Below are 72,089 nucleotides of genomic sequence, written 5' to 3'. Positions count from 1 at the left end.
TCTTGAAGACGATAATATTGATTGCACTCCCCCCGAGATTAGAGAAAAGAGCGTCATCGCTAGTTTGGATATGCTACCGAAAAAGTCCAGAGAAAAGTATGAACGACAACATCAATTATTTCTAGAATGGTGCACCAAAAATCGAATCACAAAATACAGTGAAAATGTTCTCATGGGATATTTTGCCGAGATGGCTGAAAAGTATTCGCCTCCAACTATGTGGTCTTATTATTCTATGCTGAAGGCTACGCTAAATCTTAAAGATAACGTTGACATCAGTAGTTACAAAAAACTTATACCATTTCTTAAACAAAAATCAAAAGGTCACACTCCCAAAAAATCAAAAACTCTATCACAAAAAGAAGTCATTAAATTTTTGTTGAATGCACCAGATACTATATGATGATGAAGGTAGGTAGTTATCATAAATTATTGACATTTCTTTAATTTTCAATGATTTTAGGTCTGTACAATTTTTGGAATTGCTGGGGCGTGTCGTTCCGATGAATTGATTAAATTAAGCATTGATGATATAGAGGATAAAGAATCAATTCTTATTGTACATATTACAAAATCAAAAACAAATAAGCCTAGGACCTTTATTGTAACTGCTGATTTTGAAGGAGGAATCAAACCTATTGAGTTATATAAGAGATACCTAGCCCTGCGTCCTTCGCATGTAAACAATACAAGGTTTTTTCTTTCATATAGACAAGGAAAATGTACGATACAGCCAGTAGGCATTCACACCATTGGTGGTATTCCAAGCAAAATTGCTAGTTATCTAAACTTACCTGACGCTTCATTATATACTGGTCACTGTTTTCGCAGAACATCCGCCACCTTATTTGCTAATGCTGGTGGCAGTAAAGAGAATCTCAAGCGTCATGGTGGATGGAAAAGTGATTCTGTTGCTGAATAAAACAAAAATTGCAAAAACAATTCTTGGCGGTATTCACCAACAGCCAGCACAGTCAGAAACTTTCGCCGATATAGAAATTTTACAAAAATCTGAAATGGAGAAAAATCCAAATACTTGTTTAATTGGCGAAGATGTGGAAAAGAAAAGTAATCAATTTTAATAATCCATCTGGTTGTACATTCACATTTAATATATACAGTGAGCGGCAAAAGTATGGAATAAATTCATTAAAAATTAAACAAAATTTTTTTCAAAAAAATCTTTGGACAGGTCGATTTTAGTTTATAAAAATACATATTTTAATAGAAAATAAAATTCCAAGCAGTCATTTGTTTTCGAGTTATGACGTCATCGATAGTTTTTTTAAATAGAAATCCCCTATTTTTTTCTTGATTCTGATAGCCCTTTTAATTGTCTAAATGACAGTATAAAAATTTTATTATCTTACATAAGGAAATTTTTGAGAAAAAAAAATATTAAAGTTGGAAAAAATAAATTTTATAATGAACAAAAACAAGTCAAAAAATCAAGTAGTCAACTGTTACTGTCAATTTCATTCGTATGTGTTATTTGTTTTACAAAATGTTTTCGAAAATGACTCATTTAACAGAAACAAGAAATTTTCATTTTAATTGGATGCGATAGATAAAACTGAAACGGGGAATTTCTTCATAAACTTGCTTATTGTCAACAAGCTGGGGGATGGCAATTCGAACATTTAATTCCATAATTTTAAGTACTTACTAACACAGTTTTTGACTTGTTTTTTTCGTTATAAAATTTATTTTTTTCAACTTTATTATTTTTTTTCTCAACAATTTCCTTATGTAAGGTAACAAAATTTTTACACTGGCGTTTAGACAATTAAAAGGGCTATCAGAATCAAGAAAAAAAATAGGGGGTTTCCATTTAAAAAAACCGTCGATGACGTCATAACTCGAAAACAAATGACTGCTTGGAATTTTATTTTGTATTAAAATATGTATTTTTATAAACTAAAATTGACCTATCCAAAGATTTTTTTGAAAAAAATTTTGTTTAATTTTTAATGAATTTATTCCATACTTTTGACGCTCACTGTATAATAAATAATAATGTTCTAATATTGAAATAGTTATTTACTTTCTAAAATATAAATCTACAGTTGAAGTAAGCAAATAGATTGACTTCCGTAAGTAGCAGTGAGGTGGTAGTCGATAAAATCTTGTATGCAACACGGCAGTAAAGTGTCTTTATCGAACTTGTTTGCTTGCTCGACTCGGCTTCGCCTCGTCTCACAATCTGCAAACTCGTTCGATAAAGTGTCACTTTACTGCCTTGTTACATAAATAGCTATTATGCTGCAGCAATAATCCTACTGATAAATGCTAATGACGGTTGTCAGTTTGGGGTTCGCAATGTTAGCTTCAGGCAGGGATGTTAGAGGTAATGGTAGTTGTATTTATGACAACGGTTATTACTTGATAATAAAATCTTATTCTTCGGTTGTTGTTGTTAAATTTACAACCAAAGCCGATTTCCACTAGAGTTTCTGTAGGACTATACAATACGAGTTCGCACATTCACCGACTATCCAGTCGGTGATCCACACATATTAGGCGTTCAGTGGCTCTCTGCAGTGCAAAAATTTCGATTTTTAATTTATGATTATGAAAGTAATAAAATATATTGAACCAAAGGATATTTTAAACCTATGTCAAATCTCATATGTATTTAATTAATATCGCGTAAGATTTATTAAGATACCAACAAAAGTAGGAAATATTCCAGCAAAAAATGAGACGTGCTTTATTATTTAAATATCTATAATTCAGAATTAAACTATACTCAATTTCATATAAATGTGCATCTAAGCAAGCCATGAAAATCTGATTTTCTGTTGGTATTAAAGCTAAAGCTAGTGACTTTGACTTTCAAAGTTGCTTGCTCTGCGCGAACCCGATTTGACTAATTTTTCAGTTTTTGTCCATTTTAACATTTCAAAAGCAAGGTTACGTCTTTTTACTGATTAAATTAAAGTAATTCTTATTTGTTTTTGTCTGTATTTTTACCAAGTAAAGATTTATTGGACATGACCTTCATAAAAGTGACTTTTGTAATGTCACTAAATTAAAGGTGCTTTTACAAATGCACAGCTCACTTGATGAACATTTATATGAAATCAATTATAGATTCCTTTACACATATTTTTATGCGTTAATACTAAGGTAAAGGCGCAGTCGGAACGCGCTACTATGAACTATGACAATAACAGTTAATAATTATTCGTTATTTTTGTTCATTACCAAAAGTGAAAAAGACCATGAATTTGAATGAACTTTCAAATTTTATTAGGACCTCTCATAAAGTTTAAATTTTTGTGTTTTTTTTTTTTACTTTCCTTTATTGCTCCGACACGTTTTTTTAAACCACCTTTGTAATCCATTTTTCATTGCTGTCTTCTCCGCCTTCGCATTACCCTTATTCCTTAATTAATGACTCGTTATTAGCAATGGCGGCTTTTCCTTAGGGTCAATTGGTCAATGACCCTCCTAAAATATTCTAATCAAAATCACATAATTTTAATACAAATATTTTTTGTCTAACAGTCTCAAATTTAAAATCCTCAGCAATCTACATTCAGAACTAGTAATGCAATGCGCGCCCGCCCGCAAGCCGGGCCGTTACTCAGATTGACCCTACACAGCTCTAGTGGCTTATGGAGAAATGCATGTAAAGAAGAACAGTGACAGCAGATACCGAATTTCTTGAGTGCAAGTGAGAGTCACCTTTTACTCCTATACGGCTAATGTGGTCGACGGCCCGATAAATGTTTTGTTTCAACTGCGCATACGTAACTGCCACTGATCTCTGCCGTGAGTTTTTTAATTTACTGAAAATTGCATTCATGAATCTACTATCCAATAAGAAAGCTACGTTTATTGTTATAACCATGGATACATAAAATATTTCCGGAAAGAATTTTGACAACTCTAGGTGAAAAGAAAAATATTTCCAATATAACAAAAATAGCAAAATTTTTATTCGAATTACTACATTTTTATAAATAAAAGTTGAATTTGTTGAGGAGTTAAAATTCTACAGTTTCGATATGTATTTTTAAAAAACTTTAGATACTTTTTGTCCTTCACTGATGGTTAATGTATTCATGCGATTTTCTTGACGAATATAAATAACTCTGCATAGATTCATATCCTGAAAATTCCATTTTGGTGCATTGCTGACAAAGCAATCGATTGATAACTTTGACAGCAATGCACTCAAACAAATTTTCGGATAGAATCTATGCATCGGGATACACACGCATAATGCATCTGTAAGTTTGGTTGCCTATCTCAAATGATTTGAATTGTTGACTTTAAAAAACATTGCCATTTTACATTGTATGTTCAGCGAGTAAAAAAAAGCAGTGCATAATATTGTGCAATGTGCATTATAGAGATCAGTGATAATAATTGCCTTCAGGACTTGCGGAGTTAAGTCACTGGAGTGTTTATTGTTTATGTGTAGTTGCAGTCCAAGTTGTGAATGTTGTGAAATTTTACTTTTATCAAAACAAAATGAGTGTTGTTGAGGAGATATTTGCGCTGAAGTCAGCTGGAACACTGAATTATGAACGGCGACTTGAAAAAAAGGAAATTGGGCGACCAAAACCAAAAATGGATTTGAAACAAACAACAAAGGATAGGGGTAAAGATATCCACAGATACTTTAAAGAATCGATGTACGATTTGTGCAACTGGATTTGCGGATGTAGTGTGAAAAATGCGTTTTTTTGCTATCCGTGTTTATTGTTTTCAACTGATCCCGTATGGGCTAAAGATGGAGTAACCGATATTAAACATTTAAAAGACAAAATAAAAAAGCATGCGTCTTCCGCTGTGCATATAAATTGTTCAATGAGTTACTCCTGTTTAGGACGTGTTGACATAAGACAGCAACTTGACAGTGCGTATCGTAAATCAGTGCAGGACTTTAATGAATCGGTTTCTAAAAATAGGTATATTTTAAACAAAATAATTGATTGTGTTAAATTTTGCGGAGTCTTCGAACTTGCATTACGCGGTCATGACGAAAGTGACATGTCCAATAATCCTGGGATTTTTAGAGGCCTTATTGATTTTGTCTCTGAACTAGACTCAATATTTAAAGAGCATATGGAAAAAAGTACAGTATTTAAAGGAAAATCGAAAACAATTCAGAACCAAATTTTAGATTCAATGTTAGCCGTTATACAAACACATATAATACAGGAAATTGACCAGACAAATTTTGTGGCAATTCAAGTGGATGAGACCACAGATAGCTCCAATAAAACACAAATGATTTTTATCTTTCGATATGCATTGCATGGTATTGTGTATGAAAGGTTTTGGAAGTTTGTCAACCCTCCAGGTACCACAGCACAACATTTAACCGATGCAATAAAGGAAGAACTCAAATTATTAAAAATTAATGAAGCACCCCATAAATTGATTGGTCAAAGTTACGATGGAGCATCAGTTATGAGCGGTAAGTTGGGAGGAGTACAAATAAAAATTAAAGAAACATATCCAAATGCACACTTCATTCACTGTTATGCCCACCAACTTAATCTTATCCTCCAAAAAGCGGCGAGTCAACACAAACCGATAAAAATATTTTTTGCAAATTTACATGCATTTTCGTCTTTTTTCGGACGATCCCCAAAACGTACGGCGGTACTGGATAGGGTGGTTAAGGTGAGATTACCTAAAGCTGCACCCACTCGATGGGCTTTCAATACAAAGTGTGTTGAAACTGTACACAGTTATAAAGAAGATTTAGTACGTTGTTTGGAGCAAATCATTGATGAGGAGGAAGACGGTAACAATATAAATCAAGCAACTGGTTTAAAAAGACATTTGGAAGATGAACTTTTTTTATTTTGGTTAAATTTTTTCCATAAAATAATGCCTCATGTAGATATATTGTTCAAACAATTACAAATGCGAAATATTGATGTTATATTAGTCAAAAACTACATAATGTCTTTCAACAGCAATATTCAAAAAGTAAGAAGTGCTATTTTAAAATCAGAAGAACCAAGCACATCATCAGCGAATACGAGAAAAGCTAATGGAGAAGATTCTAAGCGACTAATTTCACTTGAAATTTGCGACATTATTATGTCTGAAATTGGTCATAGATTCGGATTCAATGATCATCTGATGATTTCACAGTTATTCCAGGCGGAGAAATTTGAAGAATACACAACCAATTTTCCCCAAAATATCTTAAATATGGTGAAGGCTAATTATGCTACAGTAAATATTTCTAAACTAAAATCAGAACTTGAAGTAATATATTGTCGTGAGGATTTTCGCAACAGTGCCGGTGCAGTCGCCATACTTCAACTTTTTATTAATATGAATTTGTCTGAAACATTTTCTGAAGCAGTGAAATTATTAAATATCTTATGTACACTACCCATGACGACCGTGGAAAGTGAGAGATGTTTTTCAACTTTGAAACGGGTAAAAACATTTTTACGCAATACAATGGGACAATCTAGACTTAGTGCCTTGTCTATGCTGAGCATCGAAAAAACACTTGTGAAGAACATTCCAAACTTCAACGAAAAGGTCATAGATCATTTTGCAGAACTGAACGAGAGGAGAATTGACTTGAAATATAAGCACGTTTAAGGTATGTTTTATTTTGATGATATATCAATTTATTATAATTTTTTTTATTTTTATCAGTGTATCATCACATACAGCACGGCGCGTATTTTTGAAGATTTGTACACATGTATTTATATCTTTTTCGTATTAATTAAAATTCCAAAACCAAAATGACCCCCCTGGTTATTAACCCACGAGCCGCCACTGGTTATTAGAATTGAAGAAATTGAAAAAAGACCAGCTTTATGTAGTAAATCAGCAGTCCTGGCACAGTGCAAAAATTTTGATTTTTAATTTATGATTATGAAAGGTATTCAATATGTTGAACTAAAGGATATCTTTATCCTATGTCAGATGTCATATTTAATTAAAATCGCATTGATTTTATCAACTGTGCATAAGCAGTCGGCCGATTAATAGTCGGCTGTCTGCGCACCAACGCCACCAACAGCCAACCAAACAGTTTAGTTTGCCTGGTGTGCGCGGAAGCTACCCAATTATCGGCCAATTATTTAGTCTGTAGTGTGGCCCTAGCCTTAATTGTAGTTAAATAGCCAAAATAATGTGTTGAATAAATTTATTTAAGTACACTTTACATATTCGTACTTTCAACTCTAACTGAGAATATCTACTAACTAATGAAAGGTAAACTAGACTTGAAAATGTATTTTATAATAAATGTTCTGTGTGCCTTCCGTTGGCATTTAAGCACATTTGAGTACGCCGGTACCAAATTTCATAAACAGAATTCAGTATTTCTGGGTTTTTACGAATCTGGTTCGCGGCGTCTGTTACGCGTTTCTGGAGTTGGCCTTTTGTATTTATTTAAACTTCGAGTACCAAATCATTCGTGTGGCCCCAAAAATTAAAATCCAGAGGGGTTAAATGGAGGATCGGGGACGCCATCGTATTGGAATCAGTCAGAACCAACTTCACATAAAGGCAGATGTAGCTCCACAAAAGTACAACGGGACGGAAGGACTCCTTCAGGAAAACGCTCGCCGTATGGTCGCCTTGCCGGTCTTGAATTACCACGTGTTTCGCCATAGAGTAAATGCAAATTGACGTATTCTTGTTTTGCGAATTTCATAACTTTTTGAAGGATTTGCAAATTTAAAATTAAACTTGACAAATGTCACAGGTGTTACAGGTACCGTTGCTAAAGAAATTGCAGCCAAGTAACCAGAATTACCTTTTTAAAACCGATTAACTCATTAGCGTACAGCAAATTTTGACCAGATTTTCAATTATTTTTATCTCGAAAATGAAAAGACTTTTATTAGAAACATTTTTTGTGTATGAGTCCTACTCATCGTCACCTATTATTGGATTTCTTTTGGCAGGTTTGATCGGACCACCCTGTATAATTAATACGAACAAACGTTATACTTTTACATTGATAATGGTGTTTTAAATAAAAATAATTTTATTTCATTTTAAGGTGTCTTAAACATAGTGTTAGGCCTAATGAAAAACACATCTTTAACAAAAATGGAAAGATCGTGTGTCCTACTCTTTAATGAAATGAAAACACAAAGTATTTATGATTATGATAAAAAAATATGACACGACTATAACTCCTTCGAAGTATGTACAAGTTATTATGGTCCGCGGAATAATTGGGAATTGGAAGCAGCCAATTTTCTTTGATTATGGCCGCAAAATTACAAAAAAATCTCTTATTTAAAATCATAACCAAATTGGAGAATATTGGCTACCCTGTATATGCCCTCAATTGTGACTTGGGTGGAAGTAATAGAGGACTCTGGAGTTCGCTGAATACTTCTGAAGAAAAGACTAGTTTTCAGAATCCAGTAACGCACAAAGCAGTTCATATATTTGCAGATACACCACACATAATTAAGTTTTTACGGAATCATTTTCTTGACCATGGTTATCTTTTAAATGGAAAATTAATTAATTCTAAACCTATATAGACAGATCAATTCCAGTTAAGCGCGTGGATGCAGACAAAAATAGTAAGCACCCATGGATTACTAACGAAATAAGAACGTTGAGTACACAACTAAAAGACCTACATTGTCTGATGATGCATCACAAAACCGACCAACTAAGTCATCTATATAACAAAAGAAAACTAGTTTACAAAAGAACTATCTCTAAGGCCGCGAAGTCGAGATACTATGAAAATACGATTGCAGGCTCCTCCAACGCTCCACGTCAAATATGGAAAATTGTTAAACAGAATCTGGAGAACAGAAATGACTTGAGAAAAATTACAATACGTGATGAGCAACAACAAAAAATAGGGGATGATGAAGAAGTTGCTAACTACTTTGGGGAACACTTCTCCTCGGTCGCTCAAACAACCATAGGAAAACACTTCACCGGTGACCCTCCACATAGATGTAACTTCCAAAGTCTTTGAAACGAACATCGGTGTCGCTCAAGGCTGTTTTGGGTCCACTAATTTTTCTAATTTTTATAAACGAGTTACCACTTTATATCAAAAATGGCCTTGTCACTATTTTTGCCGACGAAACATCGGTGATGGTCTCAGTTCCAAATAAGAATGATCTTGACACATTGATTGAAGAGACAATGGAAGACATGCGCTGGTGGTGCGCTAGAAACAAGTTAGTTTTAAATATCAATAAAACTGTAGTTCTAAAATTTTCAAAAACGCATCCACTCCAAAGTGCTAAATTTCTAGGTAGCCACATAGACTCTCAATTGAACTGAATAGAACAGGCAAACGCTACTTGTAGTAGGCTTAATAGTACTTACGACGCTATTTTGAAACTTATCGTTTCTCACACAAGGCCGTAGCATTTACTATGGCCTAGCCTATCACCACATGAGTTTCAATATAATAGTATGGGGCAACTCCACCCACATGAACCGCATTCTCATTGCCCAGAAGCGCCTCGTTCGCCTAATTTATAACTTATAGTGTAGAGAATCCAGCATGTATTCATTGCCGAAAACATTTTAACCTTTTGCCTTTGTTGTATATTTATCTTAAAAGTGCGGCATATTTGTTTACAGAAACCAATCACTATTCTATTCGATTTCAACACTTGTTATACAATATACTATTTTCGGCCTCCGTCTAGAAAAACTGATTTTCCATTCGTCTAAATAGTCTGGAAAATAGCATTTCCTTGCTTAAGCAAAAAAATCGAAACAGGAATTGTATATCAAAGATTTTAGGTTGGCAGCACAAAATGTCAATGTCATGTGGAATTTTTGTACAGTTTTTAAAGTGTGAAATTTAATGTCGGGTAATCCTTTATCCCAAGCTGTACATTGTGTATAGCAATAGAAGCCGAGGGGGTATCAAACGATGGGTTAGGAATAACAGAAAGGACGACGACGGTTTTGAACATGTGTATTTCAGGGTTATAAAATGTTTTGCAAGTGCCCGCACTTGTGACGCCTCGGCTGACCCTCTGCTTCACAAACCGCGCTTGCACTTGCAAAATGGCATTTTCTAGCCTTGTCATAGGAACATATAACTACTACAGTCGAATACCGTAACCAAATTGTTAATATAATAAAAATACAATATTTCACTAATATGTAAATCAGTTTAAAATAAATACATAAATGTATCTAGGTGTATTTTGGTGTAGAGATAGTTAATAGGCCGGATAATTATTTTTTATCACAATTAATACATATGTATACGTTATTACTGATATTGTTATTAAATATAAATTAATATGTCAGATACCAAGACATTACCAAAGAAAGACAAAGACTAAATATAAATTAGTGGACTTGAAGAAAGCCATTGAGGCTGTCAAAAACAAAACACTTTCACTAGGAAAGGCAGCTATTACTTATTCTGTACCAAAAAGCATTATACATGACTATCTTAAGCCAGAAACTATTAAGACTCCAAAAACTGGAAGAAAGGCTATATTTTCTCAAGAACAAGAAGTAGAACTAGAGGACCATATTTTGAAATGCAGTAAACAATTTTATGGTTTAACTATTGAGATGGTCCGCAAAATAGCCTTCAAATATGCTGAAGGCAATAATTTAAAGCACAATTTTGACAAAAAAAACCCAAATGGCAGGAGAGGACTGGTTCTATGGATTCAAGAAAAGGCATCCTAATATTTCGCTTCGTAGACCTGAGTCTACTTCTATTAATAGAATTACAGCCTTTAACAAAACGGAAGTGAAAATGTTTTTCAATAACTAGGAATCACTGCAAACAAAATATCAGTTTGATGCTAATCGCATATACAGGGTGGAACGAAAGTATCAAATATTGGCTGTAACTTTTTAATTTGACAATTTATGAAAAAATGTTTAATATAAAAATTGATTGGTGTATTATCCTGCATCATCTGCTCTTTCTAGTTTGTTCCTATCTTCTTTTGTTTCGCTGCTATGGCAACCAACTTTGGTTCTTTAACTCTTTGAGTGGTGGTGGTTCACGCGATGTACCACCTTTTTTGACACTATTCCGCGGTGGTGGTCCACAAAGTATACCACCTTTCTATGTTATTCCTGCTAGTGTGTTCGCGGTGTGATTTACGAACCACCGCATCAGAGACATCTAGGGGCAATATTAAACAACAAAAATGTCGGCATCAAATGAAACTGCACTCCGGAATCATAATTCTGCTGAAGAAATGTCATTGTAGTTGTGACATATTTCATAGCTATTGTAATACAGGGTGTCCCCAAAAAAAAAGACGAGTCCATAGCTCCCTTATTTATCGGAGGATTTTAATTATCTATACACCAAATCAAATGATTGTTAGTAGGCTACAAAACGGCTTAATAAATTTACGTATAGCTACAAGGACTTCAAGACTAAACTGTCAAAACATTTTTTTTCAAATGGGATTACATACTTTTTTTTAGTAATTCTGATTGAGATTTTAATTCTGAAAACAACAATGTATCACAAGTATAACTTCACATAAAAAAAATAACACTAACTTTTGAAACAAATGACGAGCACCAAGCGAAAAGCTATCAAAATGCATTGCGTTACAATGTAATAACCAAATTAAGGTAGCTGGAAAAACAAATGACAAATAATAACATGTGGGATTGCGCAATGTGCCGCCAATGTTTAGCGCAAAACATAGAACATAGATGATAGTAGCGTTTTTTAAATTTTTTTTGTGAATTTTTGGTATTTAAGTGTATATTTGTGATACATTGTTGTTTTCAGAATAAAAATCTCTATCAGAATTACTAAAAAAAATATGTAATCCCATTTGAAAAAAAATATTTTGACAGTTTACCTTTGAAGTCCATGGAGCTATACTTGAATTTATTAGGCCATTTTGTAGCCTATTAACAACCATTTAATTTGGTGTACAGATAATTAAAATCTTCCTATAAATAACGGAGTTATGGACTCGTCTTCTTTTTTGGGGACACCCTGTATATAAATTTATTGAATTTAAGTCGGGAAAATTATATTCAGTGTTGCAATTAAGTTTACTGGTGAGTACTATTTTACTAAAAACACGCAGTGTTCATTATTATTCAAGAAAAACTAAGTCTTGTGGTGGTACTTGTTTTGTACCACCGCTTCGTTTGCGGAACTTCTAATACTATGTATTTATGTAGGAAAATGTCAAGATTAGGTAAGGACGAGTTACCATTTCGGCTGGTAGATATGAGCGTGGAAGAATTATATAGAGAGATTGAAGATTTCGAAATTGTGGAGCCAATACCCTCAGAACCAGAATCTGAAGTGGAGGAATCGGATACTGAGGAAGCAACATATTTTGAAAATCAACCCGAAATTTGCATGTCTGAATCCGACGACGATTCTGACTCCGAATCTGATCTGCCGTTGGCGTCTTTAATTCGTAAAGTCACTCCTATTGTCACCCCAAATATTACTCAAGCTTATAGTCCACCAACATGGTCAAATACTACAAAACCGACAGCCCCTCCAATATTTACCCATCCCTATGGAGTGCCGGATTTTATAAGGAATATTGAAAAATCCCACGCCATATAAAATCTTTCAAGAATTTATCACAAACAATTTTGTTGAGCATTTAGTTTTCCAGACAAATCTATATGCCGAACAAGAAAAAACTTCATCAGGCAAAAATTATATCCCAACGACCGCAAAAGAAATGAACACATTCTTGGGAATTAATTTGCTTATGGGCATAAAGCGTTCATCCAGCTATAAAGACTACTGGTCTAGTGCCCCTGATCTCAACGACCCTTATACAGGGTTATTATAAATGTTTGTAGTCAACGAGCCCATGAAAACAAATGAAATTTTTTCTTTTGCCGTTCCATAGTTCAATACGAAAATGATACGAAGTAGATTATTATTCTTGACATTAGGAGGTTATGTTTACCTTCAAAAAATTCTTTGAATTATTAACCACAACAGTGAAGATTCATTTAAAGAGATTGTTCCAACGTTTTAATACCGTGAGTAACAGTGACTAAAATCCATCAAGACGGGATTTGTTATCAAAGTGAACTTTAAAGTTCATAATGGTTCAATCCATCTCATACGGACAATAAAATTTAATTTTCTCTATTTCAGTTTTGTAAACTTTCCACTGGTGTTCAACCACAGGTGTGTAGAACTGAATTGTTGCTGCTAAATTATTCAATGGGTACTGAATCATTTTTGTTTTAAAAGTTTCGAGGAAACAATGTTAGGTACCACAAGATTCCAAAACTGTTGATGGAAAATAAGAGAATGAAATCATTGTAAATATTGTAGACATTTTATTTATGTGTTATATGGCAACAAATTAAAGCTATTTAACTGTCCAGCAAGGTTTTATTGTTGTTGATGTGCATTAAATGATTTCCAATGTTATAATGTGGTGGGACAGGATACACAAGATGGGCGACGTCAGACAGGTTCCGTGCATGCGTTGATCCAATCTGGAATAGTCGTTAACGAAATCAGCAACAAATATGGAAGAGGAGGTATACTTATTAGTTCTAACGTCTCCCTGACTACAATCAGGTTATGAACTTACAGCAGGACCATGCCTTGTCTGAAAATAATGACAAATCCAAAGTTCTGTTATCATTCATGTTGTTTAAAAACCAGCTGCAATATGCAACACGACATGGATAATCTGCTAGTTTCATTCTTGAAACAATGACATTTTATAAGGGTGCAAATTTAATCTTTTCTTCACAATTTTCTGACATGTGCTCAGTGCTATACCTGACTGTGCTGACAGTCTCAACAATGATGTTCTGGGATTTTGTTCCATTCTCTCTCTCAAAACTTCACCAACTTGAAGCCTTCTCGATGACTTTTCCTTTGAAACATCTCTAGTTTTGTCCATTCACAATCCATCAAATGTGGGTCATTAAAGATTGTTCCTCTATCTCTAAATTAGGAAACTTTGCGAGATATTGATCCTTACATGATTGCATTCTGTTTTCATCTCGTACACCATTTTAATAAAATGAAATAATAATGAAAGTAGTCTGTTCCACGGTGTACCCCATTGCAATCCTAAAAATCCTTTTTATCCTAAAAAAATGTGTTTAGGAGAAACTGATAATTAGGAGAGAATTTGGAAGAGAACAGTTAACCTGAAAATAAATTTACTTGAAACTTACAGAATTTTACTAACCTAACCTTGATCACTGTTGTATACTCATCGTCGTCTGCTATGGTCGTCTGTGGTCTTAACACTCTTAACTTTTACTAAAGACTTATTTTGAATCGAAGGAAAAAAATGCGGTAATCAGTGATTTGACATTGACAGTGACTTTTACAGTTTCAGTTGGTCAGGAGCTCACTCATGCCAATATTCCACTAGATACAGTGCACAATCGAAACAAGACGGCACAAATTCATGGCCTACTTGGACTACAAACATTTATAATAACCCTGTATTTGCCGTCTAATGAGTCTAAAACGATTTAGCTGGCTACTGTCACACATACATGTAAACAACAACGCTGTTATGCCTGAAAGATCTTCCCCTAATTACGACACTCTTCAAATTGCGTCCCATGATAATTACATTATCTCAAAAATTTGAAAAGTGCTTGCTTCCGAGCCAACAATTAGCAGTCGATGAGTCCATGATAAAGTTCAAGGGGCGCAGTTCCCTAAAACAATACATGCCGAAAAAGCCTATAAAGCGCGGCTATAAAGTGTGGATTCTCGCTGATAAATCTGGGTACTGTTTAAAATTTGATTTATATACAGGCAAGGCAGACACCCAGGAAAAATGTCTAGGTTCTCGCGTAATCAATCACCTTACATGTCACCTGCGTGGCAAGGATCATCTGTTGTATTTTGATAATTTCTTCTGTAACGTTCCGCTGATGGAAGATTTGAAAAGGAAGGGCATCCATGCCGTGGCTACGGTGAACATATCCCGTCGGTATCTACCTAAATTCAAACCAGACAAAACTATGAATCGTGGTGAATATCAGTGGTTTACTAGTAACACAGATTTAGCAGCTATAAAATGGAAGGACAAAAGGTCGGTACATATGATTTCGAACTATCATGATCCAGAAATTGTTACTGAAGTAAAACGGAAAGAAAAAAATGGTATAGTTTGTCCAGTGAGAGATTGGTTGATATAAAAATCACTAAATTCTACGCAGAGAAAGTTTACCTAGCGTGCGTAAAATTTGAAATATATCCTTCAAGCAATAACATTTTTTGTCCTGAAATTATGCTCTAATAAATGTAATATAGTTCATTTTGTAGTGTTGGGTTACAAGCCTACAATTTAAAATCTCCCAATCTCTCGCTGGATGAAGTATAGTACAGCTCAAGTTCCATGTCCCTCTGCAGTCGTTGACTACAATCGAAATATGAACTATGTTGACAAATATGATCAATTATTGTCAAGCTACAAAATTGATCGGCGAAGTAAGAAATGGTGGCACAGGATATTTTTTTACTTAATTGATGCTGCGGTTGTGAATTCATACTGTATTTACCAATTGTTAGAACTACCCTATCTTTCGTCTAAAGACTTTCGACGTGCTGTAATAGATGGTTTGGTGGCTGAGCGCTTAGTCTCAAATAAGAGGCAATCGACAAATAGTCAGCCCATACAAATAAAAAAATCAAAACCCTTACTGAAATACGGCTAACTTCTTCAACCCACCAACCGCAGCGTAGCTCTAGAAGAAGATGTGCCCTGTGCAGTACCAAGTCAAAGCAAGTCCGTACTGACTGGATATGTACCGTCTGTCAGGTTCCTTTATGCTTGACCAAAAATAAATCATGTTTTCAGAGTTACCATACCAATTAATTTTTTTTTTTGTATATAATAAGGAATCTGTAAAATAAAAGTTTTTGTTCCTAGCGATTTGGTGGTATGCTTTCGATACCACCTCATCATTTTGAAAATATCACTGCGATATTTAATTCAAGTGTATCATTTAACATGTATTCTTCCTCTGAGTACGTAGATATGATTCTTACTTTTGCACGATGTGGGAACAATGGACGTGAAGCAGTAAGGTTGTACCGTGAACAATTTCCACAAAGACAAAGTCATCCGGATCATAAAACAATTCTGAAATTAATCGCTCGGGGTCGAGAAACGGGTCAGATGCAGCCAGTTCGAAGAAGAAGTTGGGGGTGCTTCAAGAAATGTAAGGACTGTCGAACACGAGGAAGCCGTATTGAATGTCTTTGAGGAAGACGGCACCCGGAGTATTGGAACAGTTTCTCGTGAAATGGGTTTATCCAAGAGTTCGGTGCAGAGAGTTCTAGCTGATAATAGGAGGCATCCGTACCACTATACACGAGTACAACATCTTCTGCCAGAGGATTATCCAATTAGGCGAGAGTTTTGTCTATGGTTAATAAACCAAACGATGCTCCACACTTCTTGTCACGGATGCTGTTTTCTGATGAGTCGCTATTTTGCCGGTAAGGTTGTTCCAATTATCACAACCTTCATATCTGGGCAGACGAAAATCCAAGAGAATTATTTCCCAGAGGTATTCAACATAGGTTTTCTGTTAATTTGTGGACTGGGCTATTGGGCGATCGTTTGGCAAGTATAATTGTGGTGGATCGTTCCATTTGTTAAAATTCCGAATCACCTGCTCTAGATTGGACTGTTTAAATTCCCCGCAAGATTAACGGGGGCAAGATATGCTCAGTTCATTGGCACGGAGCTACCTAATTTACTTGAAATTGTACCGCTTGCTTATCGCATAAATGACTGGTTCCAGCATGATGGTGTTCCACCACATTTTAGCAGAAACGTTCGGGAAACTTTGGATAACCAATATCCACAGCGCTGGATCGGTCGAGGAGGACCGCATCATTGGCCTGCCAGGTCTCCAGATCTGAATCATTTATCGGCGGCACATAAATTCAGAGGCTGATCTGAGAGTTCGAATTCAGGAGGCTTTTGTTTCAGTTACTGAAGAAATAATAACTAACGCTACTACAAGAAGTTTGTTACGTAGAGCACAATTGTGCATACAAATGAATGGTGGTCATTTCGAACATCTACTTTAACATTATTATCTACTTAAATAAATGGTTCTTTTTAGAATCGCCATTTTTATTGTTTTATTTCGAAGTTATTATCTTTTGCAATTGTCAAGTCTTGATGTTGATGACAGATAAACGTCAACGAATTTTTATATGGGAAAACGTCAAAATTCCAGTTGCCCAAACATTTTATTGATTTGTGCGATATCATAGATTTTTTGTTGTTGTTTAGCAACCGATCGGATTTTTTAGTAATACCTGAGGACGAGCTTCCGGGATTGGTGAAATTAAAAACTTTATAACTCGGTAATTTGAGCTAGCAGAAAATTTATTTTAGTCAATTTAGAGTCTCTTTTATTGTCGGCACATGCCTGTTTTCTCTGGGGAGCCAGTTCTGGGACAGTCTGTATATAAAAGAAAATAGAAATAAAAATTTTGTTGCTCCACTCGGGATTTTTTTGGTATGAAATTTCTGCTCCTCAAAGAGTTAAATAGCACCCATACATTTTTTGTGTGATTTTCAAACAAGCGTATCTTCTTTATGTATTCATAAATACAGTTTTGCCATTATGGGGAACAAGAATTATATTAAAAAAAAGGCGATAAAATTAACTTATCTAGTTATCTACTAAGTACTTAATAAAATGCAATATCAAGAATGCCATGGAAATTTGAAAATTTTGAGTTGAACGTCATGCATGATAATAAACCAAACAATTTTTATATTTAATTTGAAAAATTATGAAAAAATGTTTAATATAAAAATTGTTTGGTTTATTATCACCGCCAGTGATGATCCACGGCTTTGTTGAAAACTTTAATGATCTTGAACAAATGCTCCGTCGCAACATCGGAAAATCGAAAAAATACCACTATCTACACCCAAAACAAGGTAGATTGGAACAAGGTTAAGAACGTCTTATCACAAACGGAAACGAGTTACCACTCGTTCACCCATAAAGACGAGAAAACCCACGCATTTGTTCTATAAGGGCTGGGCCAAAACCCGTCAGTGGAGGGAGGGCAAAATGCCCTCAAAGAAGAGCATGATATCCAAACCATTAAAGTGTACAAAATGAGGGGAACAAATCGCCCAAAATGCTTAGTGATAACAGACAAAACTATCACACAGAACCAACTTGAAATACAAGCCAGGACGTTGCTTAATACACGCATCGAGTGGACGAGGCACACGAACAATAAATTTATAACGCAATGTTATCGCTGCCAACGCTGGGACCATGCGACCAGCAATTGCAACTCTAAACCGAGATGTCTAAAGTGCGCCCAGGAACACTTCACCTATCAACACCAAGGTCCAATTCCAAAGGAGGAGCTGAAATGTGCTAACTGCAAAGAGAACCACGCCGCAAACGATTCGCGCTGCAGCGTCTACAAAAGCAGGATGGAGCATCTCGGCAACGAGGTAGGCAAGACTAACAATAAAACATTTGTTCCAGCACCGGCCCCCACCACAAACCCGTGGAACAAAGACAGTAGCAACTCGCAAATCAACGCACACAAAAAAAAAACAGAAACGGGACCAGCACCCCAACAGAGTAGAGAGAAATTGACAGAGGCACAAACCCCAGACACCGCGAGCGCTACCAGCCTATTTGCGGGCCTATTTGCGGAATTAAGACGCCTAAATGAACAAATTAACATCAAGGAAGTATTACGAGCGATTCGCGACCTCAACAACCCACTAGAAAAAGCAAACACTAAAGACCAGAAATTCAATGTAATTCTGGAATTCTCATTAAAAGTTAACGAGTACGATTTTTAAATTCAACCTAATAATTGTAACATGGAACGCAAACGGAGTCGGCAATAAACTGGGTTCGCTGACCGACTTTCTGGAGACTCACAAGGTCGACGTGATGGCGATCAGCGAGACCAAGCTGACCCCAACGGACAAATTTAGCATCCGAAATTACGCAACGTACAGACGGGACAGACCGAACGCAGTAAATGCTGGTGGAGTAGCACTGTTAATCCACAAAGATATACCCCATCAAAAAATCAACAGCCCGCCCGGAAGTACGATTGAAACCATAGGAATCAAATTAATCAGTGGTACACACATTGATACCGTTCGGAGACGCCAGACACCGAACGTTCCAAGACTGGAACAAAGTTGGTCGACTCGAGCGAACAGCGAGCCGACCAATCAGAGCCGGCGAACGGCAGGTCGCAAATGCTGGAACGCGATTGGCCGACCAACCAAAGTCGACGATCGAGCGCCTGTCCGATCGCCCGGCCCTATAAATATGGGACATTTCGCCGCTTTCTGGTCTGCTGAAAAGGCCATAAGCCTCAGCGGCAGTAATAACATTAAATTGTAAAATTATTACACACTCCACAAAATGTACCAAACAAATTGAATAAACGTATTTGAACTTGAACTTACGAGACGTCGAAACAAACACATCGTCCTCGGAGTCGCTCTCTCACACACAAAAAGCACTGCATTTCAATTCAACCCTTCACTTCCTCAATAAAAAAAACATCCTACACAATCTCTCGTACTTTTCGTACAAATTAAAGACTTGTCCGGTGACAAATTGGCGCGGCCAACGTGGGGCCCCAAGCTTTTCTGGACAGAAAAAGAACCCAACCTCGAGCTAGCAAGGAAGCAACATTATGGTCGGGACAAGGACACAGGGCCAACAGGACGAACCCCAGGGTTCGAACCCAGCGGAGACATCCCAGATGGTGAGGGTCGAGGCGCTAATGAAACTGATAGAGCGGATTAACCCTTCCAAACCAGCGAGCCACCAACCCTCCCGGAGTTCAGCGGCCTCGACCATGAGGATCCAAAAGCATTCCTGGAGGAGTGCAAAACGAAGCTCGCCAACACCGACGCTACGTTGTGGCGCGAAAAGGTCGCAACACGATTCCGGGACGCAGCGGCCGAATGGTGGGGCTTCAACGCACCATTCGCCCGATCTTTCCAGGACCTGGAGAAGGATCTCGTGGGCAAATACGACAGCCCCGCGATTAAGCAGAAACTCATCAACGAGTTTCATGGTACCAGACAAGCCGACGGCGAATCAGCCGTTAGCTTCTTGGCGAAAAAAAGACTGCTATCTAACCGAATTTACCCAGACATGACAGACGAGGAGCTGACCAAGCTATGCCGACTCCTGCTGAACGACGAGTTGGTCAAATAGGAACTCGGCGTTCGCCCCACCCCGCAGCATGGAGGACCTCATCGCAGGGGCCACCGAGATCGAGCTATCCTGAGCAAAGAGAAAACAATCAAGCCCACCAAGACTGCCACACCTCAGGCACTCCCACGCTGCAGATACTGCCCGGAGCGTCACTTCCATAGCGATTGCCCGGAGCTAGAACGACTACGGGACGCGGCCGCGGGGCCGCGTTCGCTCGGGGTTCCAGCCGAGAAACAGCCGGCCCATCGCAGTAAACGCCTACAGAAGTAATACCTTTTGCTAGCCCATATCAAAGACCTATAATAAATGGTCCATTCGGTATTTATGCACATAAATGGGAGACTTTATCAATTGAAAGAATTTATAAACATGGAGATGTTTTTACTCTTGGAATGGGATCATAAATAATTAATTTTCTATTATTTGTTATTTTTTGACCTTAAAAATTTGATCATCTTGACGTTTAATTAATGAAATAATAATGTACAAGGTGGTCCATCGTATAGCATTTTCGTAAAAAATACCTTTTCTAATTGACCATTTTCTGGAGTGTATACCGTTTTGGTACACACCAAATTTTCCAATTCACATAATTCTTTTAAAAATATTTCTTCATCTTCTTTATCTATTTTTGACCTTTTAAAGTTGAACTGTTGTGCTGAACAGGCCCATATATTAAGGTTCTCGATTATAAAAGGTAACGACAACGGTTGCGCCAATATTTACATCTCACTTAATTTGGAGTCTATGTAAGTTAATCTGTTTGACACGATACAAACATCCCTTAAAATTGTGTATACTTCTGTTTGTCACAATCACGGCATTTCTCGATAATATCCTCTCTTTTAATTTAGAGACTCAAAAATGAACAATGAGTTGACGCTACCTTATTTATCATCGAGAACCTTACCATATACATGTAGTACAAATTTCAAAGCAGGAAAAAATTGCATATACATAGTTTTTACATCAATTTTACAGACAGGATGTTTTACCCCGTCGAAAAAATCTATCAATTTTCGTTAAAATCGTAATCTACATGAGTTTGCATAGCATACGTTCTACGTTATAAAAATAGGACTAAAACAAAGTGTTCTAAAGGAGCCTTACAAGTAGTGTGTTTGTATTCGACTGCAGAACATATTTTCAGTAAGTTACAATGAAGTCAAGTTCTTTTTGTGCATAAATTGAATAGTAGGCTTTTGTAAGACCTATTATAATTTCATGATAGAGTTGTGAATTTATGGCTTGAGTCTATTTTGAAATGTACCTACTCCTGAAATTTGCCAACATTTTTGTAGATATTGTGCAGAACTTATTTCGCAAGATTGGGCAAAATTAATGGGAAATCTTTCAGTTGAAAACATTCTTCCCTTAATAATTTCATTAGGGGCCAGTTTACAGAAGCGAAATTAAGTTAATCGTAATCAAATGCGAGATTAACTGAACACGTGATCAGATTGAACCAATCGAAATTTCGGATTCATGGGTTAATCGCGCATTAAAATTTAATTCGAATTAAATATTTAATTCCCTTTCTATAAACTGGCCCTAGGAGAATCTGACTCGAAATTTGATTGGGATTTTGATGCAGGTAATGATGATTCAGAATTTTCTAATGAAATTATGGAAGTTGAATAGTTTTGTTAATTTTTGTCATGGACTATGGGTATGTAAATATTTTGCAGAAAGATTCGAATAAAGTAAGGCTTAATAAATAGGTACAAGATTTTATACAATCTAGTTCTAGGAATGTTTTGGTTAAAATGAAAAATTCATTGAGAAGTTACTAACTGGTTGGTTAAGACACTGTATAGGTGGGTTATCTAAATGGTGCATAAATTAACAGAAGCCACTTCGTCTTTCGGTCCCGGTCCCTACTATTCTGTAGTCTGTTCCTGTTTCCTGTTTTGTTAAACTGACAACAATGCACTAGACAATGACGCATTTTATAACCTCAAACTTAGAAAAACATAACCTAATTCAACAGACAGCTTTACTACCAACTTAAATACACTTTTTCCATGGCCTCCCCTTATGCCAAAACATCGTGAATGGGATATACAGGCTGTTCTCGAAGTTGACGCGTTCCTTGTAACACGAGGTACTACCCATTATTCTTCAGAATTTTAGCCTAAATCTTCTTAGTAAAATCTTTGTATTAACGGAGATAATTGATTGTTTTCTAAAATTTTAAGTCCGGTCCTGTCCATTTCTCCGCTGTACTAGATTAATAACTAACCTGGCCCAGAATGGTGTCTTTCCGGAAATCGCTTTGCAATACTCTCTGGACGCTGCAGATGCATTCTGATAACGTGATAACATTGCCCATGCATTTGCAACATATCTGTGAGCTTTTCCTAATAATAAAGCCATTTCGACCAATTAGATGACAACTCTGACAGTAGTTTTGATTAACGTCCATGCTCATTTGATTTTTTTTTTGTCAATTCCAATTTCTAACAAATCAGCGTAAATTTGAGCAGGACCGGTTTCAAAAATTTCAAAAAAATTAACTTATTGTATCTTCATTGCCGTACACATTTTACTAAGGTGATTTTGGCTAAAATTCTTTAGAACAACGCATACTATCACATGTTAAAAGGAACGCCTCAACTTCGAAAACACCCTGTATAAATAGCTATCACTTTTATCATTTGTTGAAAAACACAAATTTTACTATGCACTTCAAACACAGCCAACGGCCATCCATATTAGCTGACGCTAACAGCATCAATCAATCACTTGACAATCAATTAGCGTTTTTCACTCATTTAAGAATTGTCTTCAACCTAAATTTGGTAAATTAAAGAAGACTACCACCTTTAATTTATCACTTTAACTTTTCTGAACTATTTTTTACACTTTTTAAAAAGAAAACTTGCCAAAAACGGACTACAACTTACAAGTCGCAATCAACGAGCAAATAGACTATTCCGAGTGCCCGCTCGACGCATGGCGTGGACGGTCAGCCGGAACTTGTGACGTCAGATCACGTGACACGCTTTAGTTGCGGCCTACATTTTCACGGAGGCCTCGCCAAGCTCTGTCACAAAACAAGCCAAATCGCGCACCTCACCAGATCTTACAAAAGACAATCAAGAGGACAAGGAGAATTTGGAGTATGAAAATTTTGACAATGCGTCAAGTCCGCTAACATTATTTAATTGTAGCGCCAAGGAAGTCCCAATACAGGAGCCACTTAGAGAGACAGCCAACTTCTGTTATACAACAAAACAAGTTGCCATTGACAATTGGAAATTGTAATAATTGTACATTTAATGTTTTTGTTCAAAAATAAGTTGTAATAATGAGTTGATTTTCAATAAATTTACTTACAGTTCAAGAACACCGTCGAGTTTATCGTTAGCAACGAGTAAACACAGCTTACCATCTTGGAAACAGACGTGGTAAACAAGCAAATAGAGTACAATCGCGCAAAAAAATATATTTCAAATCTGTTCATTAAGGCCCGGTTTATTCACCTTCAAGTAAATTTATTTGAACAGTAATTACCATAGATCTACAAATAGCAGATTCTAAATCATAGCAACTACTGGCCAGATAAACTTACTTGAAGGTGACTAAACCGGGCCTAAATGTTGTAACATGACGACCAACAAAGTCAGCAATTAATCAAAAACATAAACTTTAAATAGATCACAAGATGAATAGATACTCGTACTATCGTAAAACATCGTATCGTGTTAGTTGATTTAGACTTCAATAGGTTAATTGCATTGTTTATTCAATTCATGTATAGTGGGTCAATTATCGCAATTCCTAACCGTAAACTTTGAAGATCCTCTGGAAATTCTACAAACGTGTAAAGTCGGGTGAGAATGAATAATGTTACAACATAACAGGCATACAGGGGCTGGCTTATTTTAAGGGTCGTTCTAGGCTACGAATTCATCAGATTTAATTTAAAGGATTATATTGTTTGGTTATGTGAAAGATAAAGGGTAATTTTTCCACAACACAATTACAGAAACTGTATAGCCAGACAAATTAATGTAACTATTAAAAACTAAGTTTAAGTAGTTAGACATTTGTTTGTTTATCTAATGCTACATTGTATAAATAGAGTATTAAATTCTAATCAGCCTTGGTGAAATAGGTTAAACTGTCTGAAAACCACAAACAAGATGTTTGGGATTGCCCAAAGTTCAACGGCCGCGCCATTTATGAGCCGTTGGTACGGTCCTACGGTCGGTACCAATTGTGCGCAGATAGTCCGGCATACTGTCCAAGTATAGTTGCTGCCCAGATATACTGATAATGTATTCAGTCCCCTTAACCAGGAGGCTGGCAACGTCTAACACCCATTTGCACCGCTTATAGTGAAATCAGTTGTTAGTTAACTCTTAGTCAACTTTAACCACTAGTTAAAATTGAAAAACTTTGCACCGAACGTCAGACTGGCAATAGTCAACTAACCATGGCCTAACGAAAGTTGGTAAGCTGCAGCTGAAAAAAACGTAGCTTCTGTACCACAGGTGGTGGTAAAGCTGTTGTAAAATCAACGGATCTTTGACTTAACGTTGGAAATAATGAACAAAAGAACTGTATGTGGGCATTTCGGCGCCTCGAATTGCATTTTGGTGCCCCGAATTACCTCATTGTACCACTTCAAGCGTCACGCTAGCAAAGCATTCTGCGAAAAGTACCACTTCATGACACGAGGCAGCGAGGTCTTCCGCGAAATCCCATTTTGCTGATCCAAAACTAGGACAGGAGCACGCCCAATGCACGCCCATATAAAAGGGTGACGAAGTGACGATGTATTATTATTCCGTTAACTCTGATTAAAGACGTTGCTCCTCCAGTGTTGCTTTTTAATCCAACCCCAGAGCTCAAAAGTTAAACAAAAGCTCACATCAGGAGTGGGATTCGCCCTACTCACATTAAATGTATAATTTGTGTTTAGTTGGTGTTGTGACAAACAATTATTAGTGTTTACAACGTGACAAACAATCAGTGCCAAGATGGAGCAACTAACACAAGTCCTGGCAGACACCTTGCAAGCCATTCGTCAAAGTGCTGGACGGAGTTCTTTGCCAACCACAACTGTCGAGATTCCACGCTTTGACCCGCTCCAAGAAGACAACGGAGCAGTCAAATGGTGCGAAGAAGTGGATAAACTTGCAGAAACCTTCCAGTGGACCGGTTGCGAGCTGTTGGCCAGAGCTACGAGCGGCCTAACTGGGGAGGCGAAAACCTGGTTCCTTTCCTGGCAACCAGAAGCAAAATCTTGGGAGAACTTGAAAACCGAACTGTGTAACCTGTACCCACCGAAGAAAAATTTGAGCGAACGCTTCCGGAAAGCAGGCTTGTACACCAGCGAAAATGCGACATCGTACTGTGAGTATGCCAGACAGAAAATTTTGTTGTCACGGGCCTTGAATTTCAATCTGTCGGAGAGAACGATGTTAGAACTTGTCGTTGGCGACATTACTAACGCGCAGGTCAAAATTGCTGCTTTTAATAATAAAGTCGAGACAATCGCGGACTTATTAACTTTGCTGAGTCAATATGAATTAACGACAGCTGCTGAATCGTCGTCCGCTAAAAGAGTAAAAAGAACGGATCCCGTTGATGGTGGTCAACAATCAAAATTATGCTATACCTGCAATAAACCAGGTCATTTAAGTCGGTTTTGCCCAAAAATTCGCAATAGACCAAGAATGAGTCCAAACCCTTCGGTAAAAATGTGAATTGTAGTTTTTGTGGTAAGGCGGGTCACTTTGTCAATAGGTGTTTTCTGAAACAAAGACGCGAGAAACAATCTGGCCCGGCGAATGTTCGATGTTTTAGTGTGAAGCTGGACGATGAGTTTTGCACAGAATTCATAATACAGGGTATGAAAGTTAACTGCCTTATTGACACCGGGGCAGAATGTAGTCTCATATCGAGTCGGGTTGCCAAAAAGTTAGTTTGTCACTTGGAGCCAGACTTCACAATGCTGAGAGGTATTGGCGGTACTTTGGTCCCCACTCTGTATAAAACCACCCTCAGAATTGAAAGAGAAGGCACTGCATTTATGATTAATTTTTACGTCGTTGAACATTCGCTCTTGAAATTGGACGCTATCCTTGGCCGGGACTTACTGACCTACAAAGGCGTGAAGATCTGTTCCGATTCTCGAGGAACCCAGATTTATTTAGACGACCATGTCAAGGTCGAACCTAAAGTGGTCCAGGTTTGTTCAGTATCGGATGACTTAATAAACACACCATTAAAAAACGGAGAGGCAGATCTGCTGCGAAAACTTTTGTCAAAATTTAGCAATTATATTACCACCGGAAATTCTGTCGCAGCCATAACTGCTGAACTCGAGATTAAATTAAAGGCCGATAAAATAATTTGCTATAATCCGTATCGCATGCCGCTATGTGAACGAGAAAAGGTGAAAACCATAGTCGACGACCTATTAAAGAACGGCATTATCCGGGAAAGTACTTCTCCGTTCGCGAGCCCGGTTTTGCTGGTTCATAAGAAAGACGGCGGTAGCCGACTGTGTGTGGATTATCGGGCCCTTAACGAAATTACTGTTAAGGATAGATTTCCCTTGCCGCGTATTGATGACCAAATTGACCAACTCGGACGGGCAAAATATTTCACTACGCTTGATATGGCCGCCGGGTTCCACCAAATTCCGGTAGCGGAAAATTCAGTTGAAAAAACCGCATTCGTAACTCCAGATGGGCACTACGAGTATTTGCGAGTACCGTTTGGCCTATCAAACGCGCCCGCCGTGTTCCAGCGTGCGATTTGCAAAGCCTTGGGGAAAGCTGAAAGATCATGACGTCCCAAACTGTACCAGAGGGATTAGCAAAATTAGAACGTGTACTGACCGCATTGACGACAGCCGGATTTTCACTAAATATTAAGAAATGCCATTTCTTTACTCGTCGGATCTTGTATTTGGGGCAGGAAATTTCGGAGGACGGTGTCCGACCGGGAAGTTGTAAAGTTGAAGCTCTTCTGAATGCGCCGACTCCGCGTAATATGAAGCAAGTGCGACAATTCATGGGCTTGGCTTCGTATTTTCGGAAATTCATCCCGGAATTTGCGTCGCGTGCCGCATGTATCACGAAACTTACCAGAAACAATGAAAAATGTATTTGGGGCGAAGAACAAGAAGCCGCAAAAAGTTACATTTGCGCCTGTTTGAGTAAGCGCCCATTATTAGTCATCTTTGACCCTGAACTAGAAACGGAACTGCATACAGACGCTAGTTCCGTAGGATTTGGAGCGATCTTATTTCAGCGTCACGAAAAGCAATTAAAAGTCGTTGGTTATTTTTCTAGACGCGCGACAGAGGTCGAAAGTAATTATCACTCTTATGAACTTGAAACATTGGCCGTCTATTATGCAATTAAACACTTCCGTGTGTATTTGACGGGAATCGCCTTCAAACTTGTGACCGATTGTAACTCGTTGAAATTAACAAAAACCAAAAAGGACTTTCCCCGCGTGTGGCACGCTGGTGGATGTATTTGCAAGCATTTAATTTTACAATCGAGTACCGAAAAGGAAAATATGTCGCACATGTTGACTATCTTAGCCGAAACCCAATTCGTCCACCGGCCGTGCTCTCTACTCTTGTAATCACCGCAGATAATTGGCTTAAAATTACTCAAAGACGTGATCCGGAGACGCAAGAAATAAAATTAAAATTAACTGAAGGAAAACTGACAACCGAATATTTTTGTCAGATGATATCCTCTATCGCAAAATTAATCCTGGACAGAATCCGCCCATTTATCGCGCTTTTGTCCCTAAGGGTAGTCGGCTTGGTGTTTTGCGAATGTTCCACGATGAACAGTGTCATGTTGGCCCGGATAAAACATTTGCAAAAATCAATCACTTCTTTTGGTTCCCGGGTATGGCAAAATTTGTTAAAAAATATTGCGACCATTGTTTAAAGTGTATCGCGGGAAAGAAGCACACTGGTCCCAAACAAGGTTCTTTACACCCAATAGACAAAATTCCCGATCCGTTTCACACCGTTCATGCCGATTGCGTTGGCCCATTTCCCGTGACACCTGAAGGGTTCAAACATCTTCTTCTGTTAATTGATGCGTTTAGGAAGTACTTGAAAACGCTTCTATCAGTATCAACTGATTAGATTTACGCGGTTGTGCGCAGCGCACGACTTACCGTGAGTTGTGCGCGGCGTACTTCTCTAAGAAACCGTAGCTTCAGTTGTATACCACTAACGTTCTGTACATTCTCTTCATCATCACTTTTATCATCCACTTCCTTATTCCACTGCACCAGTTCATCGAAGGTAACAGTGACAATCGTTATTGAAGTTAAGTCCGGGACTGAATACATTATCAGTACTTATATCTCCGTGGCCACTATACATGATGAAAAATATCCAGCATACGTTGTAATCACCGACAGGTTGACGACCCTAGGAGACCTCCAAACAAAAGCCAGGGCAATTGACCGCATAATTGTTCGGTGGGAAAAACTCAAAAGGAAAACCCAAATTATACAATGCCACAGATGCCAGAAGTGGGGCCACGCCGCCACCAATTGCAACGCGACAATAAAATGTCGCAAATGTGGCGACGCCCACACCACAAGCGAATGTTCCATCAAAAAAGAAGATACCTCCACGCACAACAAAATTAAGTGCGCCAATTGTGCAGGTAGCCACCTCGCTAACAGCACCGACTGCCGGGTCTATTTAGACCGATTCAATTATATCTCAGAAAAGCAAACGAACAAAGCGACGCCAAATCCAATATTCGTTGACGCCCCGCCACCTGCCAACAACCCCTGCATAAAGCCTGCACCTGCACCTGCACCCGTAAATAACGGTATTACCTGAGTTGTTTTAAGCCGATGGCACAGATTACTTATACCAGATCGGACACTCGAGAGAGATGTTAAGAAATTAATAAAGGATAGAATATTAACCAATTTAAAAGTCCCGTAGGCATGCGCAGCACTGCCGCTTGTCCCAAAATAATATACGAGTACATCGTGCATGTTCGGATCATGTGCTATGTGAAAATCCGTAGCGAGAAAAACCGTCGGCGTCTGACGACAATTTCGATCTGTCCTTGCTTTATCGCAGTATTCGCACTTTTGTTTAGCATATCTGTAAGAAAATCTTCGACTAATGCAACACAATTCGTCGTCGTCAATTCGTCGTCGTCAAGTCGACGTGGATGTCCACGTGGAAGATGATGCGAAAATACCTCACCCCTTCCGGCCCAAGTGGTGGAAAACACGGTGGTGTGATAGTTGTTATGACCATAAATAATGGTCATCTCCCTGGCCTGGCAACATTTTTGTGTACGTGGCCACGGGGGTGAAATATTGGGAATGGGGGTAGTATGTAAGTTTAAAATGTTAAGGAGGGAGGACTTTCTCTCGCTTTGTCTAAGCATATTTTGATTAAAAAATATTTTTAAACCTGTCTTTTAACACTCCGACGCGACGTTTCGAATAAACCTGTGGAATTAGACTTCAGGATTTTTTTTCCATTTTTTTTATTTTAAATCTGCGACCATTGCAACACTGTATCGCTGACATATTGTTCAATATGGCAACAGCAGCAGTAACCCATTTAAAGGGCCACGCTAGTGAAGGTCATTGACGGCGAATGCAATTCATCAAAGGTTCCGACAAGAGTGTCCGATCTGGTATAAGTAATCTGTGCCGATGGTACAATTGCGCTGAGGCGACCCAAGTGGTTGTTAATACCTGGGCACGATTGCCCCGCACCCCTGATTCTGTAAGCCCCTCAATAAAATACAGATAATTGGTAATGGTGGGCCCCAACGATGTTTAAAAGCAATTATGAAAACCAAATAATATAAAAGATTCTCAACAAACCATTTATTTACAAAAAAAATATATAAGTACAACACCTGTTTCCGTGCTTCCACAATTACGGAATTTAAAATTTTCGAAAATTACAAAAATCTTGCCACGTTCACTAAGCATGTTCTCCATTGTAGCGTTTATTCCAGCGATCACTTGAATATTGTTGGACGAAACTAATGATTTTAGTAAAACGCTGTCCGAATATTCCCAACTACCCCTACTTTATTTGCAAACAGGTACAGGTACCTTCCTAATTGCCCTTCCCATTAGGGGATTAAATTTAGTACCGGCGCAATCGTACCTGTGGATTACAGGTAGTTTGAGAGACTCCGGATTATAGCAGGTCATATCAGCGCAATCGTCCTCTGCCCGTAAATAAAGGACCCACAACAAAAGAAGTGCAAACAATCAATCCAGAGAACGGCGACGAACTAGATACCTGATGTTGACAAACTTAAAATCGACGAGTTCATCGAATTCATGGACGAAATACGAAGAATGAACGAGCTTATTAATATCTCTAAAATGCTGCCAATAATGATGAGGTTCAACGGAGAACTCGCCAAACAATCTACACTAGTCATCAAAATAATTGAAGAAAGAAAATTAAAAATCGCCACCTGGAACGCCAACGGACTTCTCGGTAAAGCTACGGTTTCTTGGAGAAGTACACCGCGCACGACTTACCGTGAGTTGTGCGCGGCGTACTTCTCTATGAAACCGTAGCTTAAGATACAAGATCTCAAAGTTTTTGTCAAAATGCATGACACAGACATTCTCACAATATCAGAAACCAAACTTCTCAATTCAGACAATATTAAAATCGAAGGGTACAACATCCTTAGAAAACCGAGAGACACCAACACCACAGGGGGCGGCGTAGCTATTATACTCAAAATAGATATCCCATTCACTATTGTTCGTCTACCTGCCACCGTGTTTGAGTGCACCGCAATAAAGTTAGCACACAATGACATCAGGATAATAAGCATCTACAATCGACCTATGAATAAATTTAGACAAAATGACCTAGACCTAATTCTCAATAATTCCAACAATGTCATTATCGCGCGCAACATCAATGCAAGACATATTGACTGGAGAAATAGCTATAATACAAACGGTATAACACTCAACAATTACATTGACAGTCACGCCGTAACAATCAACCACCCAACGACACACACCCACTTCCCCTCCAATAGTAACGATCCCTCAACAATAGACTACTTCTTGCTCAAAAATATAACAAATTACACCCAAGCTATCACTATGCCAGCGCTAAAATCAAACCACAACCCCGTGAAATTTAGCATTGATGATATTCCACGCGAAAATCCTTTACTTCTTACAAACACACTGCCCCTTTCCGACCGAAGATTTTGAACAGGACCGTTCAAAGGGGGGCAGGAATGTACAGGACCGACCTGTACCATTAGTTAAGGTACCTGACCAGGGAAAACCTCACCCCACCACCCTCCCTTAAAAGCGAGACGCATCCCTCAGGAGGAGACAGATATAGCGGAACCAGAAATATAGTGATTTTATGGACTCTCGTCGATAATTTCTTTTACAATTTTGGATCACTTTTGTTACCAACTTGAAGAGAGTTATAAATCTTCTATGACAGATGTTTTTGAGCCCTCTGAAAATGGACCATCGGAGACAAAGGTAGGTAAAGCCCAGTCGCGCGACGAGTGCCAGAAGTTTATTGCCCTGCCATAACTGACCCTCTCAAGTTAATGTACTCCATCCATACTCCATCCCTCATAAAATCACTATATTTCTGGTTCCACTTTACAACAGATACAACAGATCAATCAGACAATTCAAAGTTCAAACAGACATAACCATTTTTTGTACAATCGAATCATTTATACTTTGTTAATGTTATTATTTTGAAGTGATTAAATATTTAAAACCAACAATTTTTTTCCTGCGGTACAACGCCGCAACACACACTAATTGGGAAAACCTTCAACACACGCTCGACAATCAAATAATCATCAACAACAACATTAAAACCTCGGCCGAACAAGACGCGGAAATAAATAAATTTACCCAAGCTTTACTTCACGCAAAAAATTTACACTCCCAAACTGTTAGAACAAAAACACCAAGAACACAAATTCCTCCTGAAATAATTAAACTAACAAAAGACCGCAACAAATACCGTAAACTCCACCAAAGAACCGGACTGCCAGCTTATAAAAATTTAACCCAGAACCTCAACCGAGACATTAAAAACAACAACAATCAATGGGAGACTTTACTCAAAAACGCGTCAACCAAAAATAACTCACTTTGGAAACTAACACGCACGAGAACCAAAAAACGATTGGAAATTCCCCCACTAACAAACAACAATAACGTAGAGGCAATTACCAATACGCCCTATTAGTGCGCGTCATCGCCGCCATTTTTGTTGGGGTTGGTAATGGTCCGGATGCAAACAAACCATAGCATCCATAAGAAAAGCATTGGTGAAATTTTGTATATTTTATTACAGTTGAAATATAGAAATATAAGACTTCTGATTTGTTGAGAGATAAACTTTAGTGTGATTAGTGTGCGATCCAACTGATTTTATGTGAACAAAACTTCGTAAAGGTAAGATTATGAGCATTTAAATTTTTAACCTAACCTCAAAGTGCATAAATGCTTGCATAAATGTAAGTGCAACAAAAATAAAATTTACTATTTTCTAGTTCTACCACAATGTGAAACTACGTACCAACATTAGTGTGTGGGCACCAAATTGTTGGCTTGGACTCAAGGGGGTGAATGATTAGATGCGACCGGGACTCGGAACGAATGAGGTCGAGTAAGGGGAGCGCACGCAACGAAGAAAACAAAGGAAACACTCTTACCCTGACTGCGGAAGAAGTTGAGCATTTTCTTAATGAGCTTTTGCTTAAAAATATTGTTTAACTTTTGTTAGTTTAATAAATTTGTTACAACTTCTTGTGTGGAAGTATCAAGTCTTATTCAAATAATTAACAAAATTGTAACCACAATAACGTAAGGGAGACATGCAATTCTTTTTTTAATTTCCAGTGGATAAGAAGCATTTCATGCGTCAGTTGAGATTGACGACTTTTCCAAAAAAATATTCATTTTTATTAACAGCATTGCGATATTCCTCTGAGAATAAAATATCTTCAATAACAGTGCCTTTAATCAACCAAGGGTCCACATCTCCATGAAACTCCATATTTTTTACATGGCTACTCATGTATTGTATTATAGGCATTTTCCCCTCTTACTAATTATCTGTCATCATCTTTAAATGATGTGGCAATGGCATTAAATTCAATACCTAACATGTTTTGAAGCCATTCTCCTCCTCAACTTTAACAGCTCTACAAAATAAACAACAACATTAGACATTTATTTATACTCCATTTATGGCTGTTTCCAACGACGGATGTTCCTTATTTTTAAACCAAGCTTAAAAACAATTGTTACGATTTCAATAATTATAACCAAGGTTTTAAGCTCTTCTTTATTTTAAACTATAACGGTGTAAACGGCTATTAATTAATTAACAATTCCATTTCGAGATATTATGGAAATAGAAGAGAATAAACATTGTTATTATATGATGGTTACACCCACCTTCGCGGTTAGAATACGACTTTTTTTAGTTTCACAGCTTTACTCGTGCAAAAACTTTTACCAAAACATCCTAAGTGACCACGAAATGCTAATTTAAGTCATTGGCAATCTTATTTTGGTGTATTTAGGTTGTAATAAAATAAACAAAAACGACACAATGCTTTTTAAATGGCTGTAAAATTGTGTTTGCATCCAAGCGAATTCAAGGCCAACAAAAATGGCGGCGATGACGTTTTCACTAATAGCGCGTATACCTAAGCAAAAAGCCGAGAGTTTCGCCGAATACTTTCAAAGCATTCATAACTACAACAACACTAACGACACACAACAGGTCAGAATTGAAAATAAAATTGATACCTTAACTAAACAATTAACCATCATTGACACAGAATACATAAGAAAAACCCTCACAAACCGCCACGAAATCGGAACGATCCTACATTAACTCAAAAACAACAAAGCTGCTGGCGACGACCAAATTGACAATTTATTACTCAAAAACATATCAAGAAAAGCGAAAGTTCAACTAAGCTACATTAAAAACGCAGCACTTAAGCTCAACTATTTTCCCAGTCAATATTATTTGAAAAAATAATACACCGAAGACTAACAAGAATTTTAAACGAGCTCAAAATAAACCAAGAATACCAATTTGGATTTAAAAGCCATCACAGCACCACTCATCAACTAGCTAGGATATCCAACGACATATTAATAAACTTCAACAAAGACAAACACTCCTAGATTTGGAAAAAGCCTTTGATCGCGTCTGGATCAAAGGACTACTATACAAAATGCACCAAGCCGGATTAAATATTAACTTTATAAAACTGATGAGCTCCTATCTAACAAACAGAAGAATTAAGGTCAAAGTTAACAATGAAATATCTAACGAAAAACTAATAAATGCGGGAGTCCCTCAAGGATCGGTACTTGGCCCGACTCTTTTTAATTTGTACATCCACGACATGCCCCAATTTGCAAAAACCAACTTAGCTTTATATGCCGACGACACGGCAATATATGCGCACTCGTTTTTTGCCCAGGCCGCCCTATTACAAAACAGACTTCACTTAAAAATACTATCTACATACTTTGATAAATCGAAATTAAAACTAAACGAAACCACAACTGAAACCATAATTTTTAGCCGAAAACGCACTAACAATAAAATCTTCACTAAATAAATAATAAAAAGGCTATATTCTGACTCGTGATTCGGAAGTCACGTTAAGCAATTGGTCCCGGTCTATTGAATTGGTCATCATGCCCCTCATACATTTGTAAACCAGTCCTAGACTGTGTAGCAAATTTTTTATTTTTTATAATTGTTCCTCAGCATGACTTCACACTCCTTTATTTGGGAACATTTTGACAAGGAGGAGGCTTCCACTGGAGGAGCTTCATGTTTCAGATGCAGGAAAAAATACAATACGAGTGTAAATACTTCAAATTTACGAGGACATTTAAAAAGAGCTCATCAGATAACCCCACCAACTTTGCTTGAAAAAACTCGAGCTGCTAGTAAAAGGGTTGGACACAGTGGTGATGCTGAAACGAGTGATAACGATGATGACACTTTATCTTCACCCTACCAAAAGAAGAGGATGAGGAGACAAACTTTGCGAAAGTGCTTTTCTCATAAAAACTTATGATCAAAGAATTCAATCCAATGTTAAATATCCCCCAATCAGATCGCTTGACATTATGTTAACTTTAACAACGACCCTTTCTACAACCGGGCCTTAAGGTGCGGCAATCATATTGTCAACTTGTCAACCGTTTTGGAGACGTTCATTGGCCATCGCGCAGCTGGGATTTAACGTCGTTAGACTTTTTTTATGGGGAAATGTTATGGACTGTTGTTATTCCAACGATTCACATACTATTGACGCACTTAAGGAAAACATTAATCGAGCTATTCGTGAAATCGAGCCACAAACAATCGACAATGTACTGCAAAATTGGCTTAACAGGATGGGCTACTAAATATTTGAGAATTGTTGTAATTCTGTAGTCAATTGCAGTGTACAACAAGATAAGAAATTAAAATATTTTTGAAACGGGTAGCATTTGTGATTGGTTCTAGCTACACACTGTAAAATCATGTGGAGGACTTTTGTCCATACCAATCTCGCCACACCATTCATATTCTGATGATAAGCGTAATTGCTCCGAGGGGTGAGCTGCGGAATAGCTGGGGCAGGATCTTGCCTTAGTCGGCTAAATTAGTAAGAGCCGTTTGACACGAGACTTATTACGGCACTGAATTCAGTACAATGGTTGCGCATGCTTATTCAGTTTAAAATTTCGTACTGAATACCAGATTGCTATATTATGACATGTAAGTTCGTAAAATAAGTACAGGCGCATGAGCTTTCAATGTCAACAATCTGTCAAGTGTCAATATTACGTAAGTTTGCAGCACCGTAGAAAGTGAAAATACTGAAATATAATACCAATATGGATCAGCGTAGACGACTACTGCTAGCAGCAGCCACGGAAATAATGATGAAATTAATCATGATAGAAAAAAAAGGAATGCAAAAAAGCACCCGAAAAAAGTTTGGGTACGAAATTGGCTAAACCGACGGTTACAAGGCAAAGGAATATTAACAATGGTAAACGAAGAATTATTAATTGAAGACCCATCTGCCTATAAAACATTTTTGCGTGTGGACCATTATTCGTTTGCAAAATTATTGAACAAGGTAGAAGTTGCATTGACGAAGCAAGATACCGTCATGTGAGAAAGCATTTCAGTGCGATCTAGGTAACAATTTGATATAACAATAGTATATAAGTAACGTAAATACCTATATAACGTACGTTTTATAAAATATGATATACAAGGTGTATTTTTAAAATGTGCCGAAATTTTAACTACGAGGTTGTTTGACAACGTAGAAGACTAAAAGCAATTAAAAAAAATTGTAGCTCAAAAAATAAATGTCATTTTATTTTTTGACAGAATTTTTTCCGAGTTCTACATGAAGCCAGTAGCTCGTGATTAAAATATCTGCACAACTTTCAAAATCACCCTGTATACATGTACCTGCGCAGATTTTTCCATGAAACCAACAATATATAAACATATTCATTTCATTGCATTAAAATTTACAAAAAGGGGACTCTAATAATTGTGAACTATTTAGATAACAACGAAAACCAGTATGTTGTAACAGACACATCAGAAAATAGCAATAATTTAAAAGCTAGGTTAGCATCCAAAATATCTGAATCTACTTTTAAATTGCAGACTGTAGACTTGGATTCATCGAATTCTGATGTTATGTTACAAATACATTCCCATTTAAATATCATAACAATCTAATAAATCCACCAAACAGTAAAGTTAAGACAGACCAAATTTGTACCCCTATTGAAGGTAGTAATAATGAACCGGCAAATAAAATATATCCAAACAGTTAACATTTTATTCTACCAAAAAAAAAAGGAAGCAAACCGACGATGTAACGAAAAATCCTAATCTCTTCTCTGTTATAAGACTTATAAGGAGTCGCAGATCTGTGCCAGATGCTCGAGAGTTTAGATCTGTACTGCGATTAGTGTGCCTGTCACAATTTGAATGCAGCATTAAGCATGGCAGCTATGGAATTTCGGACCATACACATCTTGTTCGTTACTGTCAATCAATAAGTGACATACCACCAGTCATAGAGGAAGAGAGTAACGACGAAAATATAGATTCCTATCTCTCTGATATAGTGAATGATCCGATAAATAGACAAACACACTGTGCAAGCTAAATTGTATAATTTTTTAGGCGCCTTACTTTTTACGCTAAAGCAGAATCACAAGCTTTGCGATACATGCTGGTGTTCTGTTCTAGACACTACTGGTGAACCAAACAAAGTACGACATTTTACTGAATTACGAGAATTCAAAGAAAATGCGCATTTGTGTTATGCTAGCCAAAATTTGTCATTCCGATATAATTGGCCACAACTTTTAAATAATAAGATGACCAAAGACATGTTTACGCGACATGTGCTTCAAGAACCAAGTAAGGTTCCAAATGAAATCCCATCTTGCCATGGAGTTCTACAAAAATTACTTAAAATGTTCGTAAACAGCTTATTTTTCTCTACGTGAAGTCAATAGGCAATATAAAAACATTTTAAAAACTTCATTAGACAATCGCGATGAGAAAATCTGTCGGGAAAAAAAATGTTAATATTTAGGTTTGTAAACTTATTTGTCTTATAAGACATTTGTATAATAATGCAAATGAAAAGTGGTTTTTTGCAACTTAAGTCTTATATGTCTAATGGGGGCCACACACATAGAGGGAAGAGACAAGACTTGAATGCACACGCCACGGGGTACAGTTAAAACTCCGTGTGTGTGGAGAAGAATGTGGCACGCGCATTCAAGTCAGTTGGAATCAAGACTGTCTTGATTTTTGGCGTGCACATTCAAACCCGCGCGGGGATAACTCACTGTGTGTGGCGACAAGTCTCTGCATGCTTCGGTTAAAATTCAGTGGCAGCCGTATTTTGTCTGATTTACGAAATATGTCTCGTGAATACAATAAAGGGGCACGCCACTGTTATCAGACAAATTTCCTTTTTGGCCACCATCACAATGAACGTTTGCTGCACAACTGACGGGGAAGCAGTAGTGTGTGTGTACTCACAGAGAGTACGGGTTTAACTTAGGACAAGCGTGTACACTTTTAACTGCACATTCTTCCCTCTGTGTGTGTGGCCGGCTTAAAGTAGACTCAGGTTGCATAAATCCACTTATCATTTGCAACAACAACCAATGTGTTCCCTAAATACAGAATTTTTATTTTATATTATTGATTTATTTGTTTCTCTGATGGAACAACTACCTTTTTATACGATTAGTATTTTTTTATACGATAGTATTATAGTATAAATAAAAAAAAAATGTTCGACTGGCAGCGCAAACAATAAGTAGTGGTCTAGCTGATGCAATTGATTTCTTGCGGAAAAGTGGCCATCCCGATTTTATTGGAAGTGAAGCTACTACTGAGTTCATTCGTATATTTGATATGATCTCCCTATCAAAGAGGTTACAAACCTCCATTATATTTGAACAATATGAATTATTGTGTAAATATTTTAGCAGAGATGCAACATAATAGAAAAACATAGTTTTAAAAATTTGGCAGTGGAATTTTTAACCAGGGTTGAAAAATCCATTGCGTTATTTTTTAACGTATAAGTGTTCACTGTTCCAAGGTCACTTGGAATTGTTTTTTTCGTGTATTAGAGCTCGTGGAGGATGGAATGATAATCCCAATTGATAAATCCGATGGTCTCTTCGGAAATTATTATTCAGAAACACTGTGCAACCAAGCATAAGTGCTAACTGTACAAATAATGATCAGGATTCAATACCCTTTGGGGCTTCTAAAGAAAGCATTACAGAGTTTGCACTTTCAACATTCTGAAAGTCAAATTGACAATGACATCACCAGTTTCATGGATGTCATAGATAATTTGATACTCTCCCCAATTAAAGAGAATACTACTGTCTATCATATTTCAGTACAGATTTTAAAAAAGATGTTAGCTAAAAATTCATGTTGCCATTGTTACTCCATTGTAATGACCTCTAAAGAGACAATTTCAGGTGAACATAGTTATAAACATTTTACAAAATTTGTTTCTAACGGAAAATTATATTTTCCGTCTAAAGCAGTTTTCGAAATCGTGAAATATACAGAGAAAGCCTTCAGAGCCGAAGTTATTTTGGGACACACGTAAATACCTTTATTTAAAAAAAGAATTATGAATTTAGTTCAATAACAATTTATACCGGAAATCAAACAGTGGTGTCTCATTTTCTCACTGCAGTGTCAGCCTTCCAGCTACCCCCTATACTTCATTGGTCGTGGTTGACCATAAGAAACGATTTCTATTTACTTGCGCAAGTAGCCTCCCCCACCACCGTGTTCGACCACAGGAAAGGCCGAATGACCACATGTAGACAGGGTGGTTTAGTCAAGTTCACAAATACGTTTTAGTTGGTGCCGTGTTTTAAAAACGTCTTGTTGGAGTGTAGCGACAACATTAAAGTTTGTGGAAGAATATCTAGAAAGACAATGCCTCTGGGATACAGGGCTGTCATTTACAAAAATAAACAAGTCCGGGACGCGGCGTACAAGGAAATGGAGGAGGTGATGGGAATCGAAGAATTCGGAGTACCTGAGATTAAAAATAAAATACGAGCGTTGAGATCTACAAATTCTCAAGAAAAAAAAATAAGAGAACTCCATAAAGTCAGGAACTAGATCTGATAATATCTATGTCCCCTGTGTGAAATGGTTCAAGGAAATAGATGGATTTCTACGAAATATGGAGGACAATAAAAGGCCTGCACAGGACAGTTTCAATATTTAAGTATAAGTACTTTTAAGTATATTTATTAATTATATAAAGTACAATTATAATTATTTATATTACTTATATTAAGTACAATCAAAAAATCATCCATGTCTGCCATGGGACAGCGCCTTCACTCATAAAGTACTGGCAGATTCGATCTCGTAGTTCTCTTGCAAATTTTGAATAATGATTACTTCCTAATGTTGTTGTTGGCGACAAAGGTGTATTATTAGTCTCATTTCTCCAAGAACCTATCCTAATCAGACCGCTTTCTATATCTTCTTCATCAAACGATCCACTTGGTGTGGAAGTGTTACGAGGAGTCATTCGCAAATAGTTGTGTATTGCACAACACGTCTTAATAATTTTATCAGCTGTTTCCGGTCAGCATGAAATAGGCTTTGCGAAATCTGCTAACCAGAATTCCGAAAGCATTTTCTACTATTCTCCTTCCCCGAGAAAGGCGTGAGAATTTTCTGCTCTTTTGAAAGTGGAACTTTTGAATACAGTTTCATGAAATATGTTTTCAGTGGGAATGCATCATCTCCTACAAGGAAACCATTCTTTGTGGGACTCGGGCACCCAAAATATACAAAGAAATGGACAAAATTTGTATGGCTACGTTTTTTTCTTTCTATTTTAGGTACGACGCGAGGAAGCAGTTGATGAACAACAAGGGGAAAATCAACAAGAGGTATTTACTCCAACAAACGGTAACCCCAAGGTACCCCCACCAAAAAGAAGTAGAATGTCAAAATTGAAACAGGTTACGACAGTGGTTAACGAATTAAAAAAGTTAAGGGAAACCGTGACACAGGAACCTGCCAACGAGCACCAATATCGAGGTTTTGGTCGTCCGATTTCCGCCATAAAAGCACAAGACAGCATACAGTCTATTCTGACAAGCTTTAAACTGCAAGACCTCCAAAATATTCAACACATTTCTTCAGATACCCGCAATACTACCCCATCTTCAATCTCTAGTGTGACATCCCCTGGATACTCATATTCTGCGAGTTGTGGCGATGAACCGATACATGTAAAATATGTAGATACAGAATCACTGGACACTGACATTTCTTTTACCAACACGTAATCAGCTTTTGTTCATCAATTACTTTTTCCCAATAAAAATGTAAAAAAAATATATATATATTTTTACATCGAGAGGTATTTTTGTCTACGGAAAGACTTGCACCTGTTGAAGAAATAGAAGCTATACTTTCAACGTCAATTAGTGTCCAAAGTTCGTCGTTACCTCCAAAGGACAGTGAGCCAACAATAATCACGTCAAGAAAACATAAAGTGAAATCTACCATCCTTAATTGCAACAAAATTATTGAAGAAATGCGGCAAGATCGGAAGGAATATTACAAAGCACGACTTAGAATTGAACAAGAGCTGCGGTCGTATCTTTTCACTCATTTGACTCTATACGCTCTAATGTCGTTCGGATATGCGCATAAGAGCGTAAAGAATTAACTCTGAAACGTTCGGCTACGGTAGGAGCGGAGCGTTTAGAACGCACTCCACAAGCACCAGCTTTTTTAGGTAGGTAGGTATAGCGGGCATGCGCATTAATCATATTTTGAACCTTCACGACGGTTTTGTGGAAGTGACACTTCTGTTTGATTGTTGTTGAGTTGTTGTGTTGTCACTTTAATAGTTTAATCTTGAAGTCCACGATGAATTGTAAAAGTGATAAATAAAACAATGTATATATGCATAGAAATGACAGAAACACAATTATTGTTGAAGGAAAAGGACAGTGAGTAATGATCACAGTTGTTTGAACTAATTACGTTGTTGATCTTGTTTTTAGCTGATAATTTGATATGGGTGCCTTTAATGGACGAAATAAAACAACTGTTTGGCATTTCTGCGGCATCCACCTTGAACAATGCAGAAGAAGAAATTGAGTCTGACGAGGTCGAATCCGAGTCGTCAATAGTGTCAAATCATGGTGGCACGGATGATAAAATTTGGATCACCGACAATACTCTTTACCTCATTCACTTAGTAGAAGAATATCTGGAGGAGTTTAAAAGACAAATTAAGAAAAATATTTGGCTAAAAGTGGCTGCTAAATGTACCAGTCATTTAAAAAAAAAACAGTATCTGCTCAACAAGTAGAATCGAAATGGAAGTCATTGAAGCGAACCTACAAAAGTATTTTGTTTCTTAACAAAAGAACTGGCAAACACCGACGTCGTTGGGAATTTTATGACGCAATGCACAATTCCATGCATCAAAGGCCCGAAATCCAACCAACAGCAACTTGCAGCAGCAATGAAGGTCTGGTCACGAGTCCACATGTTTTTAAATGACTTGAGGAACAAACTGCAGCCAGGGGTGATCGCCACAAAATGTTCTCACCTTAGCCTTCGAGAAGAAACGACAGTAGCAGGAAGGGCAGATTTGCAACTCCAAACATACAACCCAGGTTAGTGTTATGTTTGATGAACATACGCTCAGGAACGAAAATATTGTTTTTATATTTTGATTTAGGGCCGATTTCACCAACGCCAGTTAAAGTTAAGTGTAGGTAAAAACGCTTTATTACCGTCAAACGGGGTGAAGCAGATCATATGGGGTGAAGAGAATCGAATGCGCCATTTTTCATTTCTTCGCACACAGTACCTAAGGGCATGTCCAACTAGGGCAAACAGCTGTGGCATGACAGTCAGTGATCATTCGTCATCCACTTGCTGGTATGAACACGTCAGATTGCTGGGTAAGTACTCAGTAACTGATCTCATTTCGTCTCTTGCAGACATAGATTCGCAAGAATTGGAACTAGACGATGTTGAAGAATCCGTAGATTGTGCTTCGGACCAAATCTCGCAAGAAGTAATATATGACGAAAATGAAGCAGGACCATCAAATCGAGAGAATCCTTCGCCCACAATTGAGACTAATTTTCAACTTGGTGACTTTGTCATCGTTAAATTTGCAACGAATAAGAATGATAGATTTTTCATTGCTAGAATAGATGGAAAGAATGAGTCAGACAGTGATTTCACGGTCATTGCTCTGAGAAAGAAACAGTGTCAAAAGCAACTATACTTTGTCTATCCAAATATAGAAGACATCTCGAATGTTCCGCGACAAAATATTGTCAAAATTGTGAAAGGGAAAGCTGACCAGAGAGGTCGCTTCATTTTCACTGACATTTCAGGACCAGTCCTAATAGTAAGAGGCTTACATGGAAACTGGAAGCAACCACTGACATACCACTTTGTGAATTCCCCATGCAAAGGAAATTTGTTAAAAGACATTTAAATGCTATTGGGTTGAAAGTTTGGCATGTTGTTTGTGATTTGGGATCAAACAATAATAAATGCGACTGCTGAGCATTCAGAAAATTATATATTGATATTCCCCTCCTGAAAGCACTTCAAAATACATATTCTACTTTTGCATATACTAATTTTTGTAGACAAACGTGCTTCTTGGGAACCCATAAAAAGTTTGTATAATAACGATAAAATGTATAACAAGACGAGAGTCTCAAAGCTAACAGATTCTCACATTTTTCCCAACAATTTCGAAAAAATGAAAGGCAAGTATGCTGCGCAGATGTTGAGAGCGACTGTAGCTGCAGCTATGTCTCTGTCGATAAGATTTAGATTTCTCCCAGCAAGCGCATCAGGAACAACTGAATTCCTAGAGAGGATTGACAAGTTATTTGTAACAAGTACAGAGTGATCAACAAGAATCCAAATCAAGAGTGCTACCTCATCTTTTGTTTTATCGAAACATATGTCGTAGACTTATCAGACACTTTTATATACTGGCTGTGCACACTCGTTTCGTTGGTTGCCTACCTCTCAAAAATCTATTATTAATGACTTTTATAAATTTTTTATAATTCATGAATAACGAATTTAAAAGAAAGTTATTATTAATTATTATTCATTATTGATTAAGGAAAAAACACACAGTTACATAAAATTCCTTCATAAGGCACGTAATCTTTGGTTACAAAATTTTAAAAATAATTATTTTTCATAATTCTTTGTTTTGTTGTTTTCTGTAAGAAAAGTGCTAAAGTTATTATTCTCTCATTTTTGGTTAATTGAGAACTTACTCGTATCTTTTCTACCAGTTTAAAACATTTAAATTACTCCAAGGTCAAAAAATAATTTTTCACAAAAACTGCTCGAAATGTTCTGCATTGTGGTCCAGACAGAGTCAAACTTGCCTCTCATATTTTCCAAAAACACTTATGAAGCTGTCAGGTGAAATGGATTGCCAAAATTCATTTATGATGAAAATTTGTTTAAGGTAATGTGTGGGTTTTATTTCTTGCAACACACAAGGGAAACAAATTAATATTCTTCAAAATTTTTGCAATAACTGCCATAACTCAATTTAATTTGCTGTCTTAAACGCCTTATGGAAGTTGAGGGATGTTCCTTGATAATTTGTCGAACATTTTGCATCATTGCTAAAATTTGAACTAAGGACTGACCTGACTTCTCCTTAATGATGGATTATGATTCACTAAAATTAGGCACTATAATTTTAAGACATTGATAAACTTGTTGATAACCAATACCATCAGTTTCGGACATCTGGCTTGAAATTCTTCAGTGTAAGGGGGTACAAAGTAAGGCCAGTCTTCACTTTCATGTTTCACCCTCTTTCGAAAATAATCTAATAAAAATGCCTTCTCTTTAATGGTAAAACCCATTTTACAACTTATTCTGGGATAATTATTGCTTACAATTTCAATAAACGTCTGTAAACTTTGCGGAAATCGAAGATTTGTTTTCTAGGTTAAATCACTTAAATTGTCAACAAGAACAACCTTGAATTTTGAAATGTGACATTTCAACGAAACATCTCCGTACCAGTGGCGTCGCGTTTGGCAATAAAGCTGGTAATTTACCAATTCTTACAAATGTAAAATATTGCTTTTGTTTATTTTATAAATTACCTCCATTATCAGATAATAATAATACAATGCACAATTATAATTCCAACGTCTAAAATTCATGAGGTATGATTTATTATAAAATAGCGTTTGAGACCACAAATTGTCTACGGCCATGCTTTGAACGCTTATTTGCGTATGATTCTGCTACGACGTGACCGATAATTTGCAACGCCTGCTCTGATTTGGATTCTTGTTGATCACTCTGTATAATAGAGCGTTTAAAGGGCTGGACTATCAAATGGACTTTTTAAAGGAGTGTTATCAATTTTTTGACAACGTTGAAGTAATGAATCATCAAAAGCGAGATATTACTAGTTAGTAATATCAAGTGCCTTAAAGGTTGGAAAATATCAATTACTGAATTGATAGAGTTATGGGATATTCTCAAGGAAGCTGGTTACCAGTATGTGTTCACTAGAAGACTGAATCAAGATTGTCTGGACAATCTGTTTGGATCAATTCGGCAAAAAAGTGGCAGTAACTTCAATCCCAACCCGATACATTTTTTAGAAGTTTTCAAAACATTGTTCAGCATAAAAATATTAAATTCTGAAACTGAAAATTGTCCGGAGGATCATGACCAGGTGTTGTTGAGAATTTCAGATTCCTACATGAAAGCACTATCACACAAGAACCAGTTACTGACCGTGACTATCAAAATTGTGATGTTTTACAAAAAAAATCTGCTTTTTTAAAGCATATGAAAATGCATCCGGACATTTCGCCGCAACAGTTTCGCCGCGGTCGTTTCGCCAAACTTACAAATGCCTGATGACAATTTTGTATTTTTCTTTGCCATGTTGGAATGAACTTTCCAAAACTCTTTTGAAGAACTTGTACTGAAAGGAACTATTAACATTGTATAACACTGTAGCATTTAAGCGCCCCTGTAAAAATTTTCCATACTATGTTATTAAATTGTATACTAGAATTTGATTATTCTATACACTTAAATAATACAAATTTTAAAATACCTAATAGAAATAGGAACACGTTTCGCCGCCAGCGGTTTTCCCACCATTTCAATCTTATCCCATGATCGACAGAGCTGTCATGATATATTCAACATTTACAGAGTACGCAACCCACATACCTCGAAACTTGAACTTTGTTTTTTTGCATATAGCCATGAAAGTATAGTCCATGATACCCCAAGTCAGTAGAATGAAAGCATATATTTTTAATTATAAAATTTATGTGCATGATAATATGTTATGCATAATATACAAGCTGATTTTAAAAAAACGCCCACGCTATAACTTTGCTCTTGATGACTCAAATGAAAAAACTTATACAGGAAACGAAATTGCTCTAAAAACACTACAAACCTGAGTGAGCATATAATTATTATACCATCTACCCATTTATGGACAATGGGTAACCTTTATTTTTCAAATGGTAACCTATAATTTTTTTTTTCTGATTGAATAATACATATGCGGTGCCATTTGAAAAAAAATAAGTCTGACATTTTTAGTTTGTTGAACTAAATGTTTAAAAAACCGTAGCAGGCATATGCGACTGAACAGGTTGTTGAGGAAACACTCAATTCGAGATTCTGGTAAAAAAGCGTCACAGATCAAAAACGATGGCATATAAGTAAAAACGACCTTTATAGATTTGCTTCATAATTTAGCATAGAATCCAAAAATGAAATTAAATTGAGTAGGTTCCATTAAAAAAAAAAAACATAACTTTAGTGTTTTTATAATACTGGGACATTAATTGTTCATCGTCCTGATGATGCCAACTTGGTTGGATGAAACGCGTCGACAAAATTCGACAAATTTTTGGTGTAAATATTGACAGCGATTCTTAGCCTTCAGTGAAAGAGGCGTTGGTATTTATAATAGTAGGTGTAAACTGCAGATGGAAGATCCCATGAAATTGCTACGAAATGCTTTGAGCGATTGGGGTGCATTTTGGACGATCAAAATAGGATGATTTTATGGCGATATTTGAAAGATTTAGTTGAATTGCAAGAAAGCCAAAAAGTGCATCTTGCCACAAAAATTAGAAGACATATTGATTATCAAAATGAGAAAATGAAGGTTAAATTGGCGATACAATTGTTTAGTTCAGGTCTGGCTGATCCTTAAATTATTGCGATGAAGCTTTGACTCTTCCAAAATTTCATCGATCAAGTGCAACTTCCAATTTTTGCCGTACTTTAGACAAACTGTTTGATGTACTCAACACTAGAAATTCGTTAAGTAAGACTCAGTTCCGAAGACCGTTATCAGAGAAAAATGATTTGCCTATTAAAAATTTCTCTGAAGAAGCCAAATCATATATTTTGTCATTAAAAAAATTAGAAGGGGAAGAATTAGTTTGTGGCAGACGCAAGAAAGGTTTTCTTGGGTTGATAATCAATATATTATCAATTCAAGGAATTGTTGAAAAATACATAATTGAGAAAAAAGATTTTCCATGCTTACTGTCCTACAAACTGAGGCAGAGGGGGATTAAATAATAACCCAACAGCAATTTGAAGCAGCCTACAAGAGACTGTTAGTTCATGCAAAAATTACTTCAAAATTATCTACCAATTGCCTACCACAAGATGACATATTAAATTTTCTTCCAGCCATAAGTCAAATTTGTTCATAGATCAAAATGTGGACAGCTTGGGAATGACTAAAGAATCTGATTTTGAATGATAATATTACAGACACGGACACGGACAAAATTAACGCATGCAGTTTTTCTTGTCAAGTTGTTTATGGTGAATTGTCGCGGGTGTATTTGTTTTGGAAGTTAGAACGCTCAAATCTGTTTTTTAGAAGTGAATAGCACAAATGTACAATTTATGCCGAAATCTGATAGTGTGCTTTGGTGGTTTATGACGACTGTCTTTTGTTTTATACCATCAGAAAGACATTTCTACTGTATTGTATGTTATTGTGTGTGTTTTTTGTAATTAAAATGCCTAATTTAAATGAATTGACGGCTGTTAAAGTTGTTACTTTAGCAAAGAAATTGCACAAATGTTGCTAGTTCACCAATCTACATCATCTCGTATAGTAAAACGATACGAAGAAACTGGGTAATACAGAAGACGATCTGGACAAGGACGTACTCGTAAAAAGTGTACAATTCAATGGGATGATCGCTATTTGCAGTTGCAATTCAATCTTTGCGCAATCGCATATTTACAGCTCCTCAACTAAAAAATTAACTACCGAATGCAAGACAAGTGAATGCAAGTGCAAACACGGTAAGACGGAGGCTGAAGGAAGTAGGTTTTGTTGACGCCTATTGAGAGAGGGGGGTAACCACCCTCATCGCTCACCCCCATCTCACCCCCGACTTGTAACTTGCAAGCAGTCGCTTGAGTCGCTTATAATAAGACAGTCCAAAATAAACGTCTGCATCCAAAATAGTTGCATTATTACTGGTCCTTCGAAATAACGCCACATTTTGGTCCTACCGAGTCGGATCAAGAATCAGCAAATAAATCGTGATTATCCGTGTATAATCAAAACTTCGACCTCAATTCAAAAATCATCCGTGTGTGATTTCACGAATCCACGTGATCGAAGAAACCGATCGATCAAGGCGACATCATCGAAATCAATCAAGGCGACTCCATCAGTTTTACCAATAGAGGGTCCACATCCGAACAGCAAGACAACGCAAAGGTCAGTCCTATTTTCCCTTATCATACATCTTTATCCTTTAATGCAAGCTTCAGCATATCGGCGTCGGTAGTCTCATTAGTCATTAAAAACCCAAGAGCTCCTGCCAAAGTCTTGTAGCTTCTCACACATCATAAAGTCACCCGGTTACAGTTTGCACAAACTGGTGCAGATTGGGATGAACATCAATGGAGAAATGTTCTATTATGAGATGAGACAAGAATTCAATTGTGGAAGCCAGATGGACGTGATCGAGTGTACCGAAGATGTGGGGAGCGATATGCTCAATACAATCTTATCAAAACCGTTGGTTTTGGTGGAGGTTCATTTAATATAAATATTAAATATTATAAAACTAAAGTTTACGTAATTCAAGAAAATCGGAAGTTGTGTGACTGTAAATTGATTTGTTCTGAATGTGGAATTTGCATTCACCGATATCCTTGCTCTTGTCTAGATCATCCATTTGGTGGCACAAACAGACGAACAAAGAAACAATTACATGAATGAGGGTGTGGGTATGTAATTAGATTATGGTAATTTTATGTCGAATTTTAATTCTATATTATAAATTAAAAAGAAGAAAAATTATATTAATTTATACATACTTCTAATAAATGATTATTTCCAACGAAGGGTATAAAATTTAAATGTATGTAATTGTTTTTAGACTGAATTTTTGAATTGTTTCTGTTTGAATTTTTACATCTACTTAAATAAAATAACTTGTTGGGAGGTAGGTTTTTTACTTTTTTAATTGAAAAATAACAACCAATAGCAAATTAATGAAGGTTTCGCAATGCATTCAACTGCTCTTCTCTAATTTCTATGTCTAACATGAACGCTTTTTTCTTGAGTTCAAATATTTCTGCATCCCTTTTCTTCTTCACTTCTATCTCATCCAACTGGGCATTTACATAGCACAATTAATATCGAGCAATTTCTGCTTTCATAGTTCCTAGTTTTTCAAATTTTAAGGCAACGCTCTCGGTTGCAGAGCTTGCTGCAGGCCTGCGCCGACGCGACACTGGAAACGCCTACCGTCTTTTAACCATCAGGCTTACCAACTTTCGTTTACACATGGTTAGTTAACTATTACCAGTCTGACGTTCGGTGCATCTTTTCCAATTTTAACTAGTGGTTAAAGTTAATGAAGAGTTAACTAACTGCTTTTTTAACTATAAGCGGTGCTAATGGGTGTTTGTTATTTTTGTTGCTATTAAGAAGAAGACAAAAAGGTTGTAAACCAAACGAGACGTTGGTGGGTTAGGCCTATAAATGGAGATAAGCAGAACAAAGGAGAGTCTAGAAAATTATCCCTGGAAATGAAATTGCACGATGTAGAATGGTTCTTGTGCTAAGCCAGAATAATTTGACAATTTATTGACAATAGTGGGACCCCAGTTGAGGAAAAGAAGTTTAAAAGAGCACCTTTAAGTCCAGCTCAGCGGCTAGCAATGACAATGAGGTGAATGTAATGAGACAAATTATTTAATAGGAGAACATTCTACCAATACGTACTTTTGTAGGTTTTTAGCTACCGGAGGTAGTTATTTTTCGATTGCAAACAGCTATCTCGTTGGGAAATCAACTGTTTGTGTGGTTATACAGGAGGTTTTATCAGTATTATGGGATACTTTGTCTTCAACTATCTTGCAAGAACCAACCGAAGCAGCATTGAAAAAAACTGCTGATGACTGGAAAATTTGGAATATGCGGCATTGTGTTGGTGGCATTGACGGGAAACATGTAAGAGTGGTAGTACCTGCAAAAAGTGGCTCCATGTACTTCAACTACAAGGGCTACTTTAACATTTAGCATTATCATTTTAGCATCAAGTAAATTACGTTGTTTTCGAATCTTATTTATAAAATAATTGTATTGCCAACTTTGGTCATAACAATCCCCAAATTAAAAATATTTTTATTTTCAGCAGGTGGTGGAAATTTATAATTTCCACAAATAAGGTATTTAAGGTGTTGCAATAATTATTATTATTGATAAATGAATTTTCATAGGTTCCCCAACAATGCACCAATTCAAAAATTGTGGGTGGAATTTTTAACAAAGCAAACTGGGATCATCATCAATCTAACCAAGCATTCTGTTTTGTGCTCGTTACATTTTACTGATGATTATTTTGACAAAACTTCGATTGCCAAAGTGATATTAAAGAAAGACGCTGTACCGACTGTATCATTTGGCTATTATGAAAGGGTAGGAATACAACTTTCTACTAGTATTACCTAGTAATAAGTGTAACTTTTCATTACAGATTCAATCATCGGAAACTACAAGTTCCACTTTCAGCAAGCTAACATCTCAAGTTTAACCAGTTGTGAGGTATACAATGATGGCTTCCACGAAGTTTTATTACAAAAGAAGATGAAGTGTATGAAACATAAATGTCTCCGGCAGAAGATAATTAAGAAATTAATCAAAAAACAGGAAAAGTCAGCAACCCAAGTGTCTGTCATAAACAACAAAACAGCATTGGAATTGAGGGGAAGTTTTGACAAAAATCAAGATTTACTTGAAAGACTATGCCTGAAGAAAAATGGACACCACTACCTCGTAAATATGATGAAAATGTAAGAAAATTTTCTGTGACACTTCACTATTATTCTCCTCGAGCATATAAATATGTGAGGAAGCATTTTGATAATTGTTTACCTCACATTCGAACTTTGGCGTCTTGGTATTGCACTACATATTCTAACATTGAGATCAGAGTTGCTAAGAGAAACATCTGACAAAACGATAGTGTGCCCCTTAATTTTCGTTGAAATGACTATAAGAAAATATATTGAATGGGATGGACAACGATATCATGGTTTGTTGATATAGGTGCAACAATAGATTTTGGGAGTAACATCGAAGCCAAGGAAGTTTTAGTTTTTATGTTGGTGGCTATTAATGACACTTGGAAAGTTCCTGTCGCCTATTTTATGATCAATAGTTCAAAGTGAGTAGAAAGCCTCCTTGGTAACACAGTGCCTTGCACTAATTAAAGAATGTAATGTAGTGGTAACAAATGTTACTTTTGATGGTTGTCCTGCCAATTTTAGTATGGCGAGTGCACTAAGTTGCAATCTTTCCATCCATAATTTGGATCCGTGTTTTGGAGTTGCGAAAACAAGTAAACTAGGCAAAAATGAATAGGGAATTCCACAATTTTTCTTGGAAAGCAAAATAATTGCTCCAATCCTCCCACATATTCTTAAACACTAGATAAATTTAAAATATTACACGTAGTTGAAACATTACATTTAATGTGTATATACAGGTGTCCCCAAAAAAGAAGACGAGTCCATAACTCCGTCATTTATCGGAAGATTTTAATTATCTGTACACCAAATTAAATGGTTGTTAATAGGCTACAAAATGGCCTAATAAATTCAAGTATAGCCCCATGGGCTTCAAGGGTAAACTATCAAAATATTTTTTTTCAAATGGGATTACATATTTTTTTTAGTAATTCTGATAGAGATTTTTATTCTGAAAACAACAATGTATGTCAATTAAATCACTGCGCAATACACGTATATTTATAAAGTCATACCTTCAACAAAAAACGTTTCTGACTTTAACCCAACTGTGGAGAAACAGCATCTTACATTGTGAGAATTCGAAAATCCACACCACAGGCCTCATTAAATCACTTGCCAGATATCTACTACTCATTTTCTATCTACTATTTTTTTCTTGAGTAAAAAATAAGTTCAATTATAGTTGTGCACTAAGTTTATCATTATGTATTGTATAGGATAAAGGGAGGAGAGATGGACCGGTAGGAGAGATCGACTATTGATCTTAAAAGTACATATCTCAGAGCGCCCCTCTCCTAACGAATGTTAATTTTAATGATCCCAGTTCCTACAAATAACCGCGTGGAAAGAGTGTTCCGTTTAAGTGAAATAATAAATAATCTTGGGAAAAAGCAGTGAATAATTTTTGGTGCCTTACATGAACATTAATGTTAAAAAAATCCGGTAAGTTTACACTTATTATTCATACTCCAACGTAACAATTAAATGTTTAAAACATATTATAACCTAAAAATGTGGTTATATTCAAGCAGAATTAGCTGTAATTAAGTGGTCCATCTCCCCTCTGCATCGAGGACAGATGGACCACCTTTACAGAGGAGAGATGGACCAAGGATTTCTTATGTATTTTTCATTTCAGATATGCCTACATTTTATATTCGGAAGAAAAGTGCGCCAAATGATTCATCAGATACTGATAACAACGAAGAAGCAGCAGATTATGAAAATGAATGTGTGGGGTGCAAAGATGACTACCGGAAGACTAAAAAAACAGAAGATTTGATAAAATGTACTATTTGCGGCCGTTGGATGCACGAAGGATGTACTACGTATACAGATTTGTGCCAACAATGTGGAAAACATTGTCGCAAGAAAAAATATTGGTTATAAGTTTGTTATTCATTCCAGTCCAACTCTCCTTCCCTCATTGGTCCATCTCACCTACACAGTGGAGGAGAGATGGACTTTTACACATCAGAATATATTATTTTTTTTACGTATGTTCAAAAGAATGCATTTATGTTTTGTTACGTTTATAAGTAGGCTTAAACTATCTATTATTTTAAATAAATTTTAGATTTTGAATTTTCTCAAGTTTTTTCAAAAGTGGTCCATCTCTCCCCCACTTACCCTAGAATATTTTAGTATTATACTTTTTATTTTAGTTCTTGAGAAGGTGTTATCTGTACTATTGTTTGTTAAAGAGCAAAATAAACAAATTTTGCCACTCCTTAACAAAAAGGGTGTGTAACCAGATTCGGTTTCTGCTGTGGAAGAGCTCTCCGTAAGTCTTCCACTAATGAATGAAGAAGATTTATCCGTGCTTCAGACGCATTTGAAAGATAAAAATAACTCAAATGCGATATGTATAAAAACTCTTATTTTTTACATCAGAGTTTTTTTAATATTAGTGTTTCAGGTATCTTCTTACTTCTCTTCGTTTGGCGGAAAAGGTCTGGTCTCACGGGTCAATTATATTTTGAGGCACTGCTTGTCGAATGCACTGGCTTCCAAGTATAGTTTCTACGGGAAACGAACAAAAAGAAATTCTGCAACTTGCTTTTAAAAGATGTGATAATACGTAAGAATTTTAAGTTAAAAGAATCAATGCTTTGTTGGCAGCTTAATTCTAATCATTGCTCAACTGCATAGTTAGTAAAAATTTTCCTATATGGTTTTTGAAATTTCAAATCATTTGTTATGAGCTTCAGGTTTCATATGCTTGTCTTTATAAGACAACAAGACTAAGGATGAGTTAATACAATTTAAATTTGTATTTCTTTTCAACAACAACCTTCCCACTATTTTTATTTTCAAATTTTACAATAATTTAAATCCGGGTTTCTGTTATTTTAGAAGCTGTACAAAGAGGGGCTTCCGATGGGTCCACTGTAAATGAGATTGAGGACACCATTAAAGTCTGGTTGAAATATTCACCTCACCGACTAAAACTCGAACAGAAGCGACACAATGTACAAGAAACAGAGTAAGGTGTGTTTGGGACGGAGGCAATTGTACCTCAGAATAGCACAACAAAAATCTGCAATTTTGAATAATGAAACAGAAAATAAGGTAACATCGGCAACACCATCATGCTCTCATCACAACATTAATTTATCACATCATTACTCATTGGAAACTGCTACTACTAGTAACATTGATACAAATATAGTCACTGAAATTCAACAATCAATCAATAAATTTAAATGAGTCTCAAGATTTAGCTGAAAATTATCCTTTAGGGCAAAGCAGTTCTGATGGAGAGGAATCAAATAATGTCGAAATTGGTTCAAAACCATCATTAATTCAAGAGTTACAAAATTCAGTTAATGTAAACCACACAAGAGTTACCGAATTACTGCACATTTTATCCCCATATCATCCCGAACTTCCCCTGGACTGTCGAACTCTTTTAAAAACACCAAAATCTGCTACCACTCAGAAACTGGAAACAGGCGAATTGATATATTTTTTGGTCCATTGGAAAGTTAGAAGCAATGTTTAAAAACATTACCTCCTGTTACTTTAGATAAACTACAGATTTCTTTTAACGTAGATGGGATTCCGTTGTATCGTAGTTCCTCAACTCAACTTTGGCCCATTTTGGGCCAAATTAAAAATGTAAATAGTTCCCCTATTGTTGTTACTATGTTTTGTGGTACCTCTAACCCAAGTCCTTTGTCTGCTTACTTAGCAGATTTTGTTAAAGAACTAAAAGAACTGCTAGAGCATGGGTTTGAGTATGAAAAAAAACATTATATGATAAAAATACACAGCATAATATGTGATGCACCAGCACGTTCTTTTCTTAAGTGCGTTAAATCTCATGCAGGCTATTCCTCATGTGAAAAATGCACGATTACTGACCGTTATGTTCTGGGAAGAGTAATTTTAAATTCGATTTCTGAGCCTAGGAGGTCTGATGAATCATTTTTACGCCAATTAGATGAAGATCACCATCTTACAATTTCACCCTTAACAGAACTTCCTATTGGTCTAGTTACAAACTTCCCTATAGATTACATGCATTGCCTTTGCCTTGGTGTGATGAGAACGCTACTGAATGTAGTCAGGTTAGGATCCCCAAAAATTAAACAAATTTCTGCGGTTTAGAATCTTGGAAACCCTTTATACCTATAGAATTTAATAGAAAATGTCGATCACTATGTGAAATAAGCAGATGGAAAGCTACCGAGAGAGCAATATTCGCGGATATTGCACTAGAGCAGAATACTCGCTGATATTCGTCCGTTGCTAGGGGATTTCTTTAATATGCATTAATATGACTCAATTGCTTGGCAAACCTTTAATGTGGTCCATAAAACTTTAGTGTTTTATAAGTCATAAAACACGCCATGCGAAATTTCAAAGATTTTTGAGGTGACAGCCGCTGTCAGAGTGAAATGTCAAATTAATTTTGGATGACATCAGATAAAATTTCGGCGATTCTGATTCTAAATGGGTGTGATTGTGGATAAAACGTTGTGTTGCATGCGTGTTTTAAATGCATTTTATTCACTTAAGAAAATTAAACGCTCGAGCAAGCTCTCGCGTTTTAACATTCTTGTGTGAATAAAATGCTATCTAAAACGCTTATACAATAAATAACTATTAAATTTTCTGAGAGCAATAGTCACAAAGTACGTCAATAATACACAGAATAATGACGTTTTTGAAACGTTATCTAAAGACGTCATTCTCACGTCGCATTATGACGTCTTTGATCTGTGACTTTTTGCCGTCATTTTTACGTAACGTTAACGTGATTTTTGACGTTATTAGCCTGTTCGCGGTAGGCAATTTTTTGCTTATAAAACGTTCCCTTATGCTTATAATCATAAGATTCACGTACATATAAGCTTATCGTAATATCCGATTCCTTACACTATTTTAAAAAATAACGTAGCCAATCAAATAGTTTAACGTTATATTTTGTTGGTTTTTACGCCTAATAAAGATAGATGTCAGAATCTGACAAATATTAACTTGTCCATTGTGTCCATTGTGATAGCTAAATAATATCATTGAAAACTTCGAAATACTCAGAAAAATTCGAAGATGTGCTCCGCAGCCGAAACTCAAAAATTTTGGTGACAGTTTTCTAAATGAATGTCAAAATTATAAGGGCATTATTTTAATATTTGTGGTTATGAAAATTTTCCGCAAATACTTTTGAAAATTATTAATTACGTTATATTTATAACATAAAATCAGGTATAAGTATAACGAAAAATAACGTTCCGCAAACACTCTAAAAAGTTGATAAAAATAACTAAAAGTCGACGTGAATTCCACGTGACTGTGTTTGCTGGGAGATTGGTAACACCGTTGACATCTTGAGTTTGTTTGTCAAAGTGACGCTTCAAAATTCAGTACTAAATATGAAACTGCGAGTTAACTTCGGAGTTAACAGTTTTATCGAACACCCGGCTTCAGTGACGTAGCTAGACTTTTTCCTTAGGTGGGGCACTCTAAGGGCACCAAATATTTAACAGGGGCCCGCAAGAACTAATTACTGTTGCGGCCAAACAAAAGCGACCACTAAATTGACATTTTATGTCATCTTTATAAGTTTTGGTAATTCAGGCTATTAAAATGAAAGTTTCTCGGGTAACAAAACAAGAAACCCATACTTCTGGCACAAGATAACACTGACGGATGATGTCAATTTGAAAAAGAGTTTTTTATTACAATAGAAAAAATTGCTGCTCATTTTTTTTGGCCGCAACAATACAATATGAGCATTTTTGGAGTTCCTATATAGTAAATTGTGAATCATACTATATCTGTGTCTGGTCAAGTATGTATGTACTGTCGCGAGCAAAAAATTCTGGTCGTCATTGTCATTTCAAAATTTGCTTAGAGTGTCACAAATTAAAAAATTCCCTGCCTGATTATGACCATGTCAACAAAGTGTCAAAAAAATGAGAAAAAAATGATAACTAGTGTCAAACAACAACAACAATGATGATAGGTTATGATATTTACGACCGTTTTACAATGGAGTTTTTTTTGCTCGCGACAGTATATACAGTGTGCACCCGGATAGGTGAAACGACTCTTGTAAAAGAAAAAAATGTTCGGTTTAAGTTTTAATTTTTTGAGGTTTAGCCCTGCTTTTTTAACATAACATATTTTTAACCTAATTTTAGTCGAGTGCGCATCATACACTTCAATACGATACAAATATTAATTATATATGTAGTACCTATTTACTTACCATAAAAGTAGTCAATGAAGGATTATTCGACGATTTTCATGACAAGCGTCAAATTCATCCACTATTTTTGTTGTTTCTAAGCGTTTGACAGCCGCACGTTCAATATTAATAATTGCTAGGTGACCCAGCCTTTCATCCGTCATTCGGTTTCTTAAGTAAGTCTTTATACGTTTTAATGGGGAAAATGTTCGTTCACAAGCTGCGCTAGACACTGGTATTGTAACAACGATCACAGCAAGTTTTAAAGTTTCCGGGAACACTAAATCGTACTTAGTTAAAATATCTATGAAGTCCATAATATTAGCCACTTTCGTTTTAATTGTTTCTTCATATTTTTTAATAGTTGTAGGAAGTATCTTCAGTTCGCATTGTAAAATATCCATGTTACATCCATAATGTTCAGCCATTGGTTTCAAATGTTCAAAATTAAGAAAATTCGCATTTTGTGGATGCAAAACATCCATAGCACAAATTACTGATGAATTTTTTTTGAAACGTCTGTCCAATTCACTTAAAATTAAGTCCACGACTGGATAAAATATTTCCACTTTAAAATGATCCTTATTTTTTTCAGTTGAAGATTCTAGACTTTTAATTTCTTCGGTAATAAAATAGGAAGCAAATTTTTTTGGTATTTTCTTTTCTCTTGTAATAGGTCGTATGTTTATATTATTGTCACTACATATTTTTTTAGCCTCAGAAAATAGTTCAAGGAATACCATTGAATTTGAATCGGTTCTCATATCGCTGAATGAGCTAACGATTGATTCAATCAGTATATTTGCCTCTGTTAAATTAAAAGTGACTTTTTGGAGAAAGTCGCTAACTTTTTTGAATATTGTTAAAATTTTTGAATACAAACACAAGTTAAAAACGAAATTAAAATCCATTTGATGTAAAAGTCCAATTGCTTCAGAGGCACGATCATCCCGATTCAAAATAATTTTATTAAGTAACACTAAAAGTTCTCCCAATACTGATTTTAATGATATGCAAGCAAAAACTTGCGCTGTCCACCTAACATGACAAATCCGTTTCAGTTCAATCACCTTTTTGTTTGGATTAAGGTCTTTTTGAATTTGCACAAATTTAGAATGCACTGCCGAACCCGAAATAAAGACGTACAAATTTTCTACCAAGCCAAAAAATGAGTTGCCACTCGGCAAATTTTTGCAAATGTCCACCACCACCAAATTTAATCTATGGTTATAGCAGTGTATGTATAATGCATTTTCCACTTCATCTCGTAGTAGTTTTTGGACTCCATTCACTCTTCCACTCATAACATTGGCACCATCATACGTTTGTGCCACACATTTGTTGATATCTATTGAACACCTTGCTAGCAACTCTTTGATATATTCAAGAAGAGACTGTGCATTTAATTCCCGGGCTGGTCGAAAACCAATGAATCTTTCGTGAATTGCCCCTTCTAAATAATATCTAATTGCGACAGATAACTGTTCAGTTTTGCTTATGTCTTTTGTTTCATCACAAATTACAGCAAAACATGAAACTTTTCTAATATCGTCCCCAATTTGATCTAAAAGCATTTTAGATATAACAAATAGTAATTGATTTTGTATTAGCGGGCTTGTGTATCTCGCATTTTTAGCAGCTTCGTCGGCCAGAAATTTTTTCTTCACAATTTCGTTATATTTTCCGAATAACGTCAAAAGTTCCAAAAAATTTCCTCTGTTGCTACTTTCTATTCCCTCCTTGTCTCCTCTTTGTGGTATGCATTGTAACGCTGTATAAATTAATATATCCAGAATAATACCAAGGTAAGCTCTATTTTCTTTTACCAAATTTAAATGTGCCTCATTTACTTGAGCAGCAACAGACTGGACATTAGTATCTCGAATTTTTATTTCTTTAAATGAGGCCCATTTAATCATAGAATTTTTATGTTCATGGCTTACATTATGTAATTTTAGACCGGCGTTTTGGTCCATTGCTTTTTTCCAATTTTTGAAACCAACATTTATAAAAATTGTTTTATCAACCTCAACGTGAGTAGAAAAATGTCTGCATGCAAAACAAAAAACGGCATCGGCAGTTATACTGTATTCTACCCACGGAAATAAATTATACCAATTTTTATTAAATTGTCGCAATTTATTGGCAAACCTGGTTTTTGGATAAAATTGGCGGCCTGGCTGTTTGGGGCCATCCAGTACAAATTGCGATAAGTCTCCGGGTCCAGGTTTTGCAGGTGTTATTATTACACTTCTTTGCTGAGAAGAACTTCCTGATTGTGATCTTTCTGACATCCATTCCACAAATTGAGGTATTTCAGAATCTGATTCATCGTGTAATTCAATATCATCTTCCGTAGTAGAATCATCTGTATCGTCATAATCCTCGTCACTCACAGTATCACTTTCAACTACCCCGGCACTTGTATTTACTGTCACATGAGTCACACCACTACTTGTACTTGGCACTTCACTAGTGTCTTCTTTGGATTTTTTAGACGGAACAAAATAGTCCGCGATGCTTCGTTTTTTTTCCGACATTTTCAGTTACCAACGATCCCGGAACGCCGAATTGCAAAGACTGACTAAATGCTGAATGTGGAGAATGTGGACTGAATTTGAGATTAAGAAAAATAAAAGAAATCCGAAGTACCTAATGTAAAAAATACCATCTTATTTGGTTTCAAGTACCCACACTCGGCACTGAATTAATATCGCTTTCCTGAGAACTGCCATCTCAGCACAACTTATGCTATTTGGAACTCCAATCTATGTAATTTGAACTGTCACAAATGCAATGTTTGGGTATGGGTATTTAACATTATTGTAAACACTGCATGTCTAAGCTACTTCCTGTGAGATAATTTTTTGTTTCGATTTCTCAAGAAACAATATATGTATCTACCTACATAATTAAGAGAAATTATCTGACAATAATGTATTGGATTGGACCTAAAATTTGCAGGGGCACCCGGGGGGGCACAATTATTTTTGGGGGGGCCTGTGCCACCCCAGGCCCCCCCTTAGTTACGTGCCTGCCCGGCTTGGATACAACTGTTCATATATATTTTGTATTGAATTTTGAATAAAGCTGTTACGGAATAGCTTTTTCTTGTACCTAGTATGACCTGTAACTGTTCCAAACCCAAACCTATTCCAAATACCTATACCAGATCCCCAAACTTTGCCGTATCAAATTTAAACGCTGGCTCTATTCCGGCTGCAATCTGCATGAGCAAAGGTTGATTTTCGAGAATCGAGACGTAAAGCTGGAGTTGAAACAACAACAAATGCGGTTCTGACGGGTTTTCCCCCTAGTTTTCTGCGGTTTTCCTCCGCTGTAACGCAAATGTAGGAACCACGCTTCCAGCTCTGAAGAGGCAAGAAGAGTGGCGCTTTTCGAATATTAATGTCCTTAATATTACAGTCGAACTTCCATAACTCGAACCTTCGGTAATTCGAATGTTTCGATAACTCGAACAAATTTGTTGGCAATAGCGGAAAGACAGTATTTTATACGTAATTTTAACTCGATAACTCGAACTTTGATTACTCGAATTTCTCGATAACTCGACAGCATAAGACGTACTTCTTACTCGATAAGTCGAACTTTTCCTGGAAATTTGTGTCTTATTTCGCAGAATTTTTTACAGTTTAGGTTCGCGCCACCAAGACAAAACAAAGGTATCAAAGAACGAGCAGTTTGCATTTGATTTTACATCAGTAAAAGTCAAAAGTGTATATCAAGTAAAACTGTGCTAATACAGGGTCTCTATAAATGATTGTCGGGTCCAGCCAGCCATGGAAACTTGTCAAATTTTGAATGTGCCGCTTTGTTCGGTAAATAATGAATGTCACATTTTCAGGTTAGGTTGTTGGCTTTTAACCAGAGACAAGTTTCAACTGTGCTTTACTCTTGCTAACATTAATGTATTTATTATTTAATATCAACACCAACAGGGGAATAATTATTGCCCCCATCGTACCGCCACACACTGTACAGGAATTGGTATGAGAACAAATCCAAACAGATAAATATTGAGAACACCTTGTCCCCGTATACCACAATACAATACTTGATACTGCCTTTTTGTCTGCTTTAGTGCTTTCACATTTCTTGTTTTATGCTAGTGGTAAATACGACCTAGACTGAATTGTCGAATATGGTATTGACTCCCATTTTTTCTTCCAATATAAATAACAGTGTTTTTCAAATAAGTCTTACTGGTTTTTCAATAAAATCAAATGTATTCAACAACATAATTTACAACACTAAATAATGATAACAAATAGGTATTTTTTTATAAAATAGATTGAAAATGTCCCCCATTAACTTCTAAACACTTGACAATTTTTCATTTATTTTCAAAAATATTTTGCAGCATTTCTTAGTTAAGGGTACAGCAACACTGCTATCCACAGTTCCACACACCAATTTTCAAAACATGTAAAGGAGTCTCTACAAATTGGTGTGGATTTTCAGCACTCCAAATTATGAAACTGAGGTGATTTTCAAACTGATTACATTATTAAACACAACTTTGATAATCTGCAGGTTGGAGCTCTTGTACAACACGAATTTTATAAAGATGCAGTTGTAGCCTATTTTAATGATTTTGCGACAAGTGCTTCGTGGTACACCAGATTGTTGAGATAAACAGGCTATGGATATCTGTAGAGTCTTTTCCACCATTTCTTTCAAATCCTCGAGTATTTCATCAGATACTGGTGGTCGTCCTAATGATTTACCCTTGCTAATTGTTCTTATTGTTAAAAATCTGTTCACAATTCGCTTAATGTGAGTTAACAATCATCTTGAATGTTGTTCAGATATTTTGCTGGAATTCATTTTTACAAACAGATAATTCCCCATTACTAAACCTTCCATTTCGAAAGTAAAAAACAACAATGAACGTGTTCTGTTCAACAGAATAAACCATTGTAAAGAAAATAAAGCTAAAATAAAACAAAAAACATTAAAGCATAACCTCACAAATTTTGCCAGTGTATTTACCTCTAAAAGCGGACGTACTTGCAATTTTTTTTGAAAAATACAGATTTTTGATGTATATTAACTGTGATTAACTGCGATAAAACGAATATAAGGAACCAAAACTCGATTGACAAGCGCAAACGAAACGTCGTTCACTAATGTCAGAAGTGACCGTGAAAACCACGACCTGCTAGATAGTCAGAGTGTCTATAGCGGCCTGGGCGTAGACCGAAAAATCCTATGTTCTCATGATTCTGACGTTCAGGGTTGATTTCGGGGGTTGCTGTTAGCAACTAACTGTCATGCTATCACATCGTCATGTGCATCGTGACAATTTTGACATGCAGTCCACACACATGTATCTGCATGATGCATGCAGTCATGCATAGTTGTCCAGTAATAAATGATAGGTACATTACTTTAATTGTAATTACAGTCTGGATATTCTAAATAGCAAAAGCAAAATGTTGCGCACTGGTTCGGTTGTGCGGGAGGGACAAAGTTTCGGCGCCGCGTTTTTTGCAAATATCTCGGTCAGTGGCGAGTGCAAATTCATAGAATAATAATTTGCCCAAAATGATATTATATTCAAAACTGTACAAAACGTAAAATATCCCTTCCACTCATTTCCACCAAGAATGGCACGGATTAATTAAGCAAATATAGGTAATTGTTTTGTTGTGGGCCCATCTTTATCTGAAATGACCCGCTTAGGAAATAATGTAGGTACTGCAAATCCAAGAATGAAATTATAATTTTAATATTAATCTAGAAATAGGAATTTGTTGTTGCTGCATTTACCGCAATATCGGTTCTAATATGATAAAAAAGCCAGTTCATAAACACTAACAGCAAAATGCTAAAAACCAGAAACACCACACAGAACTAGCATCAATAAAATTGTTGTTATTAAAGCTACTTTTAAACTGCGACACTCTTTGAGTCTTTGACACTGCATTTTGACAACTTCACTGAATTCATAACATTTGTTTATGAGGTTATGATTTTTTAGTGACATTCCCCCCTAAAGTGGCGCCGTGGAGATCACAGGCACTAAAGCTTCGCCCAGGCAGATGTATAGTGAAATATGTCAATCATCAAGACGGCGGTGGTGAAAACGAACTAGAATTTGGCATCGGTTTCAAAAAAGCGGAACAGTAAATTTTTTTTTCAAGGCTGGCTTGACCAGACAATCATTTATAGAGACCCTGTACATACATACAGATTATTTGAATAATCTTGGTTTAGTGTGGTTAGTGTTTCAATTCAGCAAGATATGCCTCCTAAGCGAGTAATAAAAACATTGTCAATTCAGGACAAATTCAATTTAATTAAAGACGTGGACAGTGGTTTTAAGAAAAAGGACATTGCAATAAGGTACGGTGTACCAAAGAGTACGGTGTATAATCCTAGAAATTCTACCTGAAAGGGCCGTTACCTCCCCCCTTGCAATTGTAAATTTAGTTTAAGCCTGTCCACCTTTTACCAACATTCGAGATCTGTACCTCAGCCAGCACACTTCGAACGGAGTGAGCTGGTAAAACGTTAATAAATTGTTATTATTATTAACAAGTCTTTATTCAAAAACATTCGACCTCACCGGGTCAAACATACGGTTTCAACGATTTTAAAGAACAAAGAAAGAGTTATTAAGGCAATCAAAGAGGGTACTGTTAGCCAAAATTGTAAAAGACTGAAAAAAGGAACATTTGAAAACGTGGATAGAGCCGTTGTTGACTGGTTCAAAGCTACAAGAAGTCAAAACATACTTGTATCGGGAGCATTAATTAAGGAAAAGGTTTTAGAACTTGCGGGTCGTTTAAGAGAAAATATTTCTATATAAATAAAATATAAATATTTTTTTTTATGTCAGTTCGATAACTCGAATTCTTGATATCTCGAACTATTTTTAGTGGCAGATGACAGTTCGAGTTATCGAAGTTTGACTGTATTACAAAAATTTCTTAGTTGTAAATATTGTTAAGTCTTGAAATGTATCTAATAATTGTTAATAAATGACTGTTAAACCAAACAACAAAGGCGCGCTCGACGTTCGTCTTCTTTCGTTTTCGTTATTCTTTCGTGAAAATTACATAAATTAAATTTTGCAACAATTTTTTTTTGCTGCCATGATGGGACGCACAAGGGTAGTGTGGAATTTTTTTTCTATCTCAGATGGAAAGAAACAAATTGCAAAATGCAATTTGTGCAAAACATTAATGTCTTGTAAGACCACAGTGTCAAATTTAAAAAAACATTTGTTAAGAAAACATCCTACAGTGCAATTATTCCACGAAAAGGTACAAATAAGAAATGAAGATGAAGAAGGTACTTCTGGTAAAAAACTTGTACCCGCATCGCTACCCGCTAAAGTAACCACCCAACCATTACAGGTAGGTACTCACTTTTATTTCATACAAGCAGATAAAACTATATAAAAATATATTCTAAAAAATTAGGATAATTCCGAAGTGTTCTGTTTTTGTTGCTGCGGTTACAAAGTTGTTTATTACTATTTATTTGAAAACTAACAGTATTTGTGTTTGAAATACGTGCTGAAATCGTCTTTACTTCTAGATGTAATAATGAGCAAAAAAAGTGAAATTGCAGCAAAAGCCAATGAATCTTTACTGCAAAGTTTTCTAATAATCCTATTCTTTCCTGATTTTGTCGTTTATTTTGAAGTAATATCAAAAATTAACAAGCGTCCGTTTTACTAACATTATGGACGGCAAACGATATCATAAAATTCATAAATCATGAATTATAATACAATCGAACATAAACTTTTTTTTTTTCAGATTGATTTGGACTAAGGTGCCTCTACTTCCGGACGTAGGAATGCTAATGACAGTTTGAAAACGACATCCAAAATTCAGACAAAATTTTCTTTCTTTGTTCCAAAAAAAAAAAATAACCATGGTTTCAAAAAAGAAAATTGATGAGGCGCTATTACCTAATGCTGTTTTATAAAGATTTTCAGCCATTTCGCCTTGTTGAGGACGAAAGGTTGCGCTAATACACGAAAGCTTTTAATCCCTCCTACGATATTCCAAGTAGGCAAGTTATTTCGAGAACTTTTGTTACAAGCTTTTATGAAGAATGCTTGTTTAAATGCAAAGAATACGTAAAAGAACTTCAAACAGTGTCTTTAACCACATACTGTTGCACTTCTGGCAACAATGAAAGTTTTATGGGGGTTACTATTCATTTTGTTGATGATGATTTTAAACTACAGACAATGCTTCTTAAATGCGCGGTTTTTAGTGGCAGCCATACCACTGCTAATTTAAGTTATTATTATCGAGGAAAATGCGACGTTGGTGGTTTTTTGATTTTTGAATGGACTTTACCTAGTTTTTCCTATTGAGATTTAAAGTCAGCTGATTTTTGACGCCAACGCGTTACACTTACCTACTTTTGTGTTATACCGGGTGATCAAGAAGGACTGTTTAAGTTGGCAGTACAATTAAGAAAATTTTTTTAATTCGGTTATTTATAACACTGCAACTGGATATGTTTTGTTGGTTTATTCGACAAATATCTGATATAGGTACAGCATTAACAACGACAAGCCACCAACAACCGGAAGTTACTCCTGTTATACGATTTAAAAATGCGATCCAGTGTCACCAACTTAAACAGTCCTTCTTGATCACCCCGTATATAACAAATTATGCACCTAAGTACGTCAACTGCCTGTAATTATTTCAATGCTACCCCAAGTAGCAAATGCTACGTTTCGGGGGAAGGTGTTTTACGGGCTGAACACGGCCGCCTGGATCAACAATGCACTTTGGCGCCAGTGCCGCCACTGTGCCAAAACCGCAACCACAGATTACTCATATAAACAGATAGTGCACTCGGACCTCGAATTGTTTCCAGTTTCAGTGCGCAAGTCTCTGTTTTGGTTCGCACGAATTTAAAAACCTGTTTCGTTGGTTTTGTAAATAAATACGATAAAGAAGAATTTTCCGTTAAAATTATTCTCTAAAACTGTATGTCCACATGAGAATTTATTATGCATTAAAATATTACAACCGCAACATAAATTGCCCAACACTTAAAAACTGAAAGTTATTGAATGTATCGCATTGGTGACTTTGTGAAGCATTTATTTGAGGTAGTGTAAAAGATAAAACGGCCTAACCCAGAAAATATAGAAATATACTCGTATACTTAATAGAATAGTTATAATTGACTATAACATAATATCTTTAGAACCAAAGCCTAATAATAACTTACAATTAATTGGTATAAATAAAACTGTGGCTTAAATTCACTACAACAAAATTTAAACTTATTTCATGCCACAATTAAGTCTGTATGGGTTAGCCCGTTTCAATTTTGACTGTTTTATTTAGAATAATTGATTTGTTTGAACTGTATTCCTTTTTTTTATTATTTTTTCTTTCTGAAAAATATATTATGTTAATATTTTATTCTGGTTTTATTTTCTGTATCATTTTTATGGACATAACATCAATAGAATTGATTAGAACTCATATATTGGTTTTATTTGCTTTATTTACAATTTTAGAATTCCGCGTCGATCGGTTCACATTTTAAATTCGCGCGAACCAAACGAAAGCTACCGCGGCAAGAATCTTGGACCGCTACAATCAATGCATTGCTGGTCAAGTGCACTATCTGCTTATATGAGTAATCTGTGCCGCAACTGTCTCCTTCAATTATAAATTTAAATGATCTCACGGTACCTACTATCTACTTGAGAAAGGATTAGTACTCACCTAAGATCATGGCAATCTAGCTGCAGTCTGCACTCTTGGAGGTTATTTGCAATTCGCACCGGAATTCCAAAGCACCGAACAAACCATATTAATTCTTAGTCATTAATGGATGCCTTCAAACACGATTAATTTTAGTACGATATCTCATTCCCTGCACCTGAATGTATTATTTAAACCGCAAACACGTGCATAACATTGAGCCGGGACAACAACATTGAAAAAGGTTATGTACGCGTACGCTACAAACGACCCGCAGTTTTGTAAAATATTTCTATGGGTGTATTTCGCAGGGTGTAAAGTACATAGTGGGGGAAACGAACTCGATCGCAGCGCACGAGGTGTCGAAAAAGCGCATTTATGGCGGACGAACCATATATTATGACGAACTGTGATTTGTCACTCAGTGAAATCCAGCGAAACCTGTAGTGGAACTATGTAACTCGGATAGAAAGAAATTTCCTATCTTTCCTGTCTATTCTCCACGACGCTACCATGTAACTAGAATCGTGCATCACCGGACGAGCCGATGCAGAGTTCGGGCGTAGAAAAATAGAAAGACCCTCACTAGTCCTTCCAACACCTTTCCAAGTTGTCGTTCTTTGTCGTGTGCACACTACGTGTATAGTGCGGTTCGTGTCACTAAACTGACTACCGGACGCGGACTACCTAATGCAACAATGAAACATGGAGTTATGCATGATGCAATTTATGGATGCGGCTCTACGTTTGTATTTGCCGATTTCCGGTAAAACTGCACTACAGAAAATCTTGAAAAATATTTGATTTGCAATTTTAACAGTGATAAATTAATATACCTAATATGTTTTGTATATTTTATGTAATTATGTTTACTCTGTTGAATACGTAGGTACAATAAAAAATATAAGTATGTATAATATAATACAGGTTATTCTAAATGATTGTAGTCGAAGTAGGCCATGCCCATGTTATTAAATTTTTGCCGCTTTCATGTGAATTGTCAATTTTGTCGCTGTCACTCATTTTTTAGGTGAAAAGTGCGGTGATGAGAATTTTAATTATTTTTGTTAAATTAACGACCGAATCCAGAAATATTGAGTTGTTTTACAACCAATTCTGTATAATATTGAGTTGTTTTGCACTCACTTTAACTCCCGTGTGTACTCACTTACTCACATAATTTTGATGTTTTTTTATGTGGAGCGGCAACCATAAATTTTACATTCAATTTTCACGCCTACTTCGACTACAATAATTTAGAATAACCCTGTACATACCTATACATTAGGTATATTGTACATTTTCTGTAATTGATATGCTTTGTTATTATTAATGTGATTTTTTCTTAAATTCCCACCGGAAGCTTCCATCGATTTAACAATGTTATTGGAAATTTGCATTTTATTTTAAATAAAGTCATAAAAGTAGCCTGTGTATGTGTAATATAATGTTTTTTAGACACTCTTCATATCAGAACAATTTTAAAAATCAAATCGGATTCATATTTATATCGTATTCAACCTTAAAACAAACCACGAAATTCGAAATTGCGTTTGACAGGCGCGTCAGGCGAAAAGTCACCATGAATAAAATAATATTCCTCTAAAAATATCCACGAAACCGAACGTTTTCAGCTCAAATTGTCACGATAGTATGACACTTCTTTCCTGACCCGAACGTTTCCGACGCGTCATAGAAACATCGCTACATAGTCGCACTAGGAAATTTCCTCTCTTTCTTGTTTCTTTCTTTCCTTTCTTTCTTCCGAGTTACATAGTTCCACTATGTTTTTTTTATAAATAACACGAACAGTGACTTCGCTTCATGTTTCTTTTTTAATAAAACGAAATTCTGCGACTACATTCATAATAATTGTCCTACCATTTTCTACGTGGGAGACTATTCTACCGTTATCTATTTCGCTGAAATGAGGCGTTATAAAAGTTGGTGTAAATTGGTAGAAAAAAATTTGACAGGTACTGTCAAGTAGACCATTAACTGACAAATACTTAAAACCAAATTTACGTTAGCAAAAATTACATACCGGCCTGTTCAAAAGTGTAATTTGAGTGATCCCCGCAAAGCGCTAGTGTAAGGGCGCTTTTTGGGAATATTATTCATCTTAAGTTTTTGTCACCGAGAGTTTTTCTCGTTCAAATGACATTCGAATTTAAAATCAAAAATACAAAAATACGATTGTATTCAGTATTGTTTTAGAAAGAAAATATGAACTTACTGTGCTCAATCTTAACTCCAGAATCATGTCTAAACATATTTTTCCGCATTTTTATTCTTTAGAAGCGCCCGTACTGTGGCGCCCTCATCGGCGAAAATTGGCTCTTTCTCGGAAACATTTTCGCAAAGCTTTTTTAATGTAATGAACAGGCCGGTTATTATTATACAGCAGGTCGTGGAGTTTTTATAACGGAAGGCATCCCAGTGTGAATATTATTAGGCGTATTGACCAACGCCTGAGAGAAAAAAAATGTATCCCTGACAACTAGAGGAGACTCGGGCAAGAAGAACCATGTGGGCAAAAAGAATCAGTCTATTATTTTTTACTTTAAATTTGCCGCTGCTTTGTTCTTATGTATTTCCGTTAGTGACAGACACTCTGCAGTGTTTGATGTGAGAAACGTTAAGGTAAGTTACTTTTTTCGTGATTTACGCCCAAAACAAAGAGTATGTAGGTGCTGAATCGATGATTGTAGCTCGGACAAACCGAAATCATTTCTAAACGAAAAAAAATGTCATTTCCGAACTTTTTTTGGTAAAAGAGGGTTTCGCGCTCTTCCTAACCTGAAACAGTGTTGCCATAGGAATAATTTCTTTCCTGTGAAATAAAATTAGTTACTTTCTATGTTTATCGGGCAAGAAAAACCAGGCAAAAGGAGGCGGTTCCAATTGCCCGGTTCTTTTTGCCCGTTATACGTTGTAACTTAACACATTATTCTGTATTCTATATTTAGAAAAAATGGTGTTCAAGTACAAACGCAAAACTAATAGAGCCCAGGGATGGACAGAAGAAGCAATGTATCGTGCAATAAATGCAATAAATGAAAAGGAATATTCAATTCGAGGGGCCGCTGTAAGATTTGGAATTCCATATCCAACTTTAAGAAAACATGTAATAACACAATCTTCTAAAAAAGAACTTGGGAGGTTTAGACCTGTATTCTCTGACGACATGGAGCAGCAACTTGTGAAACACATACAGGAAATGGATGCTCGTTTTTATGGTTTAACTAAACAAGATTTATGCACCTTAGCTTATGAATTTGCAAATCAAAATAATCTTGTTCATAATTTTCAAAACGAAAGAGCTGGGGAACAGTGGTATTCTAACTTTATGCAAAGGCACCCTGAATTGAGCCTTAGGGCTCCAGAACCTACGAGTATTGCGCGTGCATGCGGTTTTAACAAACCACAAGTCCAGTTGTTTTTTGACAACTTAAAAACAATTCGCGAAAAACATAATATTGAATTAGATAATATTTATAATGTCGACGAAACTGGAATCCAAACGTCAGCAAAAAAACCACCGAAAGTGATTTCGACAAAAGGAAAAAAACAAGTAGGCTCCATCTCGTCGGCTGAGAGAGGACAACTGGTTACAGCCTTATGCTGCTGTTCTGCTTCGGGAAAATTTATTCCACCTGCGCTAATTTTCCCAAGAAAAAAAAGAAACGCGAGATATTTGAACGGAACTCCTCCTGGAACCATAGATTTTGTGAGTGACAATGGTTGGGTAAACAGCGAAATTTTCTTGGAATGGCTAAAGTTTTTTGTAAAATCAGTAAGACCTACTTCAGAACAAAAGTGTTTACTGATTCTGAACAATCACGTTTCCCATCGATCTTTAGATGTATTGGAATACGCGTCACAAAATAATCTCGTTATTCTTTCTGTTCCGCCACACTGCACCCACAAACTACAGCCATTGGATGTAGCAGTATATGGACCACTCGGCAAATATTTTGAAAGAACAGTAGACAAATGGCAAAAACAACACCCTGCACAACATATCACGTTGTATGAATTGGGTGAATTATTTGGGTCGGCGTATCTACAAAGCGCCACTCCCCAAAATGCAATAAGTGGTTTTAAAAAGACCGGTATATTAGATGGAGATATTGATGTATTCAGCGATATTGATTTTGCTCCGTCTAAGGTTACTGACAGAGAGTATGAAATCCAAGACAATGAACACGATCTCACTATTGCCGACAATAATCACAGTTCTCCAAATTTATCTATACCATCGTGCTCTACGCAAGAAATTATGGAGAAGACACAACGTTTTGAAAATATTGAATGTTATGTGGAACATCTTACTCCTCCAACTTCGCCCATTCCATCATGTTCCATGAGTCCTACCCAAAAAACGACACATCATGTAGACCGCAGTCGTTCAGCCTCACCTATTCCTGGCTGCTCTTATCACATCAATGATGAAAATGTTAACATAGCTAACAAAGATGTAGCAAAATATCATTTTACACCAATTTATGCAATAAAACCTTTACCAAAAGCAGTACAAAATGAAACAAAAAGGAAGCGAAAAACTCAAAAGTCAGAAATACTGACCTCTACACCTGTTAAAGAAGCATTGAGAAATCAGAAAATAAAAACAAACCAAAAAGTGCCAAAAACTAAATTACATGATGAAAGGACAAATTCAACAAACAATAAAAAGTCAAAATTGACCAAGTCGAAGATACCCACCGAGATGATGTTTCAGTACCCTCAAGAACCCGTAAAAAAAGTAGATCCTAATCATAGACAACACAGTAAACCTATAGAACGCAAACTCCTATGCATTTTATCGGTTTTTTTGGAAACGCATCCACCATAAGCCGTCAGGGGACGCTGCCGTTTTATAAAAATAAAAATCGCGGAGACTTATGCCAAAATTAAAAAAAATATATATATTTTGACATATTAAGTCATAAATAATAAATCTACTGTTACGAGAATTTGCAGAGTGTAAACGTATTTAAACCATGTGGAACTCGCCATAGAT

General features: G+C 36.3%; 7 long non-coding RNA genes across 10 annotated transcripts in view; 3 read left to right on the top strand and 4 right to left on the bottom strand.

Moving 5' to 3' along the window:
• The window catches only part of LOC138129684 (uncharacterized), a 2,272-nt gene extending 344 nt beyond the window's left edge, over positions 1-1,928 (top strand). The window contains exons 2-3 of the long non-coding RNA XR_011159344.1: positions 1-411; positions 464-1,928. The exon at positions 1-411 is cut by the window's left edge and continues 22 nt beyond it. This is a non-coding gene — a long non-coding RNA (uncharacterized lncRNA). The remainder of the gene's footprint in view (positions 412-463) is intronic.
• A 10,818-nt stretch (positions 1,929-12,746) lies between these two features.
• On the top strand, positions 12,747-13,314 carry LOC138128536 (uncharacterized). Its single transcript, XR_011158751.1, has 2 exons — positions 12,747-12,963; positions 13,082-13,314. It is a non-coding gene; the product is annotated as an uncharacterized lncRNA (long non-coding RNA).
• On the bottom strand, positions 13,247-14,393 carry LOC138128533 (uncharacterized). 4 transcript variants are annotated; one of them, XR_011158747.1, is made up of 2 exons: positions 14,128-14,393; positions 13,247-14,038 (listed from the first exon to the last, which is right to left on the bottom strand). It is a non-coding gene; the product is annotated as an uncharacterized lncRNA (long non-coding RNA). The 4 variants fall into 4 exon arrangements; XR_011158749.1 differs by having other exon boundaries at positions 13,247-14,020; XR_011158748.1 differs by having other exon boundaries at positions 14,142-14,393.
• Positions 14,394-32,413: 18,020 nt separating this feature from the next.
• LOC138129552 (uncharacterized) lies at positions 32,414-32,981 on the top strand. Its single transcript, XR_011159252.1, has 2 exons — positions 32,414-32,628; positions 32,762-32,981. It is a non-coding gene; the product is annotated as an uncharacterized lncRNA (long non-coding RNA).
• LOC138129553 (uncharacterized) lies at positions 32,758-35,822 on the bottom strand. Its single transcript, XR_011159253.1, has 2 exons — positions 33,637-35,822; positions 32,758-33,380 (listed from the first exon to the last, which is right to left on the bottom strand). It is a non-coding gene; the product is annotated as an uncharacterized lncRNA (long non-coding RNA).
• An 8,087-nt stretch (positions 35,823-43,909) lies between these two features.
• Positions 43,910-45,168, bottom strand: LOC138129287 (uncharacterized). Its single transcript, XR_011159172.1, has 3 exons — positions 44,578-45,168; positions 44,107-44,522; positions 43,910-44,049 (listed from the first exon to the last, which is right to left on the bottom strand). It is a non-coding gene; the product is annotated as an uncharacterized lncRNA (long non-coding RNA).
• A 16,084-nt stretch (positions 45,169-61,252) lies between these two features.
• On the bottom strand, positions 61,253-62,759 carry LOC138128830 (uncharacterized). The gene is made up of 2 exons (XR_011158930.1): positions 62,358-62,759; positions 61,253-62,299 (listed from the first exon to the last, which is right to left on the bottom strand). It is a non-coding gene; the product is annotated as an uncharacterized lncRNA (long non-coding RNA).
• Positions 62,760-72,089: the final 9,330 nt, after the last annotated feature.

The sequence above is a fragment of the Tenebrio molitor genome, chromosome 4 (genome assembly GCF_963966145.1).
Source record: "Tenebrio molitor chromosome 4, icTenMoli1.1, whole genome shotgun sequence".
NCBI classification, from domain to species: domain Eukaryota; kingdom Metazoa; phylum Arthropoda; class Insecta; order Coleoptera; family Tenebrionidae; genus Tenebrio; species Tenebrio molitor.
Note: the sequence above shows the minus strand (reverse complement) of the source record. Positions and strands in the feature narration are given on the sequence as shown.